Here is a 56,399-nt window from a genome sequence, read left to right as displayed (position 1 = left end):
ATATATATATATATATATATATATATATATATATATATATATATACATATATACAGAGTAAACAATATATATATATATATATATATATATATATATATATATATATACACACACACATATATATATATATATATATATATATATATATATATATATACACACGTATATATATATATATATATATATATATATATATATATACATATATATATATATACACACACACATATATATATATATATATATATATATATATATATATATATATATATATAGTAGATAAGTATGCGGTTTCGGACGCAGCCGTAATCTTTTTCATTGAGAGGTTTTATTTTTTTTCGGCGGACTTTTATGCGTACCCGGAAGTAAGACGAGTTAAGGCCCTGTCCCAATTCTAACCCCTAAACCCTAAGGTCCGCCTTCAGGACCGCGTCAGAAAGCCTAGACTATAATGTGTGCGCGCGTACGAGGGCGTACATGTGTAAAAATGAAAGGATTGGGACACAAGCGGTGTGCTTGCTGTGTGTCTCTCGCTATCGGTCTCCAGCACTGCGCCCGCCGCCTCAGGTAGGGCTCGTAAGTGGGAAGATGGCGACGGAGAAACATAAACATGAAGGCAGAGTGAAAATCGGACATTACATTCTCGGAGACACTCTAGGAGTGGGGACATTTGGGAAAGTTAAAGGTAATTCCTAGTGTAAATGATGTGCATGAGTTTTAATTGTACCGTTCGGCTTGATCAAACACCGAGTGCTACTTAAACTGGGAAACTAGCTAACGAATTAGCAGTGTAGCTAAGGCGTTTATTGCTTAATAGGTAGCATGTTAAGTCGATAGCTAACTTTGTTGCTACTCAACATAGTTCTTAATGCAGGTTAATTAGCCTCTGGCTAACTTCACGTTTCTAGAATTCTGTGCAGAAATACAAGGTTACCCCGTCTCGTTTGAGTAACTTGTATCGTTGCCATTGGCTTCATTTAAGCTGTTGCCTCGTTGAGGTTACAGCTCGGTGCGGGCTAATAAAGCTAGCTCGCTCCCAGTGTACTCTGAAACTGTTGTAACCTGCAGTCGGATCTCTGTTTGCTAGCTGAAGTTTTCACCTCGTCAGCCTGGTCAGGACTCCGACCAGCACTAATGTATTTTAAGTCAACATGGACAACTTGGAACTAACAAATGTATTAGTTACTATTTTTTTTTCTACACATATAGTGTGCTTTATCCCTGTAACACAAAGACTGTACGGCTGAAGCTTGAACTTGAAACTGTTCAAGTTAATGAGTGTCAGCTCTGCTAGTGGTCGCCTCTTATTTATCTTCTGTTACGCTAATTAGCAAAAATACCACAAGAAATAGTATTTGTATTAGTATTAAAAATTATAACTAGGCATGAAGAACTGTCCTGCAATCCACATAGGGGAAAGTGGTCATGGTGGTTGTTGTGTGTGTGTGTGTGTGTGTGTGTGTGTGTAGTTTTGAAACGTGCCTAATTTTGTTTTAAAGCTCTCATACAATAGATTTACATGCATACAAGGTCAAAAAACACTTTAATGTGCTCATAATTTAAATTGAACCTTTTTCCTCCCCAAGTGTCACAAATGACTCGTTCAATGATTCGTTTTAAAGGATTCATTCTAAATTCCTCCTTTCAGAGAGCATACTCTGCTCTGATTGGTCAGATGTCACAGTCTGTTGTGATTGATCTACCGCTGTCAGCGTGTTTGAAAAGGAAACGCCCATGACCATAAGGGGTATGAGCTCCCTCTGTTTGAGAGCAGCCAATCAAGACGAGAGGCGGGTCTTGTTGTTACAAACCTACTTGGATTAGTACAGGAAGTAAGTCTGGAATTACTAACGACTCGTTTCAGCTGTTCAGAATGAGTTCCTTCTTTTGGGAGTCAATAACTTCGTTTGTCGTGTGCTTTTGTTTTTTTTGTTTTTTTTTTTAAAAAAAAAAAAACAACTTTGCAGACTTTTTACATTCACAAAACAGCTCTATAACACACTACTTGAAAGGTAATATTTGAAAAACCATAATAGGTGCACTTTAATGTTGTCACGTTTGCAGGCCCTGAGCTCTGATTGAGCTAATATGAAGCTGAGCAGGAACTCCTCATCATAATTCTCAACATAATCTTCATTATTAAATAATGACCTTCATTCCCCATCTTTTTGCATCAATGAACTCACAGCTTCACAGACGGAAAATAATAATTTTTGTTGTTTTCTGTGGAGCCAAATTACCACAGATTTGGTCCGAGCCGCGTCATGCGACGTGATCAGCCAAAGCCCCCTTTGGTTCATGTGCGTTAAACACGGATTAAGCTACAAGGTCTCATTTACCAACAAACATCACTGCGAAAGACCATGCAAAACAATTTTGTACATTTGCCAATTAAAGTCGTTTTCCACAAAAAACTCAAATTTTGAAAAAAACCCACAGTACATTAAAGCATTTTTGGCCGTAGCAATCACACACAAAAAAAACTGCACAATCCTGTACGGACTGATGTATCTGTTTTAATAGAAAAAAAACCCTTCAAATCCAGTGAAGTGTCCGTCGCTGTAAATTGGGTCGTGTGTTTGTAGATGTTTCTTTATATATGAGAATTTGTGAATGAGGCTTTGTTTACCCAACAAGCCCTTTCATATTCTCAAATGTCTTTGCAAGAATACGCCTCATTTTTTGCTTTCTCATGCTGACAAATGAAGATCTCCATCAGCTGGCTGTGTTTTAGTGTAGAACTTTTCTAGCCAAACATACAGGATCGCTAGTTGTTTACAGTTCTTTGTGTGCACCAACTTTCTGAATATAATTTCAGTGTCTGAAAATTCCAAAATAAAAAATCCAGAAGTGGTTCTGCCGAGGAATCGGTCGGACTGGAGGCGGTTTACCCGAGTCGATGAGCCGCTCCACCGTGCTCGACTGGCTGCCAAGTTAATGTGTTACCTGAATCTTGCTCAGGTCAACAAATCGGCACTTTCTGTCTTTGCTCTCTTTTTGTTCTTTCACCTTTTCTGTTGATCTGTCTGTATTACCGATACAAAGTACCTGTTGTGCAGAATTTAAAGGCTTTTTTTGCTCGCTTCTCTTTTACTATTGCAGTAACTTCTAAACCTTTTATCATGGGGATGTCCTAATATCCTATCAAAGAAACAAGTTTCGTCAGTTGTGTCTGACACGTTCATGTAATGCTCATCCAGTGAATGGGATAATGGATTTGCTGTCTTACAAATGGATTTCCGGATTATTGGAATAAAACTCGGTGCTGTCGAAGACTGTTATTATGCTGCCTTCCGAGTGGCACTCTCTCAGTACAGATATGCTGCCTTTGTAGACAGTGGTAGTGATTATGACAACAGTGTGGTGTGTGCCGAAAATGATGGTATATTGTCTAACTGGTTGTTGCCACATGCCTAGTTGTGAAGAAACAGCACTTCCTGTCTGCCTCTTGGATGTTAAATACTTTTTAGTTGAGTCTAACATGAGTCTGAAACCGCTCTTTTGCTAAACTCTTTGGTTAAAAGACCTTTCATGTGGAGGGAAAAGGGGATCTGAATGCTAGTATGTTGTTAATGGCACAGTTTATTTTCATATATTTTAACAATGCTCAATCAGTTTTCAAGTTAATAAATTATTATTCGTTCTTTTTCTCGTGCCGATTCTCATATGAAGCTTTAAGTACATGCTGCACTACATGGGTTCTACAATGATGTACACTTTATAGCCAAAGGTATGTGCACATCACACCCATATGTGGTTCTTTCCCAAACCATTGCCACAAAGTTGGAAACACAGTTATATAGGATGTCTTTTATATGTTGTAGTATTACAGTTTTCCTTCACTGGATCTAAGAGGCTCAAACCTGTTCATACATGACAGTGCCATGGTGGGAGTGGAAGAAACTTGACTGGCCTCCAGAGAGTCCTGACTTTAACCCCACTGAACACCTTCGGGATTAATTGGAATGCTGACTGCACCCCAGGCCTCCTCGCCTGACGTTAATGCCTGACCTCACTAATGCCCACGAGGCTGAATGAGCACAAATCCCCACAGCCAGGCTGCAACATCTAGTGGAAAGTCTTCCGAGAAGAGTGGTGTTTATTATAACAGTAAAGGGAGACTAAATCTGGAATGGGATGTTCAGCAAGCACTTATGGGTGTGATGGTCAGGTGTCCACAAACTTTTGGCCTTGTAGTGTACAATATGTAGAAGATCTGGGAGTCATAAGCAATACTTTTTTTTTTTTTTATTACTGTAGATAAATAAATTAAATGAAACCGATAAATAAAATGAACAGGGAAAAAAACAAATTCTATCACAAACAAAATTTAGTGTGTTTTTTTTTGTGTGTGTGTATAAAGTATGATTTTTAAATAAAACAACTTAGAAAATGTAAGGGTGGAATATGAATGCATGTCTGCCAAGTTTATGCTGTCGGTGGGGGGGAAAGTGCAGTAAGTGCAGCAGATATCAGCGTGGATTGAAAAGCTTGTTGAAATGGAAGTGTGATGAAGAATCTGTTACATGTGATGAACTCTGACTTCAGAATGATGTGCCAGGATTGGCCTGTTGCCTCCATGTGATGCTCCATGTTGAAGAAAGCAAAACACTTTTCACCTTTTATGGTTTGCGCGATATGAATACATTTGTCCAGGGTTTCTCACATGAGTTTTGTTTTATGTCCTTATTGTTAAATATGTCTTTAAATGAAATGTGTAAACAATCTGTGTTTCCTTGTAGTGGGCCAGCATGAATTGACCAAGCACCAGGTAGCTGTGAAGATCCTGAACAGGCAGAAGATCCGCAGTCTGGATGTAGTGGGCAAGATTCGCCGTGAGATTCAAAACCTCAAGCTCTTCAGACACCCACACATAATTAAACTGTAAGTAGCAGCGGCAGTACTGTTCACTGCTCAGTAAAGTTGAGATAGGACGGTAATATTTTAATTTTATCTAAATGCTTTTCATTTTGTCATGTCCTTGTCTGTGTATTATATTCACATAAAAAATAGATAAGAACCTAGATGGATTAACTTGGCTTTTTATGATTTCAAGGAAAACGTAACACACGTAGTGAGCTATTCAATACAATTCATGCTCCCTAATTGACGAGGTTTAATAAATCAAGCCTTGCCTCTTGTTCGAGATCACACACTGACATTGTCTTGCATCTTTTCCCTCACTTTCAGCCTCCACCTCTCACACCCTCTGACTCCCTTGCTTAGTCACATTATGTTTCCTCTTTCACTGTTTCCTTATTGCACTCAGACTCACTCAATGCTCCTTCAGGGTTTGGTGTGTAAGAAATGGGCTAGGTTGTTGTTGAACTCTAACTCGGTCTGTTCGAGAGGCTTCGTCAGAGTTGTTTTCATGGTTGTGTATTTCCGCAGTCGGTTCCCCCGTGACCAAAGTAGCATTTTTCTCATGGTTCTTCTAATGAGGCGCAAAAGCCGCACATATAATTACAGAAGACTGAGGAGGGGGAGGATTTGCTTTTTACCCTTAGTCGGGCTTGAGAAAAGAGCTTGAACCAACCAGCTAATGGTTGATTCAATACTGTGCTTTTTCCAAAATACAGATTTACATATCAAGGGTGGACAAATAATAAATTTGTTAGTTAACAAGTAAAAGCTTTAATGTGCCATGTAGTCGCATGTTTTGGTTGCCTGGAAAGCTGAACAGGTTAAAAAGTATCAAACTATTTAATGCCATAATAAGATATGGTGAGCTAGTTACCAAATTAAGTGCATTGATGCAGAATAAGGGAAAAGAGAGAATGTAAGAAATTTTTATATAAGATGGATATATATCTTCAAGTGAAGTTTCTAAATTTGTCCTGGATTTGTTTTTTATTTACCTCTGATATATAGAGAAATCAAGCCTAATACTTTCCATCAGCTGAGACTCCTTGCAGGGTGTTTTACTGTTCATATAACCAGTGTCTGTATTAATCTATAAATACACACACACACACACACACACACACACACAAATACGCACACACACACAGGACCATTCACACCTAGAAATTCCATGAAACCCATAACACAACAATCCTTAATAGTGACAATGACTCTTTGCCCTGTTTGCTTTATTATTATTAGTATTAGTATTATTAGTAGTATTCTATCCTTTATATGATCTGTCCAAACTATACACTGGAAGTCACTACAGATACTCAATTGACTATGTTAAGAATTAACTTTGACTTGCACAAAACCAAAATTTATGTATTTATGAACATTCTGTTAAGTTTGTAGTTAAGAAACAGTTTAAAAAGTTTTTTTTTAATTAATCATTATTATTATTTTTAGCTGTAGTGGAAATTTGATTTGTGTTTTCTGACTGAAAACACTTGCCGTTGGGAAAAAAAATAAAACGTACAATGTGAGCATAATTTTTTCATGCCTTATTTTCTAGCATCAGTTATGTTAACTAGATTCTAGTTTGTTTCGGAAACAGCCTGCGAGTCTGCGGATAGTTATGCATCTAAATTCCCTACAGCGTTCTCAGGAGAGCACAGTACATAGTCTAGTATGGTCATACTTAGCCGTCTGAGTCGTTTAATGCGTTCAGGTGAGAGAAAGTATTTGTATTATTTCTAATATCAGATTCCATGCAAACATGCTTGTCTTTTTCTTCCATTGCTAGTTTTACACTGCTCTGTTTCTCATTTAGTATGCTTATGTAGGCAGGTATATGTATCTTAGCAGGTCATATGTTGTCCACTCACCTTATCTACCCTCTATGCATCCAGACTGTTTTCACTGTTGTGTAGCTGAATATTATTTGTATAATTGCCATAAGATTCTGTTTAATTTTGTACATATTTAACATGTACTGATTTAGCAGTCTTTGTGTTTATTTACCATATAGCTTATGCAGGAATTTTACATACAGCCATAACATTAAACCCACTGACAGAAGAAGTGAATAACATTGTTTATCTCGTGGGACATATTAGGAACACGTAAACAGTCAGTTCTCAAAGTTGATTTGTTGGAAGCAGGAAAAATGGGCAAGCGTAAGGGTCTGAGCAAATTTGACAAGGGCCAATTGTGATGTGATGGCTTGACGACTGGTTCAGAACATCTCCAAAATGGCAGGTCTTTGGGGTGTTCCTCGTGTACAGTGGTTAGTACCTACCAAAAGAGCTCCAAGGAAGGAGAACTGGTGAGAGGCTCCTCTATCCCTTTGGGGCTGTGTAGCTTCAGACCGGTCGGAGTGCCCATGCTGACCCCTGTCCACTGCCGAAAGCAACTACAGTGGGTATGTGAGTATCAGAGCTGGATCGTGGTGCAATGGAAGAAGGTGGTCATGTCTGTTGAATCACATTTTCTTTTGCATCATGTGGATGGCCAGGTGCATGTGCGTCGCTTACCTGGGGAAGAGATGGCACCAGTATGCACTAGAGACCAACCGATTGATCAATTTTGGTGATTAATTGGCACAGATAACAGATTGCTGGTTATAAAGAAAAATCCACACCAATAGTAAGTGATAGTTTTTCTATCACTGACAAATTTAGTTATTACTTGACGTGTTCTTTGAATAATTTTTTATGTCTTTATATTTATTTGTTACTTGGAGTGCTACTTTTTGGTTCAGTTTGGATGTATATCTTTTATTTACTTTAGTATTTATTAATATTTAATATATAAGTATTTATAAAAGTACAGTACATTTTCATGCTACAGTCAGTACTGTTTATTTTTGTAATAAATTTCAGCAGTATTTTACTTTGAATATTTTCATTCCATTTCAATTTTAAAAACTATTGGTTGATTTAATCAGTTATTGGTAGGTCCTGCCCAACTTGGTTATGGGTATTGGTAAAATCCACTATCGGTCGACCTCTAGTGTGCACTATGGGAAGAAGGTATGCCGATGGAGGCAGTGTGATGCTCTGGGCAATGTTCTGCTGGGAAACCTTGGGTCCTGACATTCATGTGGATGTTTACACATACCACCTACCTAAACATTGTTGCAGACCAAGTACACTCCTTCATGGCAATGGTTTTCCCTAATAGCAGTGGCCTCTTTCAGCAGGAAAAATGCTCCCTGCCACAGTGCAAAAAATTGTTCAGGAATGGTTTGTGGAACATGACGACAAAGAGTTCAAGGTGTTGACTTGGCCTCCAAATTCCTCAGATCACAATCTAATCAAACATATGTGGGATGTGCTGGACCAACCAGTCAAATTCATGGAGGTCCCACCTCACAACTTATAGGATTTAAAGGATCTGCTGCTAACGTCTTGGTCCCAGATTCCACAGTACGCCTTCAGAGGTCTTGTGGAGTCCACACCTTGATGGGTCGGAGCTGTTTTGGCAGCACAAGGGGGACCTACACGATATTAGGCTGGTGGTTTTAATGTTATTTCTGACCTTTGTATGTTCTCTAGAAATAAATCTAAGTTCTTGCTTGTTTGTGATTGCAGGTACCAGGTGATTTGCACACCGACGGACATATTTATGGTTATGGAATATGTGTCTGGGGGAGAGCTCTTTGACTATATTTGCAAAAATGGAAAGGTATGACTTTCTTACTTATGTCCAACATAAGTAAAAAGTGAAAATAAAAAAGTTACCTAGATAAAAAACCTACTCATAATTTATACACACACATATATATATGTGTGTGTGTGTGTGTAATATATATATATATATATATATATAATGTGTATATATATATATATGTGTGTGTGTGTGTATGTATGTATGTGTATATATATGTGCATAAATTATGAGTAGGTTTTTTATCTAGGTAACTTTATTTTCATTTTATTTATGAATGTATGCCATTACAAATTCAGTTTATTTATTTACATTGTCGTATGTTTTTTTCCCCCCAAATTTATTCTTGTGTATTTGTTTTCCTTTGTTTCTTTTCTGTATTTATGAATAATTTTTTTTATATGAGGAGGCTGTCAAACGAACGTCTCCTGCAACCGAGATTGACTCCGTAGATCCATACATGCCTTGCTCCAATGCCAGTGTTTTTAATATGCACTAACACTAATGGCTGCACACCAGCACGGAAAGCCAGAGAGTCAGTGCTGGTCTGTCAGATACTCTTTCATATGGAGGTTCTGGTCGATGGGTTGTTCCACTGTAGTGCATTCATACAGAGGTAGTGGTTAGTGGTGTGTAGGAAGTGGCCTATCCTCAGAAACTCAGTAGCATGACATGATTCTCATGTTACGCCTGTGCCAGCATTTATGGTTTGGACATAGCATTTGATACCTGAAAATGACACTTTTCTGCTTTTCCAGCTAAAGCAGTGATCAGACCAAACGTTAAAAAATATTTGCCTGGTGGAATTCACTGAATGGGGGAAAGGACATGCCAACTTCACAGGTGGTTAACCATATCTAGGTGAACTTTGGATGTTTGTGAACCTTGTTCTTTTGCACCAAATGAAAACAGGATGGTGAGCCTGTGGTCTCTTATGGTGGTAATAAATATTGAGGAGCTGCTAATTAGCACTCACAGCTGACCTTTACCTTGCTGGTTTTTTGGACACATATCTGTAGAAAAACTTTACTGCTACAGTCTCTTCAAAATAAAAATATGAATTTGGGTAACTGTATGCAATATGGTGCAATGTCCTTTTGCATTTATATTGAAGTAGTTGCTTAACAATTCTGGTGGTAATGTATTGGATGGCGTTGCTTTTTTTTTTTTTTTTTTGAGAAATTGCAGTCATAAGGGGAAATTACTAGCACAGTTACAAGAGAAAAAATTTCAAGGATCTAAAACATAAGGGAAAGCAGTCAGATTTCACCATTACTTAGTAAAAACAAAAGACAACACTTCTTTTCTCACTTGCTATTTTACAGCAACGTTGTACGTCATATTTATGAGAAATCCAGTGTAGAAGTAGAGGAGACAACAAATGTTGGGCTCAAGTTTCCAGAATGCAAAGCAGCTATACAATGCAGTTGTGGCTTGTTATGCTGGAGGTTTGGCTTGGCTAGTCACCGATCTAGGAAATGACCAGCCCAATGGTGTTGGCGGTGATATTAACATGAAAGTTGAAGCTTTGGAACCTGGTTTGTTTAAACAGTGTGCGCAGGTGAAGAAGTGAGAGAGCTGGAGAGACTAAATGATTAAACCGCTGCTGCATCTCATCTTGCTCTCCTGCTGCCACTGGTGCTTTTCCATCACCAGCTTGTTTGGGCAGGGTCTCAGCGAGTTTTCTCAGAGATGAAGTGAGATCTAAATCCCACTACTGTTACCGTTACTGTTAACCAAAGTGAAAATAGACATGTCTATAAAACAAGTTTAATAAAAAATGGTCAACTCACAACAGGAAATCACATGATAATTATAAAGATTAATATGGAAGTAAATCTGGGTGGATAATTTTAAATCCTTTTATTAATTTTTTTAAAATATATTTTTCATTTGTCAAAATTTGTCCTTAACGGTTTTTGCTAACTAGCTACACTTTGCTAGCCAAGCTGCCTTTCAGGTTGGACCAAACTAGAAAATGCAGGCCATAACTACAGTATAATGTGCTCTATGGCATATTGACGCATTGTTGCAGCAAGTACCACAATGAATATGCTCTATGACACTTCACATTGTTATAATCTTTTCATGACTTTGAAAAACTTGTGTTCTGCTTACCAGCTCGATGAAAAGGAGAGCCGACGTCTGTTCCAGCAGATAATTTCAGCAGTGGACTACTGCCACAGACACATGGTGGTACACCGAGACCTCAAGCCAGAGAATGTCCTCCTGGATGCTCATATGAATGCTAAAATCGCCGACTTCGGTTAGCAACAAAGCATTTTTAAAAAAAAAATTAATATTAAATGATCTTGAATATTTACATATTTGTGTTCCTTTTAGTGTCTACAGTTTTTCCTTCCCATTTACTTTTAACAGCATTAAAAACTGATCATACGCTCAATGCATGTGTGTTATTCGTGTAGGACTGTCAAATATGATGTCGGATGGGGAGTTCTTGCGGACCAGTTGTGGCTCCCCTAATTACGCAGCTCCTGAAGTCATCTCAGGGAGGTACAGTATTTTTTATTTACAGTATTTTACTCTTTAAATGGTAAATGGTGCGCTTATATAGTGCTTTTATCCAAAGCGCTTTACACTGTCTCATTCACCCATTCACACTCACACACCAGTGGTAGCAGAGCTGCCATGCAAGGCGCTAACTTGCCATTGGGAGCAACTTGGGGTTCAGTGTCTTGCCCAAGGACACTTCGACATGTGGATTCATGTGGGCCGGGAATCAAACTGCCAACCCTACGATTAGTGGACAACCCACTCTACCAACTGAGCCACAGCCGCCCCTCTTTATCAACTATTTGCTCCATTCCCTTTGTTTCTTTTAAAGTGAAACAAAACACATAAACACAAAGACCTTTAAAGCCTGTCAGAAAATACAGGAAACCTTTTATATATATATTTTCACTTAGGGGTGTACTCACTTTTGTTGCCAGCGGTTTAGACTAACGGCTGTGTGTTGAGTTATTTTGAGGGGACAGCAGATTTACACTGTTACACAAGCTGTACACTCACTACTTTACATTGTAACAAAGTGTCATTTCTTCAGTGTTGACACATGAAAAGATATAATCAAATATTTACAAAAATGTGTACTCACTTTTGTGAGTTACTGTATATATTCCAAAATGTTGGTAGGTTATGGTTTCCACCACAGTATTAATAATAAAAAAGGACCTCCAGGTCATATTTTTATGATTTTCATTGTATTATGTTTTTTTTTTTTTTTTTTTTTTTTTCTGCAGTTATATAAATAAATTCCTGCAACAGACCATATGCTACATGTTTTCTTTTCCTTGAAGAAGTGTTTTTTTGTTTTGTTTTGTTTTTTGGCAGAACTGTTCAATCCTTCTGTGCATTTTCTTTCGATGTGCTTATCTTTTTATTTCCATTATGTGACTGGTCTTGTTGCCCCTTTACTTTCATTCCTTTTATTCCATGAACATTTTTAGGTCTGTTGTACACATTCGGTTGTATCTTAGCTGATGTGTATGTTTGCATGTGTTTGTGCTTAGGCTGTATGCAGGACCTGAGGTGGATATCTGGAGCAGTGGAGTGATCCTGTATGCTCTGCTGTGCGGGACGCTGCCCTTCGATGATGACCACGTGCCAACGCTCTTCAAGAAGATCTGTGATGGCATCTTCTTCACCCCACAGTACTTGAACCCTTCAGTTATCAGCCTTCTCAAGCACATGCTGCAGGTGGACCCTATGAAAAGAGCCACCATTAAAGAGATCCGGTGAGACCTCCCTCTTTTTCATACCCAAAGCCACATGTGTATTCACAGATGCACAGAACATTTTCTTCTTAAAATCCCAGGATGTTGTTTTATTTAAGACACTAGACATTATGTAGTACCTTGTATGGTTGTCAAAAGTACCTGTACTTTGGTTCCAAATCGGAACTAAAAAGATAAAAAGTTGACGGTACCAGATTTTCATAAGTATCGGTACTACTGGGTCAACCCGGTACTGATGCACTGCCTGACAGGTAGTCAGTCGGTAACTTTTCATGGGTGCACTGTGCAACACGAAGAGCCAAAGCAGCAGCAGCTCCCCCAGTTACCATGGCTGTGTCCGAAACCGTTTTCCACTTTTGGTGCTATTACCGCTAAGTGTGTAAAAGCCTCAGCCCCTAAAATTTATGTGCGGATAGATTAACCGTGCTTTCAGGAAGAGCGGCTGCTTACCCGCAGTGTTTATTCACGCAGTTCAAGCAGGTGAATTTAAAATTATGGTAGCGGTTGCATTATGAATGTTGTAGCATAGGTTAATTGGAGTGTATAATTGCAAGAAAATATCCTCGTTTTTGCTTACTTAATGGTTAGCATACGCACGTTTAAAGCTAATACTTTTAGGAGTCCTTTTAAACATTTAATGCTTTAACTTTTATTGGGGTAAAATAAATGGGAGGACATGATGGGGTTTATTAATTGTACACACCAGAGGCTTTTTGATAAGCTATATATCTGAAATTTATGTGTTAGAAAATGATAGATGTGTGCCTAGCACTGTTTGTTTTTGATGTCAGTCAGTCAGAAAAACATTTCTACTCTTGTCTGGATAACTCTAGTAGCTTTAATAATTAAATACTTGAAGTACAGAATGTCATTTTTTTTAAAAAATACGTTTTATATTGATCTTTAACTTGTATGTTAATAAAATAGTGTGGTATTTAATTAGCATATTTTTGTGTTTTGCTTTGGTATCGAGTACCGTGGAATTTTACTGGTATTGGTACTGAGTACTGAAATTTGGGTACCGTGACAACCCTAGTACCTTGAACATCTTGATACAACGGAACATCTAACGGATAGTTACGAAAAATAGTTTGGGAAGCCTCTAGTTGAGGCTACTGGATGTAATGGGTTCCCTTAAGAGTTTACGTACAGTACTGTGCAAACATCTGTGGTACCATTTCAGTATAAAATTTTGTTATAAGTAGATATTATTTTATAACTTCTGCATTATTGAGTCAGTGCCAAGACAAAGAACATTATTTTTCCAATTTTTTTTTAATGCTAAAGCATAAATGGTTTTATGTGAGTAAATGTTTCAGACAAAAAAAACATAATTAAGGCTTCTGATGATGTCTCCAGAGGAACTGTGGTAGATTCTCCGAGATGCTTTGGTAAAATATACCAGTTAATTTCCTTACAAAACAGCACAAAGTGTACCTGAGACTACTGAGGACAACTTTTGCACAGTACTGTAGTTTTTCCGCCAGTGCTAGTTTTGATGGTTTAAGCTATTTGGTCACTGAATATATGGTAATATATAATGTTCATGTGTGTAAACTATAAAATAACATTAACACTACCTTTGATCTCAAAAACAGGATTTTTAAATGTTTAACTGTATTGTCATTGTCACGTTTATTAACACGCATCTAAAGGAGGCCTGAAAAACTGCAGAGCAACAGATGGGCTACATTTCAGTATTTGCAGGTGTCTAGCAGAGATACTTAATAAACTGGCCATTATGTGTAGCTCCAAAGTATGTGTCGTACTAGTTTGTCTTTCTATGTTCTTGTTCTTAGGGAGGACGAGTGGTTCAAACAGGAGCTACCCAAGTATCTATTTCCAGAGGATGCTTCGTACAGTACCACTATGATTGACGAAGAAGCGCTGAAGGAGGTCTGTGAGAAGTTTGAGTGCACAGAGGAGGAGGTGCTCAACTGCCTTTACGGGTGTGTATGTTTAACATGGGGACTGGAGAAATCGGTATAAAATCAGAAATGTACACTCGCATAGCACTTTATTAGGAACACTATTCTGGGTAGGGCCTCCCTTTGCTTGCAAAACAGCCACAAGTCTTAGTGGCACAGATTCCACAAGATTTTGGAAACATTCCTTTGGGATTCTGGTCTGTATTGACATGATTGCATCACACTTCCTGCAGATTTTTCAGGTGAACGTTCATGCTGCAAATCTCATTTTCTACCACATCGCAAAGGTGTTCTGTTTGATTCAGATCCAGTGACTGGGAAGGCAAATGAAGAACATTGAAATCACGGTCATGTTCATGCAACCAGTTTGAGATGAATTTTACTTTGTGACATGATGCATGCTGGAAGTCGCCATTAGAAGATGAGTAAATTGTGGCCATGACGGGATGTACATGGTCAGCAGCAATACTCAAATAGGCTGTGGCATTCAGGTGATGATTGGTTGGTATTAATGGGCCCAAAGTGTGCCAAGAAAGCATTCCCCACACCATTACAACACCTCCACCAGCCTGGACTGTTGACACAAGGCAGGTTGGGTCCATGGATTCATGCTGTTGGCACCCAGTTCTGACCCTTCCATCTGAATGCCTTAGCAGAAATCGGGATTCATCAGACTGCACTACGTTTTTTTTTCAGTCTTCAACTGGCCAGTTTTGGTGAGCCTGTTCCCTCTGTATCCTCAGCTTTCTGTTCGTGGCTGACGGATATAGAACCTGATGTGGTCTTTTGTCCACCCGCCATTAGATTTGATGTGTTGTGCATTCTGAGATGCTTTTCTGCTTGCCCCAATTGTACAGAGTGGTTATGAGTTACTGTAGCCTTTCTGTCAGCTCAAACGGGTCTGGCCATTCTCTGTTGACTTCTATCATCAACGAGGCGTTTCCGTTCACAGAACTGCCGCTCACTGGATGTTTTTTCTTTATTGAATCGTTCTGAGTAATCTGTAGAAACTGCTATGTGTGAAAATCCCAGGAGATCACGATTTTCCACATTCTGATGCTTGATGTGAATGTTACTTGAATCTGCTGGCCTGTATCTGCATGATTTTATGCATTGCACTGCTGCCACACGATTGGCTGATTAAATAATTGCATGAATGAGTATGTGTACAGGTGTTCTTAATAAAGTACTAGGTGATTGTACATTATACAAGTAAAATATAGACTGGCAGCTAAATGTCTTTGTCCATCCCATTCCCAATTTTTACCCTTGTTTTCTCTATAGTCAGAAAAACCAGGACCCTCTTGCGGTTGCCTACCATCTGATCATAGATAACCGGCGAATTATGAGTGAAGCCAAAGACTTCTACCTGGCCACAAGTCCCCCTGATTCCTTCCTTGATGATTTGCCTGCTCACCACTTTGCCAAGCCTCACCCGGAGCGAGTGCCATTCCTGGTGGCTGAAGCTCAACCACCGCGACCCCGTCATACTCTAGATGAACTCAACCCCCAAAAGTCCAAGCACCTGGGTGTTCGCCGTGCTAAGTGGCACTTAGGCATCCGCAGCCAGAGCAGACCTAATGATATCATGAGCGAAGTATGCCGGGCCATGAAGCAACTTGACTACGAGTGGAAGGTAAGGTGGAAGTTGGGGCTGGGGGGTGGAGTCAGTAGAACATCCTCAGATGGGATAGGAAGGTAAAAGTTCTTTCAAGGTTTTTATATATTATTTGTCCCTAATGGACAACCACAGAAGAGTGAGAAAAGCTATCAGCCAGTTTTTTATTTATTTTTTAACCTTATATTATTAAATCTATTTCTTTTTTTAGCTTGCTTTCCACTTACATTTAATGTTTCAAAGCACTGCTTTGGGTTTTTCCTTTTTCCTGTATGCTATTTATCTAAAGCATTTGCTGATAGGACCCTGGATTCAACATTCTACTCCTGAAAGATTATGCAGAGTTGGACAACATGATCTAATCGTTTTAGTAATGCCGAGGAAGTCTGTGTGCAGGGTTTTATTTTAGTAGAACAGTTCGCTGTTAGGTTTTTGTGTTGGGTGATGAATGAGTTGGTCAAATTTTAAAATGGTCTGCTGTTTCTGATCCAGGTGTTCACATTTAGTTTTCAGTGCTTCTTTTAATAGCATGTGGTGGCACTTTACTAGGCGGACAATATTAACTGCTGTTTGATTGGCTAACGCTCTTAACTGATCAGGAAAAATAAATTGTCAGAATGAACTCTTGTGCTTTATATGACTCAAGCTCTTCACATGTTCTGTCTCGCAGCCTCCACACAACTTTGAGACCAGCATTAAGTTTGCAAAACATATGCACTCACTGTCCACTTTAATAGAAACACCTGTACACCTGCACATTCCAAGGAGATCAGCAGTTTCTGGTATACTCAAACCAGCCCATCTGCCACCAACAACCATGCCACAGTTAAAGTCACAGAGATTACTCTTTTTCCTCATTCTGATGTTTGATATGAACATTAACTGAAGGTTGACCTGTATTTGCATGATCTTATGCATTGTGCTGCTACCACATGATTGGTTGATTGGATAACTGCACATATGAGCAGGTGTACAGGTGTTGCTATTTAAGTGAACAGTGAGTACAGTCAAGTGAAAAAATTAGTACTCCCCATGGAAATTATTAATAATACGTATAAGTTTTAAAATTATTTATTTATTTATTTATTTATTTACATATTTGAACAAGCAAACATTTGATCCTCTTTGAAATGGTGCCTATTAAAAGTTGATACACTATCAACTGATATAAAACTGACATAGTAATTTTCACAGTTTAAGTTAACAAAAAACAGATCAGTACATGGAAAAAGTAAGTACACCCCTACATTTATCACACCTTCAAATCCATAAAATTAGAATCTGGTGTTCAAGATTGGGTGCCAGTGATTAGAACCTGCTTAGGGAGTGCAGGTGGAACTGGTCTTATTTATATCCCTCTCATATCTAGCGTCTGGTGTTCCCTTTGCTATTGAGGTGTGTGGTGTCATAATGCCAAGAACTAAAGAGTTCTATAAGGCCTTCAGAAAAAAAGGTTCGTGATGCCTAGGAGTCTGGAAAGGGATTTAAAAAGATCTCCATTTAAAAAAAACAGAAAAAAAATACATCATTCACTGTAAGGAAAATTATCTACAAATGGTGCAGATTTCAAACGACCGTCAATTTGTCCAGGACTGGCTGTCTCAGTAAATTCAGCCCAAGAGCAGACCATTTGATGCAAAAAGAAGTCTCTAAGAACCCCAAAATTTCGTCACAGGATCTGCTAATAAGTCTTGCAACTGTTGGTTACAAAGTGCTTATACCTTCCTCTGGACAGCTGAATTCAAGATTGAGTTGTTTGGCCACAGTAACAGCAGACATGTTTGGTGCAGACCAAACACAGCTTTTCAGGAGAAGCACCTCATACCAATCGTGAAGCACGGTGGTGGAAATGTTATGGTTTGGGGTTGTTTTGCTGCATCAGGGATTGGACAACTTGCATTCATTGATTCAACTATGAATGCAGCATCATATCAAAGAGTGCTTGACGATAATGTGAAGCCATCTCTCCAGAAGTTGAACCAAAAGTGGACCTTTCAATAGGATAATGATCCTAAGCACACTAGCCAATCCACCTAGGAATGGCTCAAAAAGAAGAAATGGAGTGTTATGGAATGGTCTAGTCAAATCCTGGATATGAATCCCATTCAAATGTTGTGGGGGATTTGAAACGGACAGTACATGCAAGCAAACCTTCAAACATCTTTCAACTGAAAGAATATTGCATGGAAGATTGATCAGAAATTCCAGCAAGCCTGGTGGACTATTATGTGAAATGCCTAAAATAAATTATTTCTGCTAAAGGGGGCAATACTAGCTTCTGAGGCCAAGGGTGTACTTACTTTTTCCACAGAAGAATCACATCTATTGATATTTCTGTTGAATAAATGATTGAAAAAGCTGTTTTCCTTGTGGTTTTGTTCAAATATATCAACTTAATAGGCACAGTTTCAAAGATAATCAAATGTTTGCTTGTCCAAATATGTCAAAAAGCCAACAATTTCCATGGGATGTACTTATTTTTTAACACGATTGTATATTTTTGAGTGCTACACATTCTTAAGACAACAGGGATGAGTCCTGATCATTTTTAACATTAGTACATTAACATGATGGCGGTAGTCAGTAGTATAAAGTGGTATTAAAATACTGGTATGAGAAACTGGATTATGTTGTGTGGTTCCAGGTTGTTAATCCCTATTATCTACGTGTGCGGAGGAAGAACCCAGTTACAGGCCTGCAAACCAAGATGAGCCTGCAGCTTTACCAAGTGGACAGCAGGACCTATCTACTGGACTTCAGGAGCATAGATGGTAATGCAGGCAGCTCTAGAAAAAAGAATCATTATTATTGAATTGAGCTGTTTTATATTGTTCATCTTGAAGTATTCGCAAAGAAGGTTAATATTCTATGTAGAAAAAGGTTTGCAGGTGCTTGAAGTAGGCGATGGAAATGTAACATTTTACACATTGACAGTTTTTTCCATTTGACTTTAACAGAGCAATTGTGTGTTATGGGAAATTTTGAGAAAAGCTGTAGTGCAAATATCTTTTTGACGACAGTTACACATTAATTAAGTGACGTGATTAGCTTTTCATTTTCCAACTCAACTCTCCGACTAAGCAGCTAGACTGAAGATGAGACGAGAATCTTTCTCTTCTTAATTCTAGAAAATATAAATGTTTATATATGATGGAAAATGGAAGATTTAAGACATTTTAAAATTCCTACAATTTGGCATAACCATGTGATTCATTTCTGTATTGTCATCTGTTGATCTTGAATTCGGAGATTAGCTCTGTTAGGATTTGTGATCTTCGGGTTATGGTTATTAAGGAGAGATAAAGCGAAAATATACACACAAACTGTGCCCTTGCCCCACCAAACACTTCCCACACCAAGGCCTTGGGAGAGTTTGCTAAATGACGCACAGACACACCCAATTCTAATGGGAACAGCTCTCTTTTATTCAAGGAAAGGCAGTGTATATATCATGCTTGACCCACAACCGAGACGATGGGTTAACTATTGATTGGCTAGGCAGAAGGGCATATTTGCATTTAACTGGAAGTATATCAACATAAGAGAGGAATACCTCCATATATGGTATTCAGGAAGTCATGGAATGTTATTTGGGAAGGTATGTAAATGCATGCAAATGGTATTCGGGGAGACAAAGGAATGCGCAAATGGTGAGGGGCTTTATCTGTCTGTACCTGGTTGGGAAGAGTTACAGAGGCACAAAGTGGAAAAGATGATCAGAAGGGAACAGAGAGGGAAGAGTGTTCACAGTAAACTTCTCAAGGTCGGAAAGAATAATAAGAAACGGACCAATATCTAAACTAGATTCTGTCCAGTCCTGTTTAGTCACCCTACTAGTCTATGATGGAAATATCAGGGAAACTAAACAAAATAAAACATTAATGGTGATCTTTTTTTATGGCATTGTGTCAAACACGACCTTTCTGTTGCAAAGGTCAGTTTAATGGAAGCAAGCAAGTTTTTTGGCTTGTGTTCTGTGCATAAAATGTTAATACAGGGGAAAACTCATCGTTTTAAATGTATTCAGTCTGTGTTCATATTTAATTTGTGTTTTGAACACCCCTTTTTAATTTTTTATTTTATTTATTTATTTATTATACACTTTAGATGATATTTTGGAGACGAAGTCAGGTACTGCCACGCCGCATCGCTCTGGCTCGGTTGGCAACTACCGGACTACCCTAAAGAACGATAAGAGCGAGAGGAATGGATCGGAAGAGGGGATAAAGGGTGAAAGCTCAGCCCCCTCCACACCCCCAGTGGGTGGGGCTAGACAGGCCGAGGGCTCTCTTGCTTCTTCACTGACATCCTCAGTTGACTCGGCAGGGGGAGAGACATGCCCACGGCCCGGCAGTCACACCATCGAGTTCTTCGAGATGTGTGCTAACCTCATCAAGCTGCTGGCACGATAACTTGCCGTTGCTCTCATGCCTTTTTTTCTCACTTTCCTCTTTGTCTTTCTGCCCCTCTCTTACTTCTTGGACTTTCTACCTCTTTGTCTTTCCATCTCCAGCAGACTCTTTCTTTCTTCTCTCTCCCCCCCTCCCCCCTCCTTCCTCCTTCCTCCTTCTTGCTCTCTCTCTCTCTCTCTCTCTCTCTCTCTCTCTCTCTCTCTCTCTGAGTGTCTTTAGAGCAATAAGCATGCAACCAGACGTCTCACGGCTCCATGAATCCCACACGCACAAACAAGCCGACTGGTCTGTGGTATTGCTACGGTCCGTTTGTTTGGTTGGTGGATGAGGAGGTGAAGGTAGAGAAACGGAATGCATGTTTTTCATGCCACAGGCAAGAAGTCCAAAAGATTGTCTAGCCACTTTATACTAACTATAGAATATTCTTTTAGAGCTGGTTTTACAATTGTTTATCGATGGGCATGTTGGCCCGTGGTTGAGGTGTTGAAATGTCTGCACGCTGAATTGTTATACACTGAGCTAGCTGTACTGTATATAAGGGCACCACAAAGAGAGAGCGAATGAGGCAGAATGCAGTTTTGCACAGGTTTTTCTTCACATGCTTCTGCTGACGGCCAATGTTATAAAGAAGCAAGTAATTCCAGGAAGGGGCCATCTTAATGAATGAACATGTAATGACAAGGGCCAACTTTGATCCAGTGGGTAGTGGGTAATGTAGGGGTTCATTAATGAGTGGGCCAGTTTTAACTTGTTCTTTCTGAGGAAGTGCAATGACCCTTCCTCTAACCATTTTCATAGATAAGAAAATAAAATGTCTTTTTTTGATGTAAACTTCACTGATTTTTTTAAGTTCAGATTTTTGTTTTCCTCTTCACGTTATATTAGATTTCTGTGCATTGCTCTTATTTTACACACATAGATATAAGTATATACAGAATAAAAAAGGCATTTGAATATATATTTATCGGTGCTTTATGGGATGGTATTTTTTATTGAAATGATAATGGACTGAAAGATTCCTTTTAACAGGTGGTTGTTGATTATAATTTTTTTGTGATGTTTTATTTCATACACTGCTTCATCTCTATTTTAAAAACAAAATTTTAGTTGTAGATGTTTTACAAAAACTTTAACAGCTTGAAAAATAATTACATATGAAATTGACTGAATTCAGCTTGTACTTTCAACAAAGGACCCCCAGAGACTAAAATATTTATTAAAGAGGAAATTGTTGGAAAAATGTTCTTTTGAGGAAATAGAATGGACTTCTGACTTGACTGCTTTAAATTGCTTTGTTAAAAGTATTGGTACAGAATTTAAAATCGAATGCCTAGGAGCCATTTCAGCCATATCCATCAACACGAAACTCGGAGGGAAAATGTAGAAATGATAGACTGGTGTGTTTACACCCAAGATTAGTCAGTTGCTGGTGGGAGGTCCATGCTGGCTATAGTACTTATACAGTGCCAGAACAAAAGTATCTTTGCAGAATGTTTAATGCAAAATATACTGCGTTACTGATTTAACCATAACTGAAAACGTGAGCAGCTATGGTCTGTATTTATTTCTGTGTGACAGTGCAAATATAGATTTTGGTGTTTTTAAAATTGGAGAAAGCACATTCCGTGTGTCTGTTCTTGCTGAAGTGCCCTAAGGATAAGTAAATAAAAAATATATATTTAAAAAAATGTACATAGAGTTTGGGCCTATAGATTTCAAAAATTGAGTATTTTGTGGTGATTCCTGATCTTGTTGTGCTCTATTGTCCGATCATTAAACTTATTTTCCAAGATCTAGTAATTCACATAAGTTATACAGTCCTTCAAACTCAGAACAGTATCATTTAAAATATAATGCCATAAAAAGCTGGTATTTATCGTTGTAGGTTTTCATTCAAAGCATTATACCTCATTTCAGACTTTCCCTATTAGTAAATTTTTTTTATTCTCTATTTCTAAAGCAGTATAGTGCAGTATGGATCACCGTATTTCCCAGCCTTAGGAATATCTGAAAAATCTAAAATATACTAAACGCTGATATACAATCCATAACGACACACACAAAGTATTTAAATTCCTTCCAATCAAGGGTGTTTTTTTTTTTCTTTTTCTGTTCCTGTCTCAAACATGTATTAATTTGTTACAATCAGGTGTCTGAAGGGACGTTCAACCCTAAAATAATCCATTCGGCTTTTATCCATAATTTTTATTATAATAATTTAGAACTTTTAATAGGCACATATATCTGTCCCAGTGGATCTGTATTTCAGCAGTGACATGAAAGCGCCTCATGGTGGTACACTGCGATTGTGCTGCGATCTCACTTTAATATCACTATTATTGATTTTCATTGTCTCAAAGCTTAAAAAGTTGCATGATCCCAAAGTTAGGTGGCATGTCATGTGATTTTCATTATAATTTTTTTTGTAGGTTTTTTTGAAGTTATATTTCCATATTATTTGAACTCTTGCACTGAAAATCAATCATGAAAATTCATGCGAGACATGATCTGCAGCCATAAAAGACAAATCTAAACTAGCCTGTAAGATTTTATTTTGGGCATTTGTAACATCATAAACAATTCATCCTTGTTTTTGCAAAGGGAGAATCATACCATCTGATTGGGGTCTGTGTTATGATTTCTGATGTAGCAGATTTTTCCACATGCTGTGTTTACTATCTGCTGCAGTACTCAGGTGGGGAACATCTGGTGGCTTTGTCTTAACTGCTTCAAAGACACTGTTAAAAATAAGATTGCTTGTTTTGGGAAGTGAGGTTGGCCAGTGTCAAATTCCTGATTGTATTTAAAGGACATTTTCCATTCATTTGCCTAATAAAGTCCTAAATGGCATCAACTGCTTTTGTTCTTTTATTAACGTTACAAAAAAATATTGTAATGTAGGCGCCAAAGTTTGGGACTGGTGCCAGTATTTAACAAATAAAAATGTAGCAATTTAAATTTGATATATGAATGTCTGATTCAGTAATATGCCAATCATTTTATATGAATATGGTATGCAAGACAGTCCTGAATTTTGGCTCATTCTCTCCACTATTTAAGAGAGTCAGATTTAAAAATAAATCAATAAATTTCTTCACAAAAGTGTTGTGGTGTGCTCTATAGGGTATAGAAATATGGAGCTGGGAAGCTGCCAGAACTATTTAAATATAAATTTTGTATATTTGAATTATATGCTTGGCCCATTAAGCAATTTTTCTATGTTGTATTTATAAAGTTACATCTGTGTACCTATGTTTTGAAATTGCTAGGGGTAGAAGTTTAGACTTAAAAAATTCAGAACCCTAAGTAAAATTTTCAGAAATGTGGATTTTAAATATTAAAAACCATAAATCAGTGGTCACCAACCCTGTTATAATAAATTGTGTATTGATACCAATGGTCAACAACCCTGTACCTGGAGAGCTACCTTCCTGCAGGTTTCTCTAACCAAAATCTAACAAATCTGTTTTAGTTGATCAAGAACATCTTAAGGTAATGATTAGATGGTCAGGTGGGCACGATTATGGTTGGATCTTAAGTCTTCAGGAAGGGGGATCTTAAGTCTTCAGGAAGGGAGATCTCCAGGAACAGGGTTGGTGACCATTGGTATCGATACACAATTTACTACGAATAACAACCTACACAAATCAATAGCGCTCTCATTCCACGTCACTTTCTTTTCAAATGACAGCCCAGATTTAATTAGAAAGTTTGTTGGAGTATTGTTTAGCAATTGATTATCAACAGGGTAATGAAGGACTAGACAAGCTAGCAGAGAACAAGTTTGTGAAATTCTTCCAAACACAGAGGACAGAGACTGCAGTGCTGTTTAAGTCCACTAGATGTCCTCAGCGTATTAAATATTTCTGTCAGGATTAGTTCAGCCTACAGAAGAAGCTTGTAAGATGGCGTGCTGATAGACTGTAACAAATGTATCAGCATCATGTAACATTTGTATTGATGTAAAATGTAAAAAAAAACAAACAATAATAATAATTGTATTGAGTATTGTTTAGGCTGATGTAAGGAGGCTATTCGAAAGCAGGCTTTTGAATTGGCTTCGTCTGAACTCATACACTTAAATACACCCAATGTGATTCACCCTGACTGTTCAAGTGTTATATCCTATAGCCTGCAAATTCCGGTAGTGCCACGTTTTGCATTAGATGTAGTAGTGTAGTGTATAGTTAGTCTTCTTTTGTAGGTTGAACTAATACAGACAAACAGAAATATTTAATACGCTGAGGACATCTAGTGGACTTAAACAGCACTGCAGTCTCTGTCCTCTGTGTTTGGAAGAATTTCACCAACTTTTTCTTTGCCAGCTTGTCGAATCCTTCATTGCCTTGCTGATAAACAATTGCTAAACAAAACTACAACACACTTTTCTAATTAAATCTGGACTTTAATGTGAACAGAAAGTGACGTGGAGTGAGAGCGCTACTGATTTGTGTAGGTTGTTATTCGTAGTAAAATGTGTAGAAAAACACGAGTCATTTCGTTACTTTTGACGTTTACTCAGTTTATAAATGATTAAAACATCTTGTGATTATTATGTGTACGTTCGGTTGCTGTTTTAAGGCGACTATCTTCAAATGCGCGTTCCCGCGACGGCTGCGGTGCACACAAGCGCGCGCGCACACACGTGCACAATCAGTATGCACTACATAGCACTCTGAGTGAGTTAGAGCACTGATGCACGTGTCAAGTTTTTTTTAATGTCTTTCTTTTAACAGGGCTGAAATGTTGTCTTGTGTATTTTGGAAGGATTTCTTGTACAGGGAGGAAAAGGTATGAGGTTTTTGTCTCGATTCCGGATGTACATATATTTTTACTTGGACAATAAATGCTGCAATAAGTGTACGTCGAACATACCTGCAACGTTTAGACATTTCCATCAACTAATAAAACAAACAATGATTTGGAATACTGGACACTTGATCACAGGCAGTTTCCTCCCCAAATGATGTACACGTACTTAAAAAGCCTGTTTGTAAGTTTTACATACATGGTGTGTGTGTGTGCGCATTCATATATACAGTGTATGTGAGCTCTGAGTCTTCTCCTATAATGCCTGATGAGGTTGGAGAATACATGGCAAGGGATCTGAGATCATTCCTCCATACAGAATCTCTCCAGATCCTTCAAATTTCGGGTCCATGCTGGTGGACTTTTTTTTTTTTTTCAGTTCACAGCACAGGTTTTCTATGGGTTTCGAGTCAGGGGACTGGGATGGCCATGGCAGGACCTTGATTTGATGTCCATAAACTATTTTTGTGTTGATTTGGATGTATGTTTTGGATCATTGTCCTGCTGGAAGATCCAACCACAGCCCATTTTAAGCTTTCTGGCAGAGACAGTCAGGTTTTCATTCAGTTTCTGTTGATATTTGAGTCCATGATGCCATGTATCCTAACAAAATGTCCAGGTCCTCTGGCAGAAAAACAGCCCCAAAACATTAAAGAGCCACCACCATATTTAACCGTGGGCATGAGGTACTTTTCCATATGGCTACCTCTCTGTGTGCTCCAAAACCACCTCTGCTGTTTATTGCCAAAAAAGCTCTATTTGGGTTTCATCTGACCATAGAACCCGATCCCATTTGAAGTCCCAGTATAGTGTCTGGCAAACTGAAGATGCTTGAGTTTCTTTTTGAATGAGAGTAGAGACTTTTTTCTTGAAACCCTTCCAAACAACTTGTGATGTAGGTGACTTCAGATTGTAGTTTTGGAGATTTTCAAAATAATTTTTATTGAGTTTACACAATCAAGTATTTAAAAGAATCAGATTAATGATTCAAGAACACTGATTAAGACTGATTTAGGGGCTTATGTGTGTGAGTGTGTGTGTGTGTGGCTCTTCCTATTTCCTATGTTTAGCCATTCAGCTTAGACAATGCCATTAACAAAGAGGGTCTCTAGTTTCCATTGTTTCTGCAGTGACCGCGGGACTGTGTGTGTCTGTGTGTGTCGGTGTTTCTCCAATGAGGGCACTTGTGAATTATTCTCAGTAGCAGAATATTTTAGCCCACAACTGATTTCCTCTGCAAGGAAGTTAAGAATTGTCTGTAGCTGGATCTGTAGATGACCACAAGTCATAGAGGAATGGCTGTTTATTGATAGCCTGAGGTCTGAATCAAAGAGTGGAGTCTATATTCACAAACCTAAGAATGTGTGTCTGTGTTAGTGTCTGCATGGAGCACTGGTTCAGTTGTCCTCCTTAGGGAAAGGGTTTATGTTTGAATATTATTGTGATTTTGTTAAAAATATAAATAAAACAGCACCACCATATGCTTAAAGTATTACTTATTGCATGTTATAAAATTGATATATTAATTTGAATTATTTCTCATGAAGGGTGACGTATATAATTTTGTAAAAAATAGATTGCCTTTGTATGCTAGACAAAATGAGGTGTGAATGTATTTAAATGATCAATACCAATTATGATAAATTGAAAAGATCATACACATAGCCATCTGTTTGCGGGAGTTAAGGGAGCAAATATGGCCATGCTTTCTGGGTATGAGGAATGGCATCTTCTCTCCACTGTCAGTCATAGTAACACTAGCCAGTCATGGGTGTCTGTGAACTCATGTTGTCTTGAGGAGGGCAGATAGCACTTTCCTCCATGTGTGTTACACTGCCCACTGACGCACCATGGGCAGCAATTTGAAAAGATGTGGTTCACTGGCTTTACATGTCTCAGAGGAAGCATGTGTTAGCCTTCACCGTCCCTGGCTGATAGCTATCTTATGATGGGGCCTGGCTACTAGGTGGGAAATGGTAGAGCCTAGATGACTTTAGAAATCCCAGTGCAATATTGTCACCAGTGTTATCAGTAGGATGCAGCAATGGCGTAGGTATTATTTAATAAATCAGGAATGCACCAGCTGCAGTTGGTTTATCAGTGGTTTACTGTTTACTGTGGAGGTTATTTATAACACAGACAAGTCTTTTTCTATGATTTAATTTGTGTTGAAAATGTGTCTTTAAGATTAACTTAATACCAACCGATGATGTGAAGGTGTAGGTGTCTGGGTTCAGTAACTAAACAATGGCTAGTGGAACCTACACAACACACATTTCATGTTGTGTGAAAAGCAAGAAAAGAAGAATGGCAATACATTTAAAAAAAAAAAACATTCTACAAAAATTGGTCAGTAGCAAAATGTTTATTTTCGTTTCATACCATATACATTGCTTTTTGAAATTACAAAAACTACAAAGTAAAAAAAAAAAAAAGTTCACTTAAAACATGAAGTTCCTCAGGTGCTGAGTCATCCATCCATCGATCCATCCATTTTTGTACTGCATATCCTACAGGGTCACAGGGAATCTGGAGCCTATCCCAGGGAGCACTGGGCACAAGGCGGGGTACACCCTGGACAGAGTGCCACAGGGCACAATCACATACACATTCACACACCCATTCATACACCACAGACCCTTTGGATATGCCAAACCTGCTGAGTCATATTTATAGTAATTCACAGAGCTGGCATGCTTGAATATTTTTTTTTTCCACATTTCCAGTATGATTTACACAGAGCCATATCATAACATCATACATAATATAGCACAACATCAAACTCTCCATATGCACAATGCTATTAATAAATATGTAGGCTTGTAAGTTGTAGCTTCAGCGAAACAGCAGGTCACTGAATAAGCCCTGGTCAGAAAGTTAAAAAATTATGGATTGGAACTCTGGGCAGGAAATGCTGGATCTTATTCCTTTCCCTTTGGCTGTCCCTGGCATCCCTGGCATATGCCTTGCTATTTCTTGCTCCAGCAGCAGGGATCTGCATTGTGGAGCTTGCTGTGGCTTATTGCTCCACCCACAATGACAATGAAGGGTAGGTCCTGAGTGTGGCAGGGTGGTGCCAATGAACCCCCCTCTGCTGTGCCAGACTGATGTCTGATGAGAAAATTGCTCCAGTACCACTCATTCAACCACCACCTCTGGCTTTTTGGGGTCAGGCCTCAGCCATCACACGCAGGAACCATGGACGTTCTGAGTGAAGGAGAATTGCCTTCCTCCAAAGTCAGCTCTCAGGAGGGCCAGTGCTGTCTTTTAACAACAACCCAATCCAGAACGTCTTCACCGATTGGCAGACCAACTGGCTCTGCAGGCCACCAGCTGGGCTTGAGACCTTCAGTGATTTTGGTGTACATATCCCGTTGGTTTCTGCACGCCATGGAGATAATTCAATTCAATTAAGTTTTATTTGTATAGAGCTTTTGACAGTGTACATTGTCTCAAAGCAGCTTTACAGAAACACAGGATACAGATTTTAAGGCTGTGAATTTATTCCTATTGAGCAAGCCGGATCATGATGTTGCTGCTCCTGCAGGTTGCTCAGTGATTGGATGATTCATTTTTTGAGTAGCTCCAGAGCATTGGCAGAGCATTCTGCTTGCAGAACACAGCAGACAATTTCTTCTCTTTTCTAAGCATGAACCACTGATGCAGTGACACACAGCTAACCAAGAAATAACTGAAAAGCCAGTAGTCCAATTGCCTTTGGCATTCCAAAATGATTGACTATATATATATATATATATATATATATATATATATATATATATATATATATATATATATATATATATAAAAGGCTGTGATTCCTATGCAATACAGGACACACGGTCTGGACAGAAATACCCTCAAACAAAAGATAAAAAAATTCTTGTGTCACAGCACCTCAAAAGAACAGTGTATAGTTAGAAAAACAAATAAAATATATAATAAATGGAATAGACCAGAGACACAAGACATACAGGACAGGTATTCAAACAATGATTTGCAGACAAAAGTGACAGGCATGAGGAGGTGAATAAATATGCATAACCGCATGAAAGCTAGCATATTCATTGTCTTATTTTGAAGTATAAAGTGCTGGAGTACAAAGTCAAACAAATATTGCACAACTGTCCAACTACATACAGAATGATATATTTAAAACTGCAGAAATTCATTTTTCTTCACGTTGTTAAATTTTGAGGTTGCAGTGTTTGTCCTTCCTTTTTGGTTTGGTTAGATTTATGAGTTGCTGAAAGAGAAACAGAAGGAGTGGAATAGGAAGTGAGAGGAGGAGAGAAGTATTGTATGAGGGAGGAGCGTACAAGAACCTAGAGTATAGAAAGGGTGAAAGTAGAGACCTAGAGAGCAGTCACTGGTCTAAGAAATGATTTAACTCCGGAATTCACTAATTGACTGCATTATTTGACAGGTGAGCAAAAACTATTTATTATGTAAACAAAATCAGCTGCAATTGTGTATATTTATTTACTGTTCACACCCATTTGTTGTTAAATTGTGTAAAACAACTAAATAAAGTGTATTCAGCCTAATATATAGACTGTAGAAACCAGAAACTACACAGATTAAATTTTGCTGTCTTTTTCTGTTACAGTATTCTCTTGTATGCCAGATAGAATGTATAGTGCCTCCAGAAAGTATTCACACTCTGGTGATTATTTCTTTTTTTGCTGTTTCAACATCAAAGTTAAGTATATTAAAATGGATTTTTGTGCCCCTTTGAAGTGACTCTCTACAGAAATTCAATTAACAGATTATTTAGATTATTCAGAATTTTTTTGTTTAAAAACAATCAAAACATTGCTAAATTGAAAAGTATTCACTCCCCAGAGTCAACTGTGCATTGTCCTTTTGCAGTAATTACAGCTTTGAGTTGTCTCAGACTTGTCTCTACGAGCTTTGCACACAGTTTCTCACAATTCATAAAGTACATTTTCCCATCTCTTCCAGATTAGATGGTAAATATTAGTGGACAACAATTTTCAGGTCATGCCACAGATTTCCAGTTGGATTTAAGTCTGGAATTCGAATCGGCAATTCAAAACACAAACCTTCAAGCCATTTCTTTTGGTTTGAAGATTTGTGTTTTGAATGGCCATAGTTTTTACCTTGTGTTTTGGGTTATTTTGCTGTTGGATATTTTTGCTCTAACATAGATTTCTGACTGACTGGAACAGGTTCTCCTCAAGAATCTGCTTGTATTTACCCCATCCATGATTCCCTTGATGACATCAAGATTTCCAGCTCCTCCTGCTGAAAAGCAAACCCAGAGGATGATGCCACCGCCATCATCCTTGGGGTGTTACCTGGGTGTTGAGCTGTGGTCTGCGCCAAACATAAAACTTAGCTTTTAGACCAAACGGCTTGAAACCTTTCTTCCAAAGCTCTCAAGTTTCGTCACATTCCTTGCAAACTCCGGGCATGCCTGTATATTAATCTTTCTTGGAAGTGCCCTCCTTCTGGCCACTCTCTCGGTGAGGCCAGATCTGTAAAGAGCTGATGATATTGTTGATGTCTGTACAGGTTCTACTATTTCAGCCAGTGAGCTCTGTAATCCATTCAGTGTTGGGTTGTGTAGCACTGGTTGACAGTGCATCTAGGAAGGTTCAAAGGTTTGAGGATCCTTTTATAACCTTCTGCAGCTTTTCCCCTCCTAACAATGTCATCTCAAAGCTTCAAGGGCAGTTTCTTGGTCCTCATGACAGCACTAATCTGATCTTCCTGATTTAGATGTCTCCCAAAGTCAGTGATATTTTTTGTGCAACCACACATTTGGACACAGGTGGATTAAAAAATTAACCTTGTTTAAAATGTTTAGTTTAAGTGCTCAAGAAAATTAAATACTAGTCCTAATTAAAAGAAAGGGGGATGCATACTTATTCATTTTAGATTTTTTATTTTTATTTAATTCTCAGAACATTTAATTATTTACTTAATTTCTTTTCTGTACAGAGTCACTTGAATAGGTGCAGATGAAATCCCATTCTAATATACATCATTTGATTTTCCATTGCAGTAAAAAACAACAACAATCAAACAAACAACAACAACAACAACCAAACAAACAAACAAAAAAGAAATAACCACTAGGGGAGTGAATACATCCTGGCGGCACTGTACATTCATCACACCTGTTCCATGGTTCCATGTTCAACTGTTCCAATGATTGAGGAATTTTTTAAATTTCCAATATTTTTATTATTTCAGTAATTTAAAACTTGCCATATTATAGGTGTACCTAGATATTATATAACTAGTTGTCTACAACTGTGTATGCTCACTGTACACTTTAATAGGAACACCAGTTTTCAGTTGTACAGTTTGGGTGAGTATGTGCCCATGATAGCCTCAGAGTCTTGTTCTTGACTGACAGGAGTGGAACCTGATGTGGTCTTCTGCTGTTGTAGCCCATCCACCTCAAGGTTTGATGTGTTCTAAGATGTTGTGTTCTGAGATGCTTTTCTGCTCAACACAGTTGAAAAGACTGATTATTTGAGTTACTATAGACCAGTCTGCTTATTCTTCTCTGATCTCTCATCAACAAGGTGTTTCAGCCTGCACACCCTTCACACACAGGATGTTTACTTTGTTTTTCGCACCATTCTGTGTAAACTCTAGAGGTTATTATGTGTGAAATTCCCAGGAGATCAGCAGTTTCTGAAACACTCAAACCTGCCCATTTGGCACAAACAACCATGCCATTGTAAAAGTCACAGACGTCACACTTTTTCCCCCATTCTGTTTTATCTTCTTTGATGTGAACATTAACTGAAGCTCTTGACCTGCATCTGCACGTTTTTTAGCATGGTGCCGCCACATGATTGGCTGAATAGATAACTGCATAAATGAGCAGGTGTATAGGTGTTCCTATTAAAGTGGACAGTGATTTCTTGATCATTAAGAATGATACTATGGTTTGTAGAGAGCACTGGGGGGATTAACTTTGTAAGATGTGTGCTTTGCCCTTCTGAGAGTGACCAGTAGAGGTAAAAGCTGTAAATGGAATTAGTCTAAAAATATTAAGCCATAAACAATATTAATAGGCAAAAATGTATTTGTTAAAGTCATGACAATCTGATCAAACTTTTCCCCTTTTCTTTACCATTGTTGTACAGATGGTGTTGTACTGAAGATACTGGTGCTTAAACGTCCCCAAATTATTCCATTTGCCTTGGTACACCTTATGTCTATCACCTAGAGGTAGATTTTAATTACGTTGACGGCATCAAACAAAGCGACATCATTCGGCGGCTGGGTTTTAACAGACGGCCCAGGGCCACACCAGTCTCTGAACCACATAGTGGGATTGACCCTTCCCACTGGGCCTCTTCTGGGTCACTGTCATCTGTGAGCAGCAATGAAACTAGGAATTCCTCTATCACCCCCTCTTCCTCCTCCTCTTCTTCTGTTAACAGAAGAAAACCTCCTCTTCCTCCCTCCCATTCCTCATCTAAATCCACTTCTGAAGGTTCTGAGCACTATGAAGCCCTACATGTTTGCCATAATAGTTCAGATGAGAAGCCTCCCTTAATGACATGGCAATCCACTAGTCCTAAACCAAATCCTTTAGTGGAAAGGACTTTGGTGGAAACACGAAAGCGTTTAGAGCAAGAGAAGGTTTCTTCTCAGACAGTGACCCCAGAGATATACTCACGGCGTAGGCTAGCTAGTTTTGCTGGCCTAGGCTCAAGTGGTATTCTGTCACCTCATACCAGCTCGAGTGCTCTTAACCACACTCAGTCCCAGGAAAACCACAAAGTGTCTAAGCTAACAGTTCCTGATCAGGCTTCCTCAGGGAGCTGCTCTTTGAGAACCAGCCCTAAGAGCTCTGGCAGGGCCACTCCAGTGACTACTGTTAGTCCACTGGACCTTCAGTTGGTCAGGGACCAAATGGTGGTGGCTCTAGAAAGGCTGAAAGAGATGGAGGAACAGGTAAAGATCATACCTGTGCTGAGAGTCAAGATTTCTGTCTTGAAGGAAGAAAAACAACAGCTTATTGCATTGGTACAAAAACTAGAGAGTCAAAATTTAGGTTGTAATCTAGACGCAGATTTGCAAGGTCCATCCAGAAAAAGAGCATATAGCACAGGAACTACTGTGAAGCATTCCAAGCCAGAAAAAGATGATGAGGGCCAGAGGAAGTCTGCCAAAAAGGTAGACGGTTGGGAACATAATGCCTTGTCTGATCTTGACCAGTTTAAGCAGTTGAATGCTGAAAAGCAGCTGACTGTCAATGATAATGAGAATATGTGTGAGGAGTTTGTGCATTCAAGAAGTTGCTGTAGGGATGGTGCTACAGAAACCAAACTTAATGTACGCTCAGTAGAAGTTGGTGTTACCGAAGCTATGCTAGGTATGGTGTCAGACACTGAGCTAGAGCTTGAGATACAACAACAAACTGTTGAAGTTTTGAGGGACAAGGTGCAAACACTGGAGGTAGACCTTAAAAAGGCATTGCTTAACGCAGAATTGTGCAGACTGAAGAGTGCGCTACAGGAAGCTGGGGCCCATACCCATGCTGCCAAGAATTATAGTGCACAACCAGAGATGCAAAGCATTTCAACTCAGACAGGAATGCTGACAAGGACAATTGGCATTGGAAATCATGTTCAACTTGTACATGCTGCTGTTGGGGAAGGGGGAGTGCAAACTTTTAACACTGTAGGAGTGACCTGCCAGCCAGAGACAAATGATGTTGCGTCTGGCCTGGATACACCCATCGAAATGTGGGAGATACAGAAGAAAGTGGAAAAGAGGGATCATTGTGTAGGAACACAATATGTGCCAACTTGCAGTCAAGGTGTTGGGACATTTGTGAGTGTTTGTGATGTTGGTATTATGACCTTAGAGTTGATGGAGACTCTGGAGAAAAAGAAGACATCCACTAGAACAGTAGGCTGTGGTGATTGCACCATAGATGTAAATGTCAATATGGTCAAGCCTCTTGTTTCCCAGGGTATTGTCACTGAACCTGTCAGAGGTATAGATATTGGTGTAATAATGACTCCACAAACCATGTCCCAATGCAACAACACTGATGTTCATACCGTCTCCCGCTGCACTAGCACTTCCCCAGTCTATGTCTCTGAATCAAGCACCATCCCAACAAACCTGCGTATGAAGGAGAGACATACCAACACTGCCCACATAATCACTCAAACACTTGCAGTTGGTGATGGGAAAGTTAACGCTCAACAAGTGGCTGGAAAAATGCACTCCACTGCAGTGGGGACTCCTGTATACCTGAAGGAAGGAACAGTCACACCTGGTACCCCCAAAGTGATGACTCGTGATACTGGTGTTGGACTGGCTAACATTAATGAGAATTTCTTGGTTGGGCTCCGAACACGGAACATGGCATGTGGTCCATCTCGCTTACCAGACCCTAACAAGACCCGGAGTATAGGGGTCGAGGTGGGTGATGGGAGGATACGGGATGTGGATGGGCATATGTGGATGCCTGTACACTTACTACAGCCACAATTATATGCACAGACGGAGCCTGGCCTGGATCATTACATAGACCGAATGCAGAGACTGCTAAAAGAGCAACAGAGTCTGCTAACTTGTAGCCATTTTAAACCAAGGGATGAGGATGCTCTTCAACCCCAGCACCTCCTGGACACACAGCATGGAGGTAATATATTTTCTTTTCTTTTTTTTTTTTTTTTTGATTGAAGTCTGCACCTGCAGACAGTTTCTGAAAATATTCAATATGCAATATCACATAAACATTATTTCTAACATTCTCAGTACCCAAGCATGGCTCTTCTTCAAAAGCCAATGAGAGCATGCAGCTTAAATCAAAGAATTTAATGGAACATTTCAGTGGTAAGCGTGTTTTTGCATCCATCTACTTCATGTACAACTTTCCAATATTTGTTAGAAGAAGAGAAAGATTTCCTTTCTAAAGAGTGGAATGCAGACAGAAGATAGAAATAGCTCTCTTTGGTTTGTCTTTTGGCTGGATGAGCCCTACACTTAGAATATTTTGGATAGCATTGTGGTTTGGAAAACTTTCATGCCCCATAGTCCAGTGGTCTGTGGCACACACAAAACATAAATACTGTCTATTCTGTGTGTGACTGCTGTGTGCATGGTGAAGAGAAGAGAAGGAGCACACAAGTCTAAAACCCTCATTATTTTTTAAAATGCCTTAAATAGATATTATCAATAAAGATTTTATTAATAGAGAATGCTGTAGTTGGTAGTTATAGGGATGTGCATTATTCAAGAGTAGTTAAGAATATTTCTCCATACTTAAAAAGTATACTAAAAGTGATTAAGGTGGCTAACGCTAAATATTTCTTGAATCATTATCTGTACCATTCAACCACATGTACAAATTACATGGTTCATAATTTCCAGTACATGCAAGTTTAAAATCTGTAATCTTGAGGCAGTCTTGTAGGACAAATAAATCCTACTTATCAAAAGTGATCATGTTAAATATTTTTAAGAGCGAATCTGCAACGAAACTGCACTTGATTACCATTGTAGCTAGAACTTTAATTTGTGATAAGGGTTTTCTTTCTTTTCTTTGTTGTCTCCAAGATGAACATGGCACCATCAGATCCATTATCACAAGAAAGGACATGTCTCAGAAATGTGCAGAAAGCAGGAAGACCCTCAAGTCTCTTTCTCCAGGGTGAAGATGAAGCAGTTCTTACAACATCTCTCCAAATATTGAACAAAATTAATGTTAAAAAATAAATTGTTTCATACATTATGTGCATTTCCTTTATTTCTGTTTGGGTGGAGCTTATAATTGTGCCTGTAAATAGGTAGCATGTACTGAGTTAATACTATTGCAGTTTTTTAAAAGCCAGTTGATACTTAATTTATTTGATTTATTTGTAGAGTAGAATTTCCTTTTTTTGTGAAATGTCTATGGTATTGGTATGGCTTAAATTATCATTTGTACTTTGCTTTCTAATCACATCTCATTCTCAGCTCATTAATACTTCCATGAATTCTCTTGAACCACAGCTTTCATTCTGTGAACTCAATTATCAGTGCTTCCTTTTGCTTTTTTTCTCTGATGATTATAATTTAAAGGGCTTGATGAAAGCTAGATATTCAGGAATGAGCCAAAGAACTGCATTGATTTAGCCCTTTATGTCTTGGTTGTAGGTTCGAGTGTCTATCCATTACTGAAGACTCCTTCTCTGAATGGACTGATTCTGAGGAGGAGAAGAGGAAAAGAGTAAAGAAGCAGATAGAGGAGGGTTCCAGGATCCGCACAAAGTCGTCTAAAATGGAGAGAAGAGAAGGGTTGGTTAGAAAAGAAACACATTTCCATACACACAATTTCCCCCTTGAATATGCTTTGCTGATTTAAAATGTTGTATTATGCTTCAATATTGCCACTAAGTGAGAGTTGTTTTGTATTATTTTTTTTTATAGATATGAGATGAGTGACAAGGTGATTTCTGCCTGTCACAAGTTAAAAGCCCACCTAAATGACACCAAGGTTTTATCCAACAGAGAACTGGTGAGTCCCCATAACCTGAGGAAGAGAAATATTTGCAAATATGTGGAAAATGTGTGGTTTTGTTTTATTTCTATTACAGTGAGCAGTTTGGGTTTGATTTTCTTCCCTGCTTGGGCTTTCATCTGTGGAAGAGAAAGTGGTTCATCATAAAATACTTCTGAAATACTTTTGCAGTCTTTGAAATGTGAATTCCTTGCACTTTGAACCATACCTTCAACTTCACTGTGCAGGAACCCGCTGATCAAAATCCTGATTTTAAATGCTTTGTGTGTTTGTGTGTGTGTGTTTCTGCATATATGAATAGTGCATTTAAAAAACAATTCTGGACATTTAGACAAGTGCAGAATGTATTTTATGTATAATCATGAATTAACATTTTTAACTACAGCAGATCATAAAGTCCAACTACAATTGAGAGCACTGTGTGCAGTTTCTCATGCATGATACCCAGAAGGACATGTTTCTTGTATACTGCCATTAAAAAAAGCTATTCCCTGTAGGTAGGAGCACGCATAAATTTGTTTGGCTAGTGGCAAAGGTCAGTTATAGGGATCTGTGAACTACTCATTGTTAACTGTCATTTAATATTCAAAGTAATCTTGACTAAACTGCATGCCATGATTCTCAGCATTGCAACTCAGATGCAAGTATTATTTTAGTGGTAGAATAATACTCAAGCTTATTTTATTTAGATGCAAATATGTTTAAAGGTAAAATCAAGAAAATATGGATACTGGGGGGCTGCAATTAGGGAAACAGATATTCCAGTTGTCCTGTTTTTGCCTTCAAATAGATGAACATATTTGAGCTATTGATTTTGGCACTTTTGTCTATTGATCAGCAAACCTTTAGTCATGGAGAATAAATGTTTGATTAGAACACTGGTTCATAAACAGACTTTGTAGAAACTGTCTACAACAGGAAAGAAATTGCATACATATATTTGAGTGGAAAAGTGGAAAATGAATTCACTTGAAAGAAAATGTGGAGGCAGTTATGGAAGGGTGTGTTTGTGGTGAACGGTTCTAGATGACTATGAATTGTAAAACCGCCCTTTGCTGTCTGGCATTTAAAGTAAAAACTATTTTCTCTTGTGCTTCACATGTCCATGCAGTCACATATATCCTGCAATTACCTACTGGCATGCAATGTTTTAGCTGAGATTATGGAACATTAGCTCAAATTGAAAATATGTGAGAAATCTAACCTTTAATTAAAATACATTTATTCTAAGAAAACACAATGTAAATGAAGCATATTTTGTGTGCGTCCAGAGACAATTGTTTCTATGTCAAAATGTATATACATGATGCAGACACAGACAGACCCATACAAATACGCACAAACACGCACGCGCAAACACACACACATACACACACACACACACATACACACACAGTGGGCTCCAAATGGGCTACCATGAGTAAAAATATTTTAGTAAAAATATTTTGCATTCTTTTCTAATTTAATAGAACAGTTTTCATTATAATTTTTTAAATTTTATTTTAAAACAGCTTGATTGAAAAGTAGAATTTGAGAAATATGTACATGAATTTAAAAGTTTCTTAGTATTTCGTATGTCCACTTTTTGCTTTCATGACAGTGTGCATTCAGGCTGGCATGTACCCCATAACTTTGAGAAAAACCTTATGATCAATTTTAGATAAAATCCATCAGAGTGTTGTCTGAACACATGCTTCAGTAGAAGAGACCTGTAGACCTGTAGAAAGCAGTTAACATGGTTAATATCACAAATTTGCTTACGTTTAAATAGAAGTTGCAATTGTAGAATCTTCTAGTTAAATATTCAAGATATTGAACATTTACTTTCTTTGTTTTAAATATTTTAAAATTCTAAAACCTTCTGTTTATTTCCAAATAAAAAACAAACAAAACAAAAAAATCCCAGGTTTTCAGTGTGGCCTCAGACTTTTGGACCCCACTGTGTGTCCATCAGGTCCATAAGTATTTTGGAGCAGTGACACAATTTTCATAATTTTGCCTCTGTACACCACCACAATGGATTTGAGGCACTCAAGATGTAATCGAAGTGTAGACCTGGAGCTTTAATTCAAGGGGTTTAACAAAAATATTGCATTAACTGTTTAGGAATTACAGACATTTTTTTACATAGTGTTTCCATTTTCACAGGCTCAAAAATAATTGGACAATTAACTGATGAGCAGTTTCATGGCCAGGTGTGGCCTGTTTCCTCATTATTTCATGACAGGTTAAGGAGATAAAAGGTCTAGAGTTGACTCCGAGTGTTGAATTTGCATTTGGTAGCTGTTCATGGGAACTCTCAATATGCAGTCCAGAGAGGTGTCGATGCAAGTGAAGGAGGTTATCATTAGGCTGGAAAAAAAACCTTCACAACATCTTGCCAAGTCAAGAATACTCTGGAGGAGGTAGGTGTATCATTGTCAAAGTCTACAATCAAGAGATGCCTTCATGAATGTAAATACAGAAGTTTTACCTCAAGATGTAAACCACTGGTAACACTCAAGAACAGAAAGGCCAGATTAGGCTAAAATATTTTTTAAAAACCTCTTAAAAAAAAAAAGACTGACCAGTTTTGATGCAAGATTAACTTGTACCAGAATGTTGGAAAGAGAAGAGTATGGAGAAGGAAAGGAAGGGCTCATGATCCAAAGCATACCACATCATTTGTCAAACTTGTGGAGGAAGTGTTATGGCTTGGGCGTGTATGGCTGCCAATGGAACTGGGCCACTGGTGTTTATTGATGATGTGACTGCTATTAGAAGTAGAAGGATGAATTCTGAAGTGTATAGTGCTATACTTTCTGCTCAGATTCAGTCAAATGCTGCATAACTGATAGGACAAGTCTTCATAGTAAAGATGTATAATGATCCAAAACGTACCGCAAAAGCAACCCAAGAGCTTCTTAAATCAACGAAATTAAATGTTCTTAAATGCCAGATGAACTTAACCCATTTGATCATGCTTTTCATTTACTGAAGACAAAACTGAAGGTAGAAAGACCCACAAACAAGTAGCAACTGAAGGCGGTTGCAGTAAAGGCCTGGCAAAGAATCTCAAGGAAAGAAACTCAGCATTTGATTATGTCCATGGGTTCCAGACTTCAGGCAGTCATTGACTGCAAAAGACATGCATCCAAGTATTAAAGATAATCCTAATATTTATGACTGTTAGTTTGTCCGATTACTTTTGAGCCTGTGAAAATGAAGGGACTAAAAAAATGGCTGTAATTCCTAAACTGTTAATGCAATATTATTGTTCAAACCCTTGAATTAAAGCTGAAAGTCTACATTTTAATCACATCTTGATTGCTTCATTTCAAATACATTGTGGTGGTTTACAGAGGCAAAATTACATAAATTGTGATACTGTCCAAATGCTTATGGACCTGACTGTTTGTATACACACACACACACACACACACACACAAGTCAGGTCCCTTGGTCTCTTGTTGCTGTTGGTCGCTTGGCAGTCTCCCTGGTAAGTTTTTGTCTTGTCCTTTTGTAAATTTTGGAGGGACATTCTGTTCTTGGTAATGTCACTGTGGTGCTCCATTTTCTTCGTTTGATGATGGCCTTCATTGCGTTTCATTCTACTTCTAATGTTTTGGAAATTCTTTTTGTAAAAGAAAATAAAAGAACAGTAGCTCTTCTGTGGGATCGGACCAGATGGGCTAGCCTTTGGTGCTCTTCTGCATCAGTGAGCCATGATACCAGGAACACCCCACAAGACCTGCCGTTTTGGAGATGCCCTGACCCAGTCGTCTACCCCTAACAATCTGTCTCATGTTAAAGTTGCTCAGATCCTTATGCTTGCCCATTTTTCCTGCTTCCAACACATCAACTTCGAGAACTGTTCCCTTGCTGCCTAATATATCCCACCCCTTGACAGGTGCCACTGTAATGAGATACTCAATGTTATTCACTTCACTACAAAGAAAAGCTGGAAACTTCTGAACAAGATCCTCACAAGCTCCACAGCATCTTTTCTTCACTACTCAACCCACCGGCTCCTCCTTCTCTGTCCTCCCTGACTGCTGAAGACTTGGAAAAATTGTTGAAATTTTTTTTTAAATCTGCCAGACCTTCACTTCTACCCCAACTCCTACACTACCCACTCAGTATTCCCCTTCTTCTTCGCACATTTTTCTAATCTAGCAACAGAAGATATCCATGCAGTGGAAAATTACACCCCCCCCCCCCCAGGACATGATTGACAACTTGCAAATGCCTTGGTGGAAGAGTGGGGTAACATCTCACAGCAAGAACTGACAAATCTGGTGCAGTCCATGAGGATGAGATGCGCTGTAGTACTTAAAGCAGCCGGTGGCCACACCAGACTGTTACTTTTGATATTGACCTCCCTTTGTTCAGGGACTCATTCCTTTTCTGTTCCTCAAATGTCTGTGAAACTTGTTCAGTTTATGTCTCAGTTGTTGAATATTTTTATGTATATTTTTACACACACAATTGGGTCCATAACTATTTGGACAGTGATACAATTTTGACTCTGTACACCACCACAATAGATATATAGAACTCATCATCATTATGTCTCTACCTTAAAGCGTTCCTGCCTGAACGTGATCCAGCAAGACTGGTTCTGTGTGTCCAGTCAAAAGAAAGCATATCCAGAGACAGTTGAGAGGTTTCTGAGCATGTGTCATCATGTCTCTCCTGCTGTTTTGACTCATGTGGCTAACATGGCTGACCAGAATGGCAACACAGCACTGCACTACAGCGTATCCCATTCTAACTTCAGGGTGGTGCAGAAACTGCTGGATGCAGGTACACATTTCTAGTGGCCAAGTCAACAAAGTTTTTAAATTCAGAAATTGTCGAAAGTTACAACAGTGTCTGGGTAATTATTTTTTTGTCCATCTAAGAAAAAAATTTATCATCATATGTTGTCAAGCTACTTCAGAGTAATTGAGCCAGCTTTAGCATTACTTCATTATTGATGGAGAAACTAAATAGATCACTCAGGAAAAAAAGCACTGGTTCATTAAGATTACGTTTTTATTACCTTCCCCAAAAGTCCAAAGGCAAGCGTAAATGCAGCAACATTAAAAACTTTATCCTTCAATTCAATTCTTTTCCTTTGTGACCAGACAAGTTGTGCAAAATGCCATAACATGGACAAGTGCTGTTCCCTTACCATATTAGCATTCTTAATAATTTTGCTGCTTGCTTGTTAGATTAACAGTGTTTGCTTGTTATTGGTGCAAGCTGGATATAGTGTTTGTGTGTGTGTGCGTGTGCGTGTGTGTGTGCGTGTGTGTGTGCGTGTCTATGTGTGGCTGGATGTGCAGGTGTATGTAATACCAATCAGCAGAATAAGGCTGGATACACTCCCATCATGTTGGCTGCTTTGGCTGCTGTGGAAACCAAGGAGGACATGAGCGTGGTGGAGGAGCTCTTCAGGAATGGAGACGTCAATGCCAAGGCCATTCAGGTGTTGTGTCTGTCTCTGTGCAGTGTAAATATATCTACTGTATGTGCATGTATACTATTGTTCTAATATTGTAGGCTGGTCAGACTGCTCTCATGCTGGCAGTCAGTCATGGACGTATGGATATGGTGAAAGTTCTCTTAACTTCGGGGTCAAAGGTCAATATTCAGGATGATGAGGGCTCTACCGCGCTTATGTGTGCCAGTGAGCATGGCCATGTTGATATTGTCCGTCTCCTACTGGCTCAGCCAGGCTGTGATGCCACTCTGAGTGACAATGTAAGCAGCCTATATTCTTTCTGGGACCAGGAACTTTATTATCAAACATCATTGTTACAGTCTTTCATGTATATATCTGTGTGTGTCTGGTAGGATGACAGCACTGCAATGTCCATAGCCCTGAATGCTGGCCACAGTGACATTGCCATGCTCTTGTATTCTCACATGAACTATGGAATGGGCCAGCCATTGGTAGGATCTTTCAGATTTTGATTGATATTATTGATAGATACTACTATTGTGATACTGTCCCATAGTGTCCAGTGATGCTTGTAACTTTCTCCCTAAGCTGAAAATTTCATCTTTATATCTGTGTGCTTTCAGACTGTTTCTTGAAGCTGGACACCAGCTGCTCCAACTCCAGGCCTTTTTGATTGATTTCTTTAACTTATTTCCTAGTGCTGCATGCCCGGTCCTTGTAAGTCTTCATAGGATAATAATCTGACTGTATATTCAGTTGAAATATTGCTGCATTATAATGTATTTGCAAAGCTGACATTTCTGAGTCATTATGTGTTATATGAAACACAGCAGAGTCTATTGCCTAATCTGCATGAAGGACAGATATGAGGAAGTCTCAAACCTACAGTGTATCATTTACTGAACAGCATGTTTATTATTTTGCATTTAATTCATCACAACATGCTTGTAAACACATTTACTTAAGATTATAAATTTTAAGATGCAGTAGGCTAATGGATTTATATTTGTATTTTATGTTATAGCTTGCATTGTGTGCTGTATGGTACATATGGGTCTCAAAATTTGTTCTTATAGCATGCTGTTATTAAAGGTAATTTAAATTTGAAGCATGAGTCATGTAATATATTAGTGGCCAGCAAAAATGTTGGCAAAACTACACACTACCCTAATAAATATTATGGCACAATAGTGCACAAATGTATATATTGTGGTACTATATAACAATGAGGAAATACTTTAATTATATATTTATATTTTATTTAATTTTAGGCCACCTATCCTACAACAAAACTGACAATAGGCAGGAAATAGTATTGCATATAATGAAATTTTACTGTCTGTTAAAGGAATATACATACTATATACAGGGAGTGGACAAAATAATAGAAGCCCATAACAATTTATTAATATAACGGACCTAATAAGGAGTAGGAGCATCCTTTTCCTCCTGAACAACTTTTCTCCTTCTTGGAATGTTGTGATGGGATGTTGGACCATTCTTTCAGTTCTTTGAGGAAGTGGATATCTACTGAACTTCACTCCAGAATTTCTCATAAGGGATCAATATTGTTTAAATGTGGAGCTTTGGGGAGGTGGTTGACTCATCAAATCACTTTTGAATTATTTTAGCAGTATGTATGGAGGGGTTATCAGTCTGGAATGTGGAAATGTTACCAGGAAAGAGTGTTTGCGCCATAGAATGTACATGGTCCTATAAAACTGATTCATATTGTTGCCTGTTATAAGACCATACAATGAATTAGAATGATTGAATTATTGATCCTAATTATTTCCACGAGATGGCAGCTTAAACCATTCCCCCATTATAGTTAACAGTCGACAGTGTGGGTTAAAAATATCTTTGCCTTACTTCAAAAAGGTTTTATGGTATTTACAGCAAATTATGCATCTTTATGCACTGGCTGTCAATACAAAAGTTTTCTGAATTGCAGCACTTCCATGAATAACACTGAATTTTGCCAATAGCAATTTTTTTGTTTATGTAATGTACTGTATGTAATTTAAGAAAATTTTTTTCATTCTTTGTTGAATATCAACCATTGAATATATCAAATTTACATCATATTCTGATACAGGTCTATATGCTGTTCTAATCATAGATTTACATTTTAAATAAAACTGGTTGTTACTTTTATTTATTTATTTATTTATTTATTTATTTATTTTTCAGTTTTTTACTTTTAAAAAAAAATTTAATGTATTTTTATTATAGATTAAATTCTTTGATGTATGTAGTTTTCCCTTCTTCCATTAATCATGCATTTCTTTCCCTTATTTGTGTAGTTATTTAATTACATTGTATCTTCACATATTGGGTCCTTTCTGATTCTCTTCTTATATGCATCAACTCTTCCTACTCTCTTTAGATGGCTCACTCTCTAATTCTACTTGTAAAAAATGTGATATATTACTTTATTTATATTTATTCATTCTGTTTTACACAGAACATGAAGTCACAACCGAATGTCAGTAACTAAGCAATACTGTCAATATTGCATTGACTGGACTGATGTAGATCCTGTGCCACACCTGCAAAGTAGAGAAGGAATGAAGGGATTATTAAACATGCTATGTTATCAGTAGTCTTATTAAATACAATTCCACTATTGCCTGGCATAATTAAAGCAAGTCCAAAGCAGGATATGCCAGGAAATAGGAAAATAAAACATTAGCACAATCACTAATTCAGCTTTTATATTAGTATGTGAAAAGTGATCATTAATTTCCTTCAGGTGTGTAACTTGGACCCAAAACTCAAGATGCAGTGAGCAGTTGTGACCAGAAACCAGTTGTGATTTATTTTTCTTAATGCTAGTTACAATAAGGAATGTGATCAATCCAAATATTCGACGCCAGAAGATTCCTTCGATATGTCACTCACGACTTTCGATTCCTACATGTGTGAACATCAATTTCACTGAAGCTCAGACTAAGCAAATGGAAGAACAATATACTTGATACAAATACACTGTTTCCAGTGCCACTAAAGCATAGAAGATCCCAAGGTATAGCTTAATTAATAGCTATATTGTTAGCTAATTTTAAGCAGAGTGCAATGCATAATAAAAGTATATAAATTCCATAAGGTTAACATGTTTTAAGAAAGTAACTACATGTTTATTGTACTGTAGTCTAAAAAGTCTAGCAGTTCTGACATGCTGACCAGAGAATAGTTATGGAGATTTGGCTGAAGGGGTGTTTGGCATACTTCTAAGGAGCGGTAGTACCTATGAAAGGGGGGGCCTGCTATGTCAAGGCATCATGGTCACCCAGTGCACACAAGGAATTTTTCGGTTCTGACGACTCTCCATCCCACTGGAATTAAAATTTTAAGGTCAAGGGAGTGGGTATGGAAGTATTTTGCGGACAATTTTCAAAAACAATTTCAAACTGTATTTGCAATTGTGTTTCCTATTCCTATAAAGAAATACTATCCATACTGTATCAAACGTGCAATACTTTAGATATCCTGTGAAGTAGACAATTATAATCTTGGTAGAATCTTACACAGTTTCCCAGGTCATGCAGTTTTTAGATGGTACCTTACTGACTCGTTTACTATAAAACACTGATGAGATGCATTTCTGAGAGATTAGCTTTAGGGGACTTTAACGAGAGAAAAATTTAAAAAATATTTTCAATTGTATTTGGTTTTCTGTCTACTCCAGAGTGAGAAAATACACATTTTGTCATTTTTGTGTGTTTATTTCTTGAGAAATAGAAGTGAGAATCTTGAATGTGCAGTGAATGTCCGGTGACCGCAAGATGCTCTAAAATGTGACTGTGAGTGACATCACTTCAAAGTACAAACACGCCCCATAGTTGGGAGCAGTTCAAAACTGTTGTTACAGAGACTGCAAAAACCATCCTGGGGGCAAAAAAACCTGTGCACCAGGACTGTTTTGATGAAAATGACTAGCAGATTACACAGCTTCTGGAAGAAAAGAACAAGACCTAAACAGCATGGCAGCATGACCCCAGCTACACTTTGAAAGCAGACAGATGCAACACTTCAAAGGATAAACCCAGAAACATCTCCGGAAGATAAAAGACACAAGAAGGCACAAGACCTACAACAATATGCCAACTGTCACAACTCCAAACTGTGCCATGAAGACCTGTGCATGGACCTTCAACGACAGGACCAACACCCATACTGTCATCACACAGATCAGCCTTGATCAAGGACCAAGAGGGCCTAAGAAACCATTGGGCTGAGTACTTCTACATGCTGCTCAACAGACCCTCCATTCTAAGCCCCCCAGCACTAACGCAACTCTCGAATCTCACCAATGCAATAAAACAGATGAACCTGGACAGAGCAGTTGGGAAGGACAGCATCCCAGCAGAAATACATAAAGCTGCTGGACCAAGAGCAGTTGAAATTTTCCATCGCATCATTCAGTGAATCTGGGAACATGAAAAGATGTCTGATGACTTTAGAAATGCCCTGATTGTAGTGCTGTACAAGAACAAAGGCAGCAAAGCAGACTGTGAGAATTATAGGTGTATCTCCCTCCTCTCCATTACAGGCAAGATCTTCAACAACATCAGCTTGAACAGACTCATCAGGTAACAGAAACCAACCTGGCAAAGGCTCAGTGTGGAATTTGCTGGCAAAGTACAGCTGCCCTACAGGCCAGGTGCTGTCCAATAGTGACCAGTCAGACCCTTTTGAGATCACCAGTCTTATTCAACCTGTTCTTCACCTGTTCTTGGTCTACATTTGATACCACTATGATGGCTCCATCTTTGATCTGTGGAGACTGTCAGCAAAAACAAAGATGGTCCACAGCATGATTCAAGAGGCCCTTTTTGCAGATGACTCTGCACTGATTGCCAACAAGCATGAAGACCTGCAAGCCGTACTAAACAAGTTCTCAGAGGCCTCAAAGCAGTTTAGCCTCACCATCAGCCTGGGGAAAACAGAGATACTGTTCCAGCTTGCTCCAAATTCCAAAGCCCCTCAGACAAGAATCACCACTGATGTCGCTGAGCTAAGGATTTGTTGACAGTAGCAGTTTCCTTGGAAACAAAGGTAAAAGCAAAAGGTAAAAGCAAGTCAGGCTCTGGCACAACTATGCAACAGGGTTCTGATATACCATGACATCTCACTGACCACAAAACTCAGTCTATAATACTGTTGTCCTCATATTGCTCCTGTAAGGCTTTGAAGCCTGGACTCTTTACCAGTGCCATATGACTGGAGAAATTGAAGAATTGGAGAAACTGGAGAAATCTTTACCTCTGAACCACAGAATTCAATACAAAAACAAAGTGGCACATTTGAGGATGAAGTGGATCTTTAGCAGTTCTGGTCTTTGATTGTAAATTCTGATCAATGTAGTACAGGTGTAATACAGTGCAGCAAACAGCAGTTCTATTTCACCCCTTTTAACTGCCAGGAGCAGTATTTGAACACCTTGGATACCTTCTTGTGTGCATGTGCACACATGTTGAGACCCTTTGACAAGCCTGGTGGAGTATTATGCTTTCATAATTCCATGTTCACAACACTGAGGCACGAACTCTCATATAAGGGATTGGAGTGTGTAACCCTCCATTTTTTTTTTACTGTATGGAAGCCTCAGTGTCTCTCAGGAAAACCTCCCAGACAAATCTGAAGTTTCATCACTCATAGCTGACCTTCTGCACTCAGGATCTTCAGGAAATCCACAGCTGAATCCTTGCCAAGATTTTCCCAAGTTCATAATTAGGTTCACATCACAGCATTCAGCATCACAGTAGCCTGATGTTGTAGCCTGTAGCCTGTACAGTCCTTAAGAAATGCTAATATTAAAGGTATCAAATAATAATTACCAAATTTCTTCAGAAGAGGACAATATAAAATATCACAGCTTTATTGCTTTTTAATGAAAAACAACCCCAAAACAATTGAAGTCACTGGAAAGCTCCTATTGACTGCTCTTCAGGAATGGTCCTGAAGACTGTGGCCAACTGACTGTGGCACTATGTTGTCATCATTACATTCATACAATGCATAATGATCAGCAGAGGAAGAGAACCATTTAGAACTGAGATTTTGTGTAATATCATTGACCTCATTGTTGTGCTACCTTAGCAAGGGTTATTTCCATCCTGAAGAAACTCACTCTGGATCCCTCTGACTTCAGCAACTACCAACCAATATCACTTATCTCTTTTCTTTCTAAATCCTTAAACACACTGTTTACAATCAACTCACTCTTTATCTCTCAAAGAACAACTTCCAAGATAATAACCAGTCTGGCTTCAAAGTGGCACATTCCACAGAGACTGCCCTTTTGGCTGTCACTGAGAAGCTGAGAAGCGCAGGGTCAGCCATGATACAACGCCCCTGGAGCAGGGAGGGTTAAGGGCCTTGCTCAAGAGCCCAACAGTGACAGCTTGGCAGTGCTGGAGCTTTAACCTCAGACCTTCTGATCAGTAACCCAGAGCCTTAACCATTGTACTTGTACTTCTGTTATCCCTCTATACTCAATCTCTTGGGGAGGACATAATCTTTCATGGGTTTTCATATCACTGCTTTGCGGATGACGCTCAACTCATCCTCTCTTTCCCTCCCTGAGACACTCATGTTTCCGCTCAGATCTCAGCATGTCTGGCAGACAGCTCATCATGGATGGCAGCTCATCAGCTGAAACTTAATTCCAGCAAAACTGAACTGCTGTTCATCCCAGGTGATTCATCCCCATGTCAGGATCACTCAGATCTCACCTTCGGTCACTGCATGCATCCTTGGGCTAACCATTGACAATCAACTATCCTTTTCCTCTCACACTTCTAATCTGACATGCTCATGCCGATTTCATCTTTACAACATTAGAAGGATTTGTCCATTTCTATCCACACAGGCCACTCAGGTGCTTGTTCATTCACTTGTCATTTTGAGACTGGACTACTACCATTCACTCCTGGCAGGTTTGTCTCTGAGTGCCACTGACTTCTGCAACTGATCCAGAATGCAGCTGCATTCTAAGTTATCTCACACCACCCCTTTGCTATGCTAACTCCACTGGCTTCCTCTAGCTGTTTAAAACATGATGCTTTTCTATTAAGCCAAAAAACGGACCAACACCCACTTACCAAAGTGGTTCAAAGCTCTTATCACACACTGCACCACGCTCCCTCTGATCCTCTAGCACTGCTCGACTGGTCCCATCATCTCTCAGGGTACAAGGAAGGCATGCATCAAGACTCTTCTCTGTTCTGCTGCCTAGGTGGTGGAATGAACTTCCCTTAGATGTCCGAACAGCTGAGTCACTGGCAGTCTTCAAATGATGCATAAAGACCTACCTCTTCCTAAACTACTTAAATTAGCACTTAATTTTTTTTTATTATTATTGTATCATCTGTGTGCTTTTCTTATGATATTACCTCCCCAATACAGTTTTTAGTTTGATGGTATTCTTAGTTGTTATCTAGTGAACCAGTATCAGGATGTATTTATTGATAGAGACTTCAAAGCATTTCTGTAAGTCACTTTGGATAAGGGCATCCACCAAATGCTATAAATGTAAATGTAAATGTCGAGTGAATTAGAAGCATTTTCCATTTGTCCAAAGAAATGTGCATGTTCATCTGAAATTGTTTTACGGTTCATAAAGGTACAAACTAAATCCTTGTATTTCAATCTCTTTGTTGGTGTGTGCATGCGTGCGTGCACGTGCATGCGTGTGCGTGTGTGTGTGTGCATGTGTAGTGAATGCTATAGAGAGCGTTACAGCTCTGCAGGCAGTAAAACGTGCTGTTGCCATGGTAACTGTCGGAGATGTTTTACAGAAATGCCCCAGTCAATCAGGGTATAAAGTATGAATGTGAATTATATTGTTATAACAGCTTTTCACTATATCATAATACACACTACCCTATTGGTGTTGCTTTGATGGTTAACTGTCAACATTAAAGTGATTCTTGGAATATAGCTGCATTAATATTTGATTAATGAAACCGTGCTCTGTCCTTGGTGCTACAACTGTTGCCATGGCAAAATTGCAATTAAAAAATGTTCCTGCTTCGGAAAGCTGCCTCAGGGGTTGCACAGATGAGACAATAATATTCTTAAGAACAATTAATTAACTACTTTATCAAACAGTTTCTATAGTTTAAAGCAGATTTGTAATAAATGAAAGGAATGACAACAATTATGGGTGTGATAATATGAAGAATAATGAGATGAAATTTAAAATCATGCTATACCACAACAGATAATGTGAAGTAGACACCTTGTACTGATTTAGTTTGGTGTGGTGGTCCACATTATGTGTTTTCTCTCCTGTTTACAGAGCCTGAGGTGCCACAGAGGCCAGTGTTTCTCCTCAGAGGAGCGATTTTTATTAAACCTGGCATAAAATGTGGACAACCTCACCAAATACTATAAAAAGTGCCCTGGCTATTTGTAATAAAAAAACAATAAATAATATTTAAAAAAACCCTAACCCCACCTTTAACATCATTCTATTTGAAAATGTAAAGATATATGCAGATTCTATGATATACTGAAAACCATGATATTGGGTTGTATGGTTATATACTATTCCACCCTTAAGCATGTTGACAATTAAAATGGAGAATCTTGAAAAAAGAGCTGAGTTGAATTATCAGGATGACATCATCATTGATCAAACATGTGGAAATCTGTTCTATAAATATTTTAGGCTGTTGTCATGTGTTGCCTGAAGGAACTCTGGACTTCATTTCCCAGCAGCCACTGCACCTCTGCATCACTGTCACATGACCACCTGCACCTGACTGTTTGCACCGCACTCTTTGTCTGGCTTTGATTGTCCTCTGTTGTTACGTTATGCTCTCCAGCCTCGGGTGTATTGATTTATCTTTTGTTTTGTTCTTTATTAAACTTTAAATCTGCACGTGCATCCGTCTCCGTCTCTCCAAATCGTGACAGCTGTACATGTTTACACCCAAAATTCATAGTTGTCTGTGTTTCAGGCTCACTCTTCTTTAGACTCAGTCTCAGAAACTCAACTCATGGACTGTCTGTTGTATATTGTACATTTAGGAGATCACAACAATCCGAATCTTGCAGGCTACAGTATCATATGCACCTACATACATATACACTTCTAGATTTTAATCAGTCACATGCGAAAATAAACATTACTTCCCTGGTAACAGTGAGATTTTGAGAGCAAGATAATGTCACTGGATTGATGGAAAACGACTTTGTGACTTGTGGCACTCTCTGGGTTTTGCTTGTTTCCACTTGTACCCATTATGAAAGATCATTTAATTTTAAAACAAACAGGTCTGTTTTTATTTTCTCCATTTGTACCACCATTTCTGTAATCACTTCCCTCTACATACACTTGAGCAAAGAAGGCTGTGAAAAATTGTTTTTACTGTTTAAACTTTTGACCTTTTGTTCAAAAAAATTCACCAAAATACTCTGCTCATGGATATCAAACAATTGCAAACACAACACAGGTTTATATATATAAAAAAAATCTTTGTTAAATATATGTGTGCAACAATTATTGGCACCCTTTTAGTCAATATTTCGTGCTACCTCCCTTTGACAAGATAACCGCTCTGAGTCTTCTCCTATTACACCTGATGAATTTGGAGAATACATGGCAAGGGATCTGAGACCATTCCTCCATACAGAATATCTCCAGATCCTTCAAATTTGAGGTGGACTCTTCTTTTCAGTTCACCCTACAGGTTTTCTATGGGTTTCAAGTCAGGGGACTGGGATGGCCATGGCAGAACCTTGATTTTCTGGTCAGTAAACCATTTTTGTGTTGATTTTGATGTATGTTTTGGATTATTGTCCTGCTGGAAGATCCAACCACAGTCCATTTTAAGCTTTCTGGCAGAGGCAGTCAGGTTTTCATTTAATATCTGTTGGTATGTGATAGAGTCCATGATGCCACGTATCCTAAAAAATGTCCAGGTCCTCTGGCAGAAAAACAGCCCCAAAACATGAAAGAGCCACCACCATGTTTAACCGTGGGCATGAGGTACTTTTCCATATGGCTCCCTCACTGTGAGTGCCAAAACCAGCTCTGGTGTTCGTTGACAGAAAGCTGTATTTTGGTTTCATCTGCCCATAGAACCCGATCCCAATTGAAGTTCCAGTAGTGTCTGGCAAACTGAAGATGCTCGAGTTTGTTTTTGAATGAGAGTAGAGGCTTTTTCCTTGAAACCCTTCCAAACAACTTGTGGTGATGTAGGTGACTTCAGATTGTAGTTTTGGGGACTTTCTGACCCCAAGATGCAACTAACTTCTGCAATTCTACAGCTGTGATCCTTGGAGATTTTTAAGCCACTCAAACCATCCTCTTCATAGTGCGATATAGACACACGTCCAACTCCAGGTTGAATCATAACATTTCCAGTTGACTGGAACATCTTAATTATTGCCCTGATGGTGGAAATGGGCATTTTCAGTGCTTGTGCTATTTTCTTATACCCAAGTCCTGTCACATTATGGAATTGAGGATGGAAACAAGTGCAGTAAAAGACTTTATTTATGAGCGACAGGCAGACAAATCCAAATCACGATTCAGAACCGTGGTCAAAACAGGCAATTGGTCAGGTGATCTACAAATAGGCATATTTGCCCCCCCTCCCCTCCCCCCAGCGGCACTCCCGGAGTGCCAGAACACATTCCCCTCATATGACCATGGCGTAGTGGTATCCACAGCAGCGTAGGGAAGCAAAGCGGAGTTCTTAGCTGCAACGGGAGGTGGAGAAACTTCCTCAGTAGAACAGGGTGGCTGAGTGACATCCTCAGCTGTATATGGATGCTGAGTGGTGTCCTCAGTCAGGCAGAGAGTCTGAGCATTGTTCTCCATCGACTTTGCAGGCTGAACTTGGTTGGCTGTGTCAGCAGACTCAGGTATGAGGAGAACTCGGTTGATCGTGTTGTCAGTCTCAGGCATGAGGAGAACTTGGTTGATCAGATCGTTAGTCTCAGGCATGATGAGAACTCGGTTGATCGTGCCATTAGTCTCAGGCATGAGGAGAACTTGGTTAGTCATGACGTCTGCTTCAGGCATGAGTAGAACTTGGTTGTCCTGTTCACTAGACTCGGGCATGAACAGAAATTGGTTGTCCGTCTCAGCAGACTCAGGTGTGATCAGAACTTTGTTGGTCGTGATGTTGGTTTCAGGCGTGTGGAGATCTTGGTTGGTCATATCAACAGACTCTGGCATGAGCATAACTTGGTTGGTCGTGAGGTCGACTTCAGACATGAGATCTTGGTTGGTCATGACGTTGTTTTCAAACTGGAACTTGGCGTGGATGGCCACCTCGTCGATCTCAGACTGGACATTGGCGTGGACGGTCACATCTTCGATCTCAGACTGGAACTTGGCATGGAAAGTCACATCGTCGATCTCAGACTGGAACTTGGCGTGGACGGTCGCCTCATTGACCTCAGACTGGAACTTGGCGTGGACGGTCACCTAGTCGACCTCAGACAGGAACTTGCTGTGGGAGGTTGCCTCGTCGACCTCAGACAGGAACATGGCTTGAGAGGTCGCCTCTTCTGCCTCGAACAGGAACTTGGCTTGAGAGGTCGCCTCTTCGACCTCGGACAGGAACTTGGCTTGAGAGGTCTCCTCTTCGACCTTGGACAGGAACTTGGCTTGAGAGGTCGCGTCTTCGACCTCAGACAGGAACCTTCCTTGAAAGGTCGCTTGTTTGACCTCGGACAGGAACTTGGCTTGAAAGGTTGCCTCTTTGATGTCGGACAGGAACGTGTTGTGAGAGGCCGTCTCGTTGACATCTGACAGGAACTTGGCTTGAGAGGTTGCCTCTGCTGCCTCGGACTAGAACTTGGCTTGAAAGGTCGCCTCTTCGACCTCGGACAGGAACTTAGCTTGAGAGGTCGTCTCTTCGACCTCGTACGGGAACTTGGCTTGAGAGGTCGCCTCTACGACCTCGGACAGGAACTGGGCTTGGGAGATTGTCTCTTCAACCTCAGACAGGAACTGGGCTTGAAAGGTCGCCTCTTCGATCTTGGACATGAACATGGCTTGGGAGGTCACCTCGTTGACCTCTAGCAGGAACTCTGCGGGTGAGACCACCTTGTGCATCTCAGGTTGGAGCTCAGGAGAGGAGGTTGCCACATTGACCTCCAACTGGAGCTCAGCAGGTGAGACCACCTTGTGGGTCTCAGGTTGGAGATCTGGAGACGAGGTTGCCATGTTGACCTCTGGCGGGAACCCTGCGGGTGAGACCACCTCGTGGGTTTCAGGTTGGAGCTCAGCAGGTGAGACCACCTCGTGGGTCTCAGGTTGGAGATCTGGAGACGAGGTCGCCACATTGACCTCTGGAGGGAACTCTGTGAGTAAGACCACCTCGTGCGTCTCAGGTTGGAGCCCTGGAGATGAGGTTGCCACGTTGACCTCCGGCTGGAGCTCAGCAGGTGCTCTCTTGTGAAGCTGTTTGTGAGTATGCCAGTTACACTTGAAACATCCCTGAGAGCAGAAATATGATCCCTGGATCCCAAGTTTCCTGCATGTGGGACACAGTAACTAGGCCTCTTTACAGCAGCCCTCAGTTTTGCAGGTCGGTGTCACCTCCACCATTGCTCTCTTGGCTGGAGCCTGAAGCTGAGCTATGGAGGCTGCCCTGTCAATCCACTCATAATAGGTGTGGAATGGCAGGTCAGCCGTGTTCGTCACACCGACTCCCCTCAACTGTTGATCCAGGTCCTTGCTCTGCTCTGGATGCCCAAACTCCTCCAAGAATAGTTCTGCAAACTGAGTTACATTATTGAGGGCACTGGACCCTGTACTGGCCAGATGCTCCGCGAAGTCACGGGCCAGGCTATATAACCGGGACACCATGAACCCAAGCCACTGTCTTGTCCGGCTTGGGGTGCACTAGGCTAGAGAAGTACATTTGGTTGTGGAACAAGAACTGCTTCGGGTAGTTAAACAATCCACAATTCTCCTCCGGGAGGTCCATGGCAGTCCACTGGGGAAACTGGACTGACATGAAAGGTGGCCAGACATCCCCATGTACACTGCCATGATGCTCTCCTCGCTTTCCTGCTGCATCCATGTCATGGCGTAGTATTCTGTCACGTTCCAGTACGTGATGGAGTTGAGGACTGTTACAAGTGCAGTAAAAGCCATTTAACAGAGAGATAGGCAGACAAATCCAAATCATAATACAAGAGAGTGGTCAAAACAGGCAATGGGTCAAGCGATCTACAAACAGGCATAAACTGGGCAAGGCTAGAATCCAAAACGAGAAACAAGAAACAAAGTCAATAAACGTGAATCAAAATGAGAAACGAGGAACAACCGCTTGGTAACGAGAATACACTCAATACTACGCAAAGTCATAGTATTTGATCAGTCTCTTATATACTGTGGTGTGAGTGTGTGTGAGATTGGAAACAGGTGTGTGTGATTAGAATTCGGGAGAAGGTGAAAGGTGTGTGGGAAGTGTAGTCCATGGCGGCCATGTTTGTAGGCCGCAGTGCAGGATGGGAAATGTAGTCATGGGTTTGCTGTGATATGACAGTATTTCTTTGCGCATTTCAATCTGGCCTTCCGATGCTTAGTGTTGATGAGTAGTTTGAATCTTGTGATATGGCTGCTACAGTATATATAATACGTCTACACACCACTGTTAAAATAGCAGGTTATTGAGATGTAAAAACATAAAACTAAGTTAAACCATGTCGGAACCTTTTTCACCTCTATTGTGAAATTGCAACATAAAAATGTCTAATTCAACTATGAAACTCTGTCCACACACTGATTGGCTCCCTTGATGCCTGTGCGCAGCCTATCAGCCATGCTTCTCCGTCCAAGTAAACCTTTATTATCCTGACTAACTCAATGGCTATAAATAATCGACAAGTGGAGAAAATTTGGCACAACAGTCACATTACTAAAAACAGGACATCCCTTTGAAATTGATGTGAAGACCAGGAGTAAACTGATCAGGGAGGCTGTCAAGAGGCCTACAGCAACATTAAAATATTTGTAGTAATTTCCAGCAAGAACTGGTTGCTCCCTACATATTACAACAATCTTCTGAATTCTTCATATCGCTGGACTTTTGGTGTATGGTGGTAAAATAAAAGCCTTTTTTTATCCAAAAAAATAAAACATCCAAACCCGGCTAAATTTCCATAAGCCATGTGGAATAATACGTTATGGCCTGATGACACCAAAGTTGAACTTTTTGGCCATAAAACCAAAGGATGCATTTGTCACAGAAACACCCACCATAGAACTGCACCGGATTATCCAATGGGCATTATGGGCACGGGCCCAGGGGCCCATGTGCACTTGATGCCCAAGCGAGGGGGAAAATGTTTTTTCTTTTCATTTCTTTTTTTTTTTTACATTGGCGAAAATGGAGGGCAATGTCTGGTTGGGCCACACAAGATTAAAAAAGACGTGCCCC

General features: G+C 39.3%; 3 protein-coding genes across 3 annotated transcripts; all 3 read left to right on the top strand.

Annotated features, from left to right (window-relative positions):
* The first annotated feature begins 372 nt into the window (after positions 1-372).
* prkaa1 (protein kinase, AMP-activated, alpha 1 catalytic subunit) lies at positions 373-23,080 on the top strand. The gene is made up of 10 exons (XM_053618162.1): positions 373-685; positions 4,743-4,884; positions 8,442-8,535; positions 10,639-10,783; positions 10,944-11,031; positions 12,048-12,272; positions 14,072-14,221; positions 15,485-15,836; positions 18,463-18,589; positions 19,926-23,080. Exons 1-10 carry the CDS (start codon positions 478-480, stop codon positions 20,228-20,230), a joined length of 1,836 nt encoding a protein of 611 aa, XP_053474137.1. The 5' UTR covers positions 373-477; the 3' UTR covers positions 20,231-23,080.
* Positions 23,081-32,200: 9,120 nt separating this feature from the next.
* LOC128603294 (KN motif and ankyrin repeat domain-containing protein 1-like) lies at positions 32,201-37,218 on the top strand (the record flags this gene model as incomplete). Its single annotated transcript, XM_053617604.1, has 2 exons — positions 32,201-34,691; positions 34,808-37,218. Coding segments are annotated over 2 exons (2,649 nt in total), but the record flags the coding sequence as incomplete, so codon positions are not given.
* LOC128603293 (KN motif and ankyrin repeat domain-containing protein 1-like) lies at positions 35,650-42,614 on the top strand. Its single transcript, XM_053617603.1, has 8 exons — positions 35,650-35,702; positions 36,188-36,328; positions 36,461-36,548; positions 41,117-41,336; positions 41,861-42,003; positions 42,078-42,278; positions 42,372-42,470; positions 42,603-42,614. The coding sequence occupies exons 1-8, from the start codon at positions 35,650-35,652 to the stop codon at positions 42,612-42,614; spliced, it is 957 nt and encodes a 318-aa protein (XP_053473578.1).
* Positions 42,615-56,399: the final 13,785 nt, after the last annotated feature.

This window comes from Ictalurus furcatus, chromosome 28 (assembly GCF_023375685.1).
Source record: "Ictalurus furcatus strain D&B chromosome 28, Billie_1.0, whole genome shotgun sequence".
NCBI lineage: Eukaryota > Metazoa > Chordata > Actinopteri > Siluriformes > Ictaluridae > Ictalurus > Ictalurus furcatus.
This window is presented reverse-complemented; position numbering and strand designations above follow the sequence as displayed.

Coding starts and splice junctions, on each gene's coding strand:
- LOC128603293 (XM_053617603.1), top strand. CDS start 35,650: ATGTCTCAGAAATGTGCAGAAAGCAGGAAGACCCTCAAGTCTCTTTCT. Junction 36,329..36,460: donor AAAATGGAGAGAAGAGAAGG/GTTGGTTAGAAA, acceptor TTTTTTTTATAG/ATATGAGATGAGTGACAAGG. Junction 42,004..42,077: donor TCAATGCCAAGGCCATTCAG/GTGTTGTGTCTG, acceptor CTAATATTGTAG/GCTGGTCAGACTGCTCTCAT.
- prkaa1 (XM_053618162.1), top strand. CDS start 478: ATGTGTAAAAATGAAAGGATTGGGACACAAGCGGTGTGCTTGCTGTGT. Junction 11,032..12,047: donor CCTGAAGTCATCTCAGGGAG/GTACAGTATTTT, acceptor GTTTGTGCTTAG/GCTGTATGCAGGACCTGAGG. Junction 18,590..19,925: donor GGACTTCAGGAGCATAGATG/GTAATGCAGGCA, acceptor TATACACTTTAG/ATGATATTTTGGAGACGAAG.